This window comes from Primulina eburnea, chromosome 1 (assembly GCF_022965805.1).
Source record: "Primulina eburnea isolate SZY01 chromosome 1, ASM2296580v1, whole genome shotgun sequence".
Classification (NCBI taxonomy): domain Eukaryota; kingdom Viridiplantae; phylum Streptophyta; class Magnoliopsida; order Lamiales; family Gesneriaceae; genus Primulina; species Primulina eburnea.
The window spans coordinates 9,371,501-9,443,589 of record NC_133101.1 but is presented as its reverse complement, the minus strand read 5'-3'; the positions used below and the strand labels follow the sequence as shown (position 1 = coordinate 9,443,589).

The 72,089-nt window shown below is 38.2% G+C and overlaps 6 protein-coding genes, 1 non-coding gene and 2 pseudogenes across 8 annotated transcripts in view; 6 read left to right on the top strand and 3 right to left on the bottom strand.

The window, feature by feature from the left end:
- LOC140803610 (uncharacterized mitochondrial protein AtMg00860-like) overlaps nt 1-622 on the top strand; it is an 839-nt gene extending 217 nt beyond the window's left edge. The window contains exon 2 of the mRNA XM_073159516.1: nt 306-622. Coding sequence (XP_073015617.1) covers nt 306-622 — 317 coding nt within the window. The remainder of the gene's footprint in view (nt 1-305) is intronic.
- Nucleotides 623-5,627: 5,005 nt separating this feature from the next.
- Nucleotides 5,628-7,651, top strand: LOC140826926 (uncharacterized). Of its 2 annotated transcripts, none has more exons than XM_073189486.1 (2): nt 5,628-7,321; nt 7,364-7,651. In XM_073189486.1, exon 1 carries the CDS (start codon nt 5,650-5,652, stop codon nt 6,616-6,618), a length of 969 nt encoding a protein of 322 aa, XP_073045587.1. In that variant the 5' UTR covers nt 5,628-5,649; the 3' UTR covers nt 6,619-7,321; nt 7,364-7,651. The 2 variants fall into 2 exon arrangements, with proteins under 2 accessions (XP_073045587.1, XP_073045579.1); XM_073189478.1 differs by having other exon boundaries at nt 7,360-7,651.
- A 5,320-nt stretch (nt 7,652-12,971) lies between these two features.
- Nucleotides 12,972-14,744, top strand: LOC140826921 (F-box protein SKIP23-like). The gene is made up of 2 exons (XM_073189467.1): nt 12,972-14,207; nt 14,555-14,744. Exon 1 carries the CDS (start codon nt 13,046-13,048, stop codon nt 14,204-14,206), a length of 1,161 nt encoding a protein of 386 aa, XP_073045568.1. The 5' UTR covers nt 12,972-13,045; the 3' UTR covers nt 14,207; nt 14,555-14,744.
- Nucleotides 14,745-15,132: 388 nt separating this feature from the next.
- On the top strand, nt 15,133-16,803 carry LOC140826914 (tyrosine--tRNA ligase, chloroplastic/mitochondrial). The gene is given in 3 exon segments (XM_073189460.1): nt 15,133-15,673; nt 15,676-16,124; nt 16,126-16,803. Coding segments are annotated over 3 exon segments (1,404 nt in total). The 5' UTR covers nt 15,133-15,267; the 3' UTR covers nt 16,675-16,803.
- A 4,358-nt stretch (nt 16,804-21,161) lies between these two features.
- LOC140826907 (probable serine/threonine-protein kinase PBL7) lies at nt 21,162-24,014 on the top strand. The gene is made up of 6 exons (XM_073189452.1): nt 21,162-21,893; nt 21,962-22,071; nt 22,153-22,924; nt 23,062-23,304; nt 23,406-23,554; nt 23,664-24,014. Exons 1-5 carry the CDS (start codon nt 21,651-21,653, stop codon nt 23,547-23,549), a joined length of 1,512 nt encoding a protein of 503 aa, XP_073045553.1. The 5' UTR covers nt 21,162-21,650; the 3' UTR covers nt 23,550-23,554; nt 23,664-24,014.
- A 156-nt stretch (nt 24,015-24,170) lies between these two features.
- Nucleotides 24,171-25,528, top strand: LOC140826900 (probable glycosyltransferase At5g11130; annotated as a pseudogene).
- A 2,088-nt stretch (nt 25,529-27,616) lies between these two features.
- On the bottom strand, nt 27,617-30,855 carry LOC140826887 (L-ascorbate oxidase homolog; annotated as a pseudogene).
- A 303-nt stretch (nt 30,856-31,158) lies between these two features.
- LOC140826894 (lysine histidine transporter-like 8) lies at nt 31,159-33,759 on the bottom strand. The gene is made up of 5 exons (XM_073189435.1): nt 33,246-33,759; nt 33,027-33,163; nt 32,503-32,930; nt 31,898-32,029; nt 31,159-31,814 (listed from the first exon to the last, which is right to left on the bottom strand). Exons 1-5 carry the CDS (start codon nt 33,647-33,649, stop codon nt 31,326-31,328), a joined length of 1,590 nt encoding a protein of 529 aa, XP_073045536.1. The 5' UTR covers nt 33,650-33,759; the 3' UTR covers nt 31,159-31,325.
- A 37,692-nt stretch (nt 33,760-71,451) lies between these two features.
- Nucleotides 71,452-71,559, bottom strand: LOC140815132 (small nucleolar RNA R71). The gene has a single exon (XR_012114269.1). It is a non-coding gene; the product is annotated as a small nucleolar RNA R71 (small nucleolar RNA).
- Between the last annotated feature and the right edge of the window lie 530 nt (nt 71,560-72,089).

Genomic DNA, 72,089 nt, shown 5'->3' with positions numbered 1-72,089 from the left:
TTGCTAGAAAAGAAGCAATTCCAACCGAGTACGTCTCCATAAGGAACTTCAGTACTGTTTGTGAATAAGGAATATATAAGTATGAGATTGTGTATAGATTATAGAGAACTCAATAAGATCACAATCAAGAACAAGTACCCTCTTCCAAAGATAGACGATCTGTTTGATCAGCTTAAAGGAGCCGCCATCTTTTCTAATTGGATCTGAGGACTGGATACCACCAACTGAAGGTCAAGGCTGAAGATATCTCCAAAACAGCTAGTTTAAGAAATGTGAGTTCTGGCTTAAGAGTGTATCCTTTCTAGGACATGTGATCTCGGAAGCACGAGTATCAGTGGATCCCAAGAAAGTTGAGGCAATTACAGAGTGGCCAAAACCTAAGAACGCCACAGACATCAGGAGCTTTCTTGGACTGGCAGGTTATTACAGGAAGTTCGTCAAAGGTTTTTCTTCCATAGCTATACCGCTGACCAAGCTCACTCTGAAGAATTCCAAGTTCATCTGGGACGAAGGTGGCGAGAAAAGTTTTCAGACATTGAAGGAAAAACTTGCATCCACGCCAGTGCTAATCTTACCTACTGAAGATAAGGAATTCACCATCTACAGTGACAATTCTAAATAAGGTCTGGGATGCATACTCATGCAAGAGGGAAGAGTGATCGCCTATGCGTCAAGGCAGTTGAAACCGTACGAAAAGAACTACCCTACGCATGATCTTGAGTTAGCAGCAATTGTCTTCGCCCTAAAAATTTGGAGGCACTATCTCTATGGCGCCAAGTGCGAAATTTTCACAGATCACCAGAGCCTCAAATACCTGTTCACCCAAAAGGAACTTAACATGAGGCAAAGACGGTGGATCGAACTCCTGAAAGATTACGACCTGACAATCAGTTACCACCCGGGTAAAGCGAACAAGGTGGCCGATGCTCTGAGTCGGAAAAATGAGAGCAAAATTACTCTGGCTTCACTCTCCGCGAGACCATGTCTGCAGGAGACCGTCAGGTTAAATCAGGACCGAGACCCCGAGCTAAAGAAACTTAAAGAGCAAGTCGAAAGCGGGAAGTCTCAAGATCTACAAATTGATGACAAGGGAGTCCTATGGATGAATGGACGACTGTGCGTACTGAATAATGATAACCTTCGCCAAGAAATACTATCAGAAACACACAAGTCCAAGTTTTCAGTCCATCTAGGGAGCACAAAAATGTACAGAGACCTTAAGGGTAATTTTTGGTGGAATGGAATGAAAAGAGATGTGGCAGAATTTGTCTCAAAATGCCAAGTGTGTCAACAGGTCAAAGCAGAGCACCAGCGACCTGGAGGATTATTGCAACCTTTGGAGATACCCGAGTGGAAATGGGAGCACATCTCCATGGACTTTGTGATAGGATTACCAAAGTCGAAGCAAGGTCAAGACGGAATATGGGTAATTGTAGATAGACTTACAAAATCTGCACACTTCCTACCCGTCCGGATGAACTACAATCTGGACAAGTTAGCTACACTGTACATGGACAATATTGTACGACTGCATGGAGTGCCAGTGAGCATCCTATCTGATAGAGACCCAAGGTTTGTCTCACGTTTTTGGAAGAGCTTCCAAGGGGCCATGGGAACGAAAGTTACTCTTAGCACGGCCTATCACCCTCAAACTGATGGCCAAACCGACAGAACAATTCAAACCCTAGAAGACATGCTGCGAGCATGCGCCCTAGAATTCAGTAGCAATTGGAGCAATCATCTACCATTGATCGAGTTTGCTTATAATAACAGCTATCATAGCAGTATTGGGATGGCTCCATATGAAGCTCTGTATGGAAGAAAATTTCGGTCACCCTTATATTGGGATGAAGTGGGATAAAAGACAGTAGTAGGACCCGATCTCGTACAGATGACAGTAGACAAGGTTACAGTGGTCCGAGAGAAACTCGCGGCAGCTCAAGACAGACAAATGAGCTGGGCCGACCTGAAAAGAAGACCAGTGGAGTTCAACGTTGGCAAAAAGGCTTACGTAAAAGTATCACCTATGAAAGTAGTTGTCCGATTCAATAAAGCTGGGAAGCTAAACCCTCGTTATGTGGGACCCTTTGAGATTTTGGAGAAAGTGGGCACGCTAGCATACAGATTGGCACTGCCACCAAGTATGTCTAGAATTCACAACGTTTTCCACGTGTCCCAACTACGGAAATACATCTCAGACCCAAGCCACGTGTTGGAAGCAGAACCGCTCATGATCGAAAGTAACTTGGGAGAAGAGCTGAAGTACGAAGAAGTTCCCATTAGAATTGTGGACACCAAGGACCAAGTACTAAGACGACGTATCATCCCCTACGTCAAGTTGCAATGGTCGAACCATACGGAAAGAGAATCCCCGTAGGAGCTAAAGAAAGGATGAGGAACCAGTACCCGTACCTCTTCATAGACCAAGCCAACCCAAGTTTCGAGGACGAAACTTCTCATAAGGAGGGAGGGATGTAAAATCCTAGATCTCGATTTTATCGTGATAGTAGTTGTAAATTTTTTTGATTGGATAATTCTACCGTGTACAATAATTTTACTCAAGAATTTAAATAATATCGTGTATATTATTTTTCAGATTTTGAGATATGCAGAATTTTACCAGATATAGACCTAAGATTTGATATACCGGGATAAAGATTTAAGCAGGAAGATAACTCAATCTTGGATTACAAATCTTGAAGAAAATATCATGTGATTTTCGAAAATATGGGAAGATTTTGTTAAGGATTTTCGAAAATAGTAGGGAAAGTCTACGCGATAAATACAGACTAGGAAGAATTTAAAAGATTTAGCCACCAGGATTTTAGGAAAAATAATCCAAATATTATTTGTGGAAAAATACCACTAAATTTCGGATTTAAGTAAGCAAATTTGTGGGATTTAAGAAATATAATTTTTATTATTTTAGGAAGTCAAAAATCTACCGAATATGGGGAATTGACACAAAAGTCGAAATTTTGCAGACTAGGCAAGGCATAATTTCGAAAATTGCCTTGGGATATATATATATAAATTTCGAAATTTAGGATAAAGAATAAATGTAGATTTGATCACGATTTAGATGGAGATTTGATTCAATTCAAACGCGATTTGATACACGATCAGGATAGCAGCCAACCCCAATAAATAGAAGGGCTCAGTGTCTCGAAAATCACACCATTTTACTCTCAAATTTTCGAGAATTCCCCCTAGTTCCTTAGGATTTTCGAGCATAGCGAAGCGCTGCCGCAGTCCAGCCACCAGAGTTTTCACGTTTTTTCTTCAAGAAGTTTAAGGTAAGTGGGCTTGTTTTAAACTGTGTATTTTCGGTGCATTTATTTTCTTATTTTCGAAATTTCGGTCGAGTACAATTCTTCTTCTACACCTTTCTGGTTACGATATTTTGCATGAATAAATGTTTTGACACTGTGAGAATTCAACTTGATATGGGTGGGAATCCGTGCAAGGGTCGTTCCATTGATGTGGATTAGACCCTGGTGGGTCTGAGACATGTCCTAGAGCAGCTCGTGCACGGCTGGTCTCAGGCTAGGAGGAGATCGAGGAAGCTAGACGTGATTTAGTGTTCGACTTTGGAATTTCGGGTGTATCACGTACCACCGTGTGCATGGGGTTGGAGGTCACGGCTAGGTCCATCCAGGAGGGTCCATAGGTGGGCTAGGAAAAGTTGGTTCAAGGCTGGTTCAAGCTGGTTAGGCATAGGGTCGAGTATTTGGTTCGATAGCGCAACTAGAGTTGGAGTGATTCGGTTTCAACAAGGTTACAGTAGGGTCAAGAGGGGTTTAGAGGGTCCTAAATGTCTGGAATTATGTTTTTTAGGGTCTGGTAGGATGTATATATGTTATGATTTGAGTTCGAGAAAGTTTGGTTGAGTTTCGGGTTAATTCAAATTAAAACCGGGACTCCGGTCTAAGTAACAAATTATAGAAATTAATGCATGGGCTCGAGTTTACGTCTAGGAAATGGTTAAAAGTATGTTTTAAGGTGTTTTGAGAAGTTGGTTCGCTTCGGGTCGAAATTTTAAGGTCCGTGGGTAAAATGGTCAATTAGGGTTTCTATGGGCAAAATGGTCATTTTTCATCCGCGCCGAGTTAGCAGTCCTGGAAGCGCCCTGATAACCGAAATTGCATGTTTAAAATGTATATGTTTAATATGCATATGAAATTTTATGAAAATACGGGAAATTACGTTGTATACTGATAGGACTCGTTTTTACGTGTTTTTAGTGTTAGTTTTGAGTCGCATTCATGCATCATATTAGTTTGTTTTAGTTTAATTTAGCATTCATTTAGCATTATTTAGCATTTGGCTGATCTCGTGTATTTTGTGGTTGTTTTGTAGGAATTGGACCAAAAAGGGGGATTTTATATGCAGAGCAGCGAGAATGCCTCGCTAGGGCGGTCAAAAGTGACCGCCCCAGCGAGCATTTTAATCCAGCCGAGGAGTATTTGCGCGAACCTCTCGCTAGAGCGGTCAAAAGTGACCGCCCCAGCGAGACCAAAGACGCGGCCAAGGATTTTTATTCGAGAACCACTCGCCCCAGCGGTCAAAAGTGGCCGCCCTAGCGAGCGACGAAATCCGAGAAGATTTGTTTCCAAATTTTATGGACTCTATAAAACCACCTAACCTAATACACGAGAGGAGGCGCCGCGATTTGGAAGGGAGAGCACTGTAGCAGGCGATAGCTCAACGGAACCGGAACAAGAACTCAACAGCGTTTTCTCTTTACTCTTTTATTGTAGTTAGGATTTAGGGGATCCGACCCCGAACCGTTGTTTGATTATTTAATTCTCGACTTTTGATTCATTCTTGATTGTGCTATTATTTTACATTGAATTGTTAACGCCTAGCTAACTTTAATAATATCTAATATTGTGGGTGAGTTCGAGAGAATAACTTGCGATAGGAACAAGTAGCATAATCCGTGGATCTACAATTTACATAGAGATATGAAGTTGGATACACGTTGGTAGTCATAGTCCAGTAGAGCGAAAACTAAGGGATTTCATAGATCGACATGCAATTCACCGTTAGTAAATAATAAAAGAGATTTTATTATTCTTTCGTGTAGAATTAGTTTAGCATAGCTCGAGAGAGTATGTTAATTGCTTAGGAAATCCTGTCAAAAGCGTAAATCAGTGTCGATATTAATTAATTAAATTAACGACGGGTAGGTGAACCGAGATCCTAACACTCGCTTATTTATTATTTTAGTTTATATTATTTTTAATGTGTTTGTTTCAATTTAGTGTTTTAGTATTAATTTAGTTAATAAGTAATTCAATTGTCGTTTTAATTAATTAAAGAATTTAATTTAAAGTAAATTTGTCTAATCAATCTCTGTGGGATCGATACTCGTACTCTTATACGTTTTACTATAACTTGACATCGTGCACTTGCGATTATTTCGAGCCTGAATTTTTATTTATTTTTATTGGAGATTTTACTGTGCAAATTTTGCTCGATCAAGTTTTTGGCGCCGTTGCCAGGGATTGAAATTGACAAATTTTTCTTTTTGTTATTTTCTTTAGTTAATTTAATTTTTTTAGTTATTTATTTTATTTTATTCCTGCGTGATCTACCGTTTTCTATTTTTTTTTTGCAGGAAATTTTCTTGTGCAATACTTTGAGATGTTTCATCGAAAAGTATTCACAAGATTTGCCCAACAACGCGGAGAGCCTTTTTACGCAGCATGGGAGAGATTCGATTATTTAGCAAACAATTTCCTGTATCATGATTTTTCTAACTATTCTCTTCTTAAATTTTTCCTTAATGGTTTGGATGCACTAACACGAAGATGGGTGATCGACGGAGCACTAACAACAGGCAGTCCACTATTTTGCCGAGATGATGAGAAAATGATACTTTTGTTGGGTGATATGGCGGACTTTGACTACCATAGATATTGGGATATTTCACCACAGTGTTGGAGTCATCAATACACACAAGATCATTACCCAGAGTTTATAGACCAACCATTTGAGTTTCAAAATGATGAGAGAGATAGCCATGAACTGATCACGACTCAACTAGAAGATACCGTGGATAGGTATGTGGCACTGACTGAGGCAGCTATAGAAAATCAAATTAATTCTCTGCGCAACCTTGAGGAGCAAATAGAGAATATCAAGAAATCCATCTTTCAGAGTCGCCGAGAACATGAAGTGAAGCGAGATACTCAACCGGTGATCGATCCGGTTTGGTTTGATGATGATGACTCAAACAACCAAGATAGTGAGAATGAGTTGGATAAGACTGAAAATCTAGAGTTGTTTGATCCTTCGCTGGTAAATGAGCCTCAGTCGGAAGAGATTTTTGAAGAATTTTCTGATAAAGGAGTGCCGACACTATTTTTCTCATCTCATGCCGATTATTCAGAGTTGTGTGTTGTTGAGGTGACGAGCTTAATGTGCCTATATCTAGCCAGACTTGAGGGCATTTGGAATCCAGACCCAGATGTGGTGTCATATGACACTTACTTTGGGCATCAGCCGCTCTTTGATAAGGACTTCGGAGGGTCAAGCCGACGACTAGAAATCAGGCGCTACTTGGGAGGCAACCCAAGCGTTTTATATTTTAGTTATTTATTTTCATTTTAGTTGTTGCATTGAGTCCCGGTTTCGTGGTTATTTGATTTTGCTCAATTTCTTTTGTGCCAGGTGAGCATACTGGAGGACGTGGGAGATTGATGGCCTTAGGAGCTCGTACAATAGGAGATGATTGATGTCTACAACTACTACAATATAATCAACCAGGGGAGTTTTTATTTTATTTTTATTAAATTATTAATTATTAATAATTTTTTTTTATGCATGCATTTAGTTGTTTGGTTTTATCTATCTATTTAATTTTTCTATGTCGTCTAGTGCAATGGGGACATTGCACGACTTTAGTATGAGGGGGTGGGGTAGGTATTTTCTTTTAGTTATTTGGTATCATTTAAAAAAAATAAAAAAAATTGGATGATGAAATTTGGCCAATAATGAATGCGAATTGATGATAAACATGCTCATTGATCTTGTTTCTTCATTAAGTTTTAGACACCCCTGTTGTTGAAGCATGAAATTTTTGCTTGAATGTTGAATATTTTTAAACACATGTTGTAACTAGTGAATTTTGTGAATAGTAGTGCAATTTTGAATTTTTGTGGGGAATTTGAGAAGCATGAGGTGTGAGTTGAACTTGAGTGCATGTCTATGAAATGAGTTACTAACCAGTGGCACAATAATGAATTAGACAATTTTTTTATGGATTTGAATATGGAGTACATAGTGAAAATTGTGCACTTAAAAAAAAAAAAAAGTTTCTTGTAAAAAGGAACTATTGAAAAAAAAAAAAAGGGAGATGTAAGGTGAGGGGGAGCCAAATAAAGGAATGAAATCCTATTCCTAGGCTAAAAAGTTGGAGATGTAAGGAGACGAGGAATGTCGGATAAAAAAAAAATCTGACAAGTGCATAATGAAAATGAGCTGTGTATTCCCGTCTTTTAATCAATTGACTATACTCTGATAATAAGTGAATCCTAATGTGCAAATATGAAGTCCTAATTAGTTGTACTTACTGGTTAGCAATGAGTGGAGACTGGAGCATGAAAGTGAACTTGCATTTAACATGTAAATCGAGTTATCTTGCAAATTTCAGGAATGAATCTATTTGAAAGACACGATACTGGAAACAACATTGCACTCACACACGTTCACGTTCAACGCATAAAAATTAGTGTGGAAATTTCAAGGGGTCTGCGATGACTTGTGTTGTACATTGATCAATGGAAAATATACTTAAAATTTGTTGATGCATGAGTTGAGCCATTACATATCATTGAATTAGTTTTCATTTTATTTTATTTATTTGATTTTTGTTTTTGTTTTTAGTTTTTGTTGTGTCTTGTCACCTATTTTGCTCGAGGGCGAGCAAAAGGTTAGTATGAGGGGGTTGATAGGACTCGTTTTTACGTGTTTTTAGTGTTAGTTTTGAGTCGCATTCATGCATCATATTAGTTTGTTTTAGTTTAATTTAGCATTCATTTAGCATTATTTAGCATTTGGCTGATCTCGTGTATTTTGTGGTTGTTTTGTAGGAATTGGACCAAAAAGAGGGATTTTATATGCAGAGCAGCGAGAATGCCTCGCTAGGGCGGTCAAAAGTGACCGCCCCAGCGAGCATTTTAATCCAGCCGAGGAGTATTTGCGCGAACCTCTCGCTAGGGCGGTCAAAAGTGACCGCCCCAGCGAGACCAAAGACGCGGCCAAGGATTTTTATTCGAGAACCACTCGCCCCAGCGGTCAAAAGTGGCCGCCCTAGCGAGCGACGAAATCCGAGAAGATTTGTTTCCAAATTTTATGGACTCTATAAAACCACCTAACCTAATACACGAGAGGAGGCGCCGCGATTTGGAAGGGAGAGCACTGTAGCAGGCGATAGCTCAACGGAACCGGAACAAGAACTCAACAGCGTTTTCTCTTTACTCTTTTATTGTAGTTAGGATTTAGGGGATCCGACCCCGAACCGTTGTTTGATTATTTAATTCTCGACTTTTGATTCATTCTTGATTGTGCTATTATTTTACATTGAATTGTTAACGCCTAGCTAACTTTAATAATATCTAATATTGTGGGTGAGTTCGAGAGAATAACTTGCGATAGGAACAAGTAGCATAATCCGTGGATCTACAATTTACATAGAGATATGAAGTTGGATACACGTTGGTAGTCATAGTCCAGTAGAGCGAAAACTAAGGGATTTCATAGATCGACATGCAATTCACCGTTAGTAAATAATAAAAGAGATTTTATTATTCTTTCGTGTAGAATTAGTTTAGCATAGCTCGAGAGAGTATGTTAATTGCTTAGGAAATCCTGTCAAAAGCGTAAATCAGTGTCGATATTAATTAATTAAATTAACGACGGGTAGGTGAACCGAGATCCTAACACTCGCTTATTTATTATTTTAGTTTATATTATTTTTAATGTGTTTGTTTCAATTTAGTGTTTTAGTATTAATTTAGTTAATAAGTAATTCAATTGTCGTTTTAATTAATTAAAGAATTTAATTTAAAGTAAATTTGTCTAATCAATCTCTGTGGGATCGATACTCGTACTCTTATACGTTTTACTATAACTTGACATCGTGCACTTGCGATTATTTCGAGCCTGAATTTTTATTTATTTTTATTGGAGATTTTACTGTGCAAGTTTTGCTCGATCATATACTTGGTTTTAAGAAAATGTACGTATATGCATGAATTTTCTAAGTGATGAATATGATGAGATGTTTTTGAAGGAGGTGAATTGGTTGTGACTAATATGAACACGAACACGAACATGCAAGGCCAAGGCTTAGTAGATGGGTAAAATTGTCGTTGATGTCCCCGCCGTCGGGTACCACGGTTATACGTAGATGGATCCATCGACTTAGAGCTGATACGAAAGTCACAACTAATGATCTGAATTCAATAAAAGAAAATGAACATGTATATGATTACATTATGAGATATGATTCCAATATTTTTATGTTTCGACATGTTTAAGTTCACGCTTTTAAATATCACAAAACTTATTTTAATTACAATATTTTTCATTGTTGTATGATATGTATATGTACTTGTTATAAAAGTTCAGGTGTGTTGAGTTTTTAAACTCACTAGGTATGATTGATGCAGGTGAGCTCGATGATGTTGAGACTGGAGTCGCTGAAGACTGAGTAGATGGAGTTGGGAGTGCGCAAGATAAACCGAGGAAACCTTGCATTCTTCCGCATATCATGATTATGAGTCATGGGTGAAACATTATTTTTAGATGTTTTGCATTTTTTTATACGTCGTGGATTTTGACAGACTTTTGAATATCGAGTTTGAGTTCTTTTCAAAACAGTAGTCTAGGAGTTGCTGATATTTAGGATTTATTTAACTGATTTATTTTATTCAGTGATTGAATGACTTTTATTACGCATGGTTGACTGTTTTTAATCGTATGTATGTGCATGGGTATTTTCGAACTTAGCTTTCAGAAAAAATCTAGTAATATTTTAGTAGTAGAAGTAATAGAAATAAAGAGTTGTGAACCCTCGGTTAGCTGTATCCCTAAACAATTGAGGGTCATACAAATAATGTATATTTTGTTCCCATTGAGATAATAAATTAAAGGAGTTGAATTTATTATAATTAAAATTTGGATATAATAAATTCAAGAAGTTGAAATTATGAAAATTGAGAGTTTAAATTATTAAACTCAAAGTTTGAGTTTATAAAAGATTAAATTAAATATAATGAGAGTATGCATGATGGGCTTGTAGGAGTATAAGTCCAACATGCTAATTAGTTGAAATTCTTAATGGACTTTGAAATATTTACTAGTTGTACTAGTCAAATTAATTAAGCTCATTAATATTTAATTAAAGAAGTCTAAACCTACAATTAAGGAAACTAGATTAAGTGTTTATGAGTTGAAAAGGAGACAAAAATCCTAGCCTCTATAGCATAAAATTTTCGAAAACTCTCACCAACTCTAAAAGGTTTAGGGTTTGAGCCTCAACTCAATTTTTGATCTCAACGTTAAATATCTTCTAAATTTATAGTACAATTTAGAAGATGAGCAAACGTTTTAGTCGTCGACTTGATTGGAGAATTGAAGAAAACTTTCACGAAGATTGTTCGTAGGGAGTACTACAAGAGTTATCTCCATCAATCCCGCAATAGTTGGTGCCAAGTGATTCATTCACTATAGGTATATTCATAAAAGCCCTATGAATGCATCTTATTCCTTAAACTATACGAGTGTTCAAAGACGTTATTTAACGTCAAACTGAAATTTTAAAACTTCTACTCTATTTTGGATACGAGAAAACCGATTTCCAGCACACCCAGCTTCCCAGAAATCTTAACACTATCAAAATGGATTCAGTAAGTTGTTCATGAAATATAGGAAAATAATGCTTATTTGTCAAGAGGAGATATTGTAGGACCGAGTGCTTACCGCTTTACCAAAAGCTATAGCTAGTGGTCATGGTGCAAGTCAAATCTTTTAAACCGCACAGCAGCTCAAGCACCACGGTTCGATCGCTCTACCAAGCAGGGACAATTATTGCACCCAACAATCTCCCTCCCAATAATTGCATTCCTTGCAATCAATGTAATCGAACTCGTGACCTTGGCTCTGATATCAATTGTAGGACCGAGTGCTTACCGCTTTACCAAAATCTATAGCTAGTGGTAATGGTGCAACTCAAATCTTTAAAACCGCACAGCAGCTCAAGTACCATGATTTGATCACTCTAACAAGCAGGGACAATTATTGCACCCAACAGATATTTTGAAGCTTTAATTTTTTAGTGTAGCACTAGAACCAGTCAAGAAAGGCTCGCATGAAGCCTTTCACTTCATCAAGTTGAGAAGATCAGACATGAATATTCGAAGTTCGTCAAGAATCCCCCGGAGAATGAAACACCTCTTGTTCCATCACTCACTGAATACAACATCTCCACTAGATGATCATGAGGATTTTAGGTTTGTCTTACAGAGATGGACATATTCAAATTTCCATTTAAATTTTATCAAAATTCTATAAATGAGATCTTTTCTGTTGAATACAATGACAGAAAAAACTGCAAGCGTTGCAGAAGAAATATTTGAAAAATCTTATAAGAAACAACAAGATATCAGGGGGTGAATAAACTCGTCGGAAATTATGCAATATGGCTCATGTGGGAAGATGTTCAGAAGAAATTTTCCTAGAATGCCCCAACCAGAAAGAGGCAAAATTTGAGAAAGGTTTTCGACACGAATTCGAATGAAAACATAATTTGGAAATAAGTCCAAATGGTGAATGTCCACACAAGTTACGTTTCCACGGAGACCATACAAAGTCAAAAAATTCACCGACAAATGTGAAGAAAGCATGTGATCCAACAACTTCGTTAATGGATATTGAATCACTCAATCATCACAATATGGCAGACCACTAACTAGTGATACACCAATTAAAATATATTTTCGGTCACAAATAACAAAGAAATAAAATGTTTAATTTATTATACAGAAACATGGTATATATATATTTATATATATAATATATAATATATATCTCTCACACTCATGGTATATATATTAAAAACTTTGTGCAATTTTATGTCTTTGGACATACTCAATAGATATAACGACAAGTACCAAAAAAAAGGTTTTGGACATGCTCAATATGTTTATCGGCATATATAAAAAAGGTTCAATTATGATTTTGAAAACTTTAAAATAAAATAGAAAACTTAAATTGACTTTTGATGAATAATATGATAAAGTCTAAATGAAATTAGAGTTGAATGATTTATCTGATATTTGTCATTAATATTTTAGTAGATAAATCGAGTTCCATTATGTACCAATATTTTTTTGGATGGTTAAAATTAGGGGTGTTCAAATTTCGGATAAAACCGAAAATCAAAACCGAAAATCGAATTTTATAATTCAGATATAAATATTAAAACCGAAGTTTGTTTGGTTCGGTTTTGGATTATATATGTCAAAACCGAAAAAACCGAAAAAAACCGAAATTTTATTAAATTAATAATTTTTTTAATATTTTTATTTATATTATATATTTTAATATGATATTTAGTTAATGAAAAATCATTTTAAACAATTTTTAGTTGATTGTTGTTTGTTTAATTAATTTAGACTTTCTGTTTAAATATTTTACTAAGAAAACATATAAAAATTTAAAATATTATATTTTACAATATATTTATATTATTAATTTAAGTAATTATATCAAAATCGAAATAACCGACCGAAATAATCGAACCATTTTGGTATAATACTGAACCAATAAAAATGGTTCGAATTCAGATTATATATTTCTAAAACCGAAAATCGAAAAAAGTGAAATAAAAAATCGAAAATCGAATCGAATGAATCGATGATCACCCTTAATTAAAATAAAATAAATAATAAGACAATCAGTGAATCACCGTCTCGGAAAACAGAAGCAGCATCATTTCTCACATACACACTGCAACCAAATTTCCATTTCATCCATGGCGAATTGGGCGAACCTCCCGGCCGAGCTCCTCCACCATATTTGTCAGCACCTCCCCACTTCAACCGACCTCCTACGCTTCGGCTCCGTCTGCCCCACCTGGCGCTCCGCCGCCCAATCACCACCATCCTCCGCATCTCGCTTCCCTATACTTCCCAATTCAGGCATCTCTGACACCACTTGGGGATTTTATCTCTCCAAACGCACTATCTACTCTATCCACTCAGCCCAACCCCACGATCAACCGCCATGGATTGTCAAACTTGAACGCGATAATTCCAACCGAAGCCACCTTCTCAACCCGCTTACCCGATCCCCGCTCAAGCCATTCCCCACTGGTTTCCCCATGTTTTTTAGTTTCTTCAACTTTAGGGTTAAGGAGTTGGGTCAAGAATATGCCCTTCAGTACATTGATTTTAAACCGAGGGCTAACTCGATCGCTGAGGCTGGAAATCTTTACATGGAAAAAGTTGCGGTTATTTCGGATGTAAATAACGGGTTTGTGCTTTTGACCATTCATCTTTCTGGCAAGTTGGTGGTTTATAAGTCTGGTGATGAGAAATGGAGGGTTATTAATGATTTCCCTTCACCCTACGATGATGTGATTTTTAGGGAAGGGAAATTATACGCAGTTGATAACTCGGGGAGAGCAGTTTTGGTGAATTATGTGGATTTGAGCGTGAAGGTTGTCGCAAATTCAGTATTCGGTGGGGATAAGAAGTTTCTTGTCAACTCGAACGGGGAATTGCTGTTGGTGGACATGTATTTGAGCTGTGGACCTGAGAATAATATGGATTTTGATGAATGGTTCGAGTTTTATGATTGTGGTATGAATGAGAGGACTTTAAAGTTTAAGGTGTTCCGTTTGGATGAGAATGCAGGGAGATGGATTGAGGTGAGTGATCTGGGGGATAGAATGTTGTTTCTGGGTGAAAATTCTGCCTTTTCGGTCAATGCATCGGATGTGAGTTGCAAAGGGAACTGCATACTTTTTACGAATCATTGTAGTGGGAGGCAAGAGGATGAGGTGTGGAAGGGTCGGGGAGCTGGAGTGTTTGATCTAGGGAGTGGGAGTATCGAGCCAATTGGTAGTTCAAGTGAGTATTCCAAGATGTTTTGGCCGCCTCCAGAGTGGATGTACTCCATCCCCCAGAATTGAAGTAAGTGCAATCGCTGAAATCTATTCAAATTTTGAGAGTTTTCTGGGTCACATTTGGTTATTTAGCATAACCCTTAACTTCTTACAAAGATTATTTGGTACAAAGAAATTAATTGTATATAGAAGAAACTGGTAATCTTGGTGTCGTTAATGTGAGAAGATGGTAACGAGTTAGGGAATTGGTTATAGATGGTATTGATATTTTGCTTCTCAGATTAGACATGGCATGTTGTATTGTATCCCAGTCAAACAAAAAATTCTATTTTTTACATTTGTGTTTTTGGATTTTGCCAATACATTCATTGTAAGGAGCACACTGAATTTGTCGTCGTTCCTATTTGTGTGCAGGCTTGGCTTGGCTTGGCTTGGATCTACTGAAAATGCTGGAGGCCTCTATGTATAAATTAATATGTTTTGAAGTTGTAACTTCGAGTGTTTGAGGGAGAGGGTCATAGGATTTGACAGAATGCACTCTTTGTCAATAATCAATTTACTTTTCTTAAATCATTTCATTCATTTTCTTAGACCTTGTTTTCAATGCTATCCTCTCTCAAGTTCGGTGCTAATTGACCTTGTTTTCAATGCTATCCTCTCTCAAGTTCTTTTGTATGGAAGGCCATTAAAACCTCCTGATTTAAGATAGAGAACGAACTCTGCTGCAGCGCAACACTTGATGGCATCACTCCGCGCTAAATGCTAGGTTTTCATTTACCCGCGAGCAGCTTTCTAGGATTGTCTGCCCTACATATCCTGCACGCAGAAATGCGAAAAAAGAGGAAACTTTTCAGAATCATCAAAGCCCAAAAACTCTACCATTAACATTACATCGAGCTTCTTAAGTGCTGGTAAATTCATATAGAAATTGATCACAATTATGTGCCCCCACCAGGAAATAATAATAATAATAATAAAAAAAAAACTAAGACGAAGGAACTAATAAATAAGCCAGTTTTTGCCGAAGTAGACAGCAAAACTCACTCCTCAATACTGATGAGTGGCAATATTTAGTTTTTGCACATAAATAAATCAGAATTTTCCAGTGCGAGAGCGAGGATAGATAGATGGGATTCATTGCTAATTCTCTAGTGCGGGGTCACACTCTTCTTGTCTCCGCCACCAATTGGAGGCTATTTTTCCCTGCTTCCTCCGCGTCTCTTCCACATCATCTCCGCTCCCTCAACCGCCTTCACTGTTCACGACGGAATGTGGTCGAAATTCTGCAAGAGAGGGGCCTTCTCGATTCCATCACCAGCGAATCACTCCGACATTCTCCTTTGAAGGTATATTGTGGCTTTGACCCCACCGCCGACAGTCTTCACCTCGGAAACCTACTTGGTATCGTCGTTCTCTCATGGTTCCTCCGCTGTGGCCACTCAGCGGTTGCTCTCATCGGCGGAGCCACTGGTCGCGTCGGTGACCCCTCAGGTAAGTCACTTGAGAGGCCAGACCTCGATCCTTCTGCACTCGAAAGAACGTATCTGCAATCTCAGCCACCATTCAGGGTATTATTGGACGCGACTCGTCTTCTTTTTCTTCTTCTTTCACGATGTTAAACAATCACGACTGGTGGAAGGATGTAAAGTTGCTGGATTTCTTGAGGGATGTGGGAAGATTCGCCAGGGTGGGCACCATGATTTCTAAGGACAGCGTTCGCAAGAGGCTGGAATCGGAGAAGGGCATGAGCTATACTGAGTTCACATACCAGCTGCTTCAGGGATATGATTTTCTCTATCTCTTCCGCGACCATGGGGTTAATGTTCAGATTGGAGGCAGCGACCAATGGGGCAACATCACTGCTGGCACCGATCTCATTCGAAAAATTCTTCAGGCCGAAGGAGCCTATGGGCTTACCTTCCCTCTTCTCCTCAAGAGTGACGGCACCAAGTTTGGCAAATCCGAGGATGGTGCCATTTGGCTTCTCGCCCTCCCTCATGTCACCTTACCAGTTTTACCAGTACTTGTTCTCTGTTTCAGATGCTGACGTTATCAGATTTCTCAAAATCCTTACTTTCCTCAGTATTGATGAGATCTTCCAGATTGAAAAGTCAATGCAGAGACCTGACTATGTCCCCAATACTGCTCAGCATAGGCTTGCCGAGGAAGTTACCCTTTTTGTCCATGGGCGAGAGGGACTTGACGAGGCGCTAAAAGCTACCCAGGCATTGAGGCCGGGTGCCAAAACGGAACTGGATTGGAAGACAATTGAGACAATCTCAGAGGATGTTCCATCGTGTTCTTTGCGCCAAGACCAGGTCTTAAACCTGTCTCTTGTTGATCTCACTGTCTCTACTGGTTTGCTGGAGAGTAAATCAGCAGCCCGTCGTCTGCTCAAGCAAGGGGGACTTTATTTGAACAACAACAGAGTTGATAGTGATGCCAAGAAAATCGAGCTTGATGACATTGTGGATGGGAAAGTTATCCTTTTATCCGCCGGGAAGAAGAATAAAATGATTGTGACAATAACTTGATTACCTTTCGGAATTTTGACTATCTGAGTGTAATGATATTCTTTGTATGTGACTGGCAATACCCTGCTTCAGAGAACATATCTTTTATCAAATACATTGGAAAAAAAGATAATTCTTGGTTGATTATCATATATATATATATATATATATATATATATATATTTGTTTGTTCGAGTATATTTTTCACTTAGCTATTCACCTATTTTCACTATTTGTGAAATGTATGAAACAATCATGATTTCATTTTATGGTATTTCTGCCGATCCAGACCTGCAGGGTGATTTGTTTGCACGAAAACAAGGACGTGCCTCACTTTCACCAAGATGTTCAGCAGGCTCTTTGCTAAGAAAGAGATGCATATTCTGATGGTAGGCCTTACTATGATATTTTACGAGCTCAGGCTTGGAGAAATAGTTATAACAATTCCGGCTATTAATTTAAACGGCAGTACTTCCATCTCTGGTACAGTGATAAACTACATGTAGACACTTTTTTATTCCCCTGGTTTCTAATTACTGGATTGGAAAAGTTTCTTTTCTTTACTCCTTTAATGTTTCTTAATGCTGGCAAAGAGACACCTTCACTGGATATTGTCAGCGATGGATATATTGATAAATTGCTGAGAATTATCTCAATGTTTGGTTCAAATTGTATTCCATGTTTTTAACTTGACTGAATAACTTCACTGGATGGCTAATTGTGGTATAAACCTTTATACTGAGGCAGCAGAGAATTTAATGCAGTTTAGCTTCTATTTTCAATCCCCAGCTCTTGTCTGTTATAATTCACACGCGATTGAACAAAACATGCAAGATATAGAGCTACCAGTTTGGCTACTTAATCCTCTGTAATCTCTTTATATCGGGGTTTAGTGCCTGTTATTTTTCTATACAAGTTTAAACTATTGTTTGTTTTTACTTCAGATTTGTCCTTTGTCGAGGCGCTACTTCGAGAATTCACAGGGTCGATCTGTACGGTTGACGGCAATAATAAGGATCAAGTTGTTAAAGATAGAGATGAACTGCATAGGATGTTGCACGAGGTTTCCTGCCTCGTCAATTATTTTATCTATTCATGAAGGAAGATTATTTTATGTTGTCGACTGTCACTTAGAAGCTTAGTTCGTGCTTTTAGTTTCTCTTAACTCTTGTATTTACCCTCACCTTGCATCACTAGTTTCAATCCCCACCACCTTTTATTACCTTCTAAATCTTTGGTTCTACTTTAAATGTCTAGCCTGCCTAATGCAGTCTACTTGCTCACAATACTTTTTATTCGGTTCATTTAATTTATACCCTAGTTTGAATGTGCCATTGCTCCTGGTTTTAAGATTTTGTTGCCGCTGCTATTCTGTTTGCTTTCCTTCTAAAACTGAATTTATAATCTCTTCTTGATGGACATACTACATAGCTTATATGCGTTCACACTCTTGATTTCATGGAATTTAGTAATAGTGTTTCGGGGTTATTGGTTGAGTTGAGAGATGCCGTCTTGCTAATGTTTGCCCAATAAAGGATCTCAGCAATACTTTTGTTAGGTTTTTCTTATAGTTGGATTTATTGCAAGTTATCGGCATTTCCTGCCTTTGGGTGATTAAGTGCTGGCTATAGCTCAAGTGAATTATGAGAATTTGCAATACCTAATTATGAGCACTTCCAATACCAAATTGCTTTGGTTTCTGTCACTTGAATTTAAGTGGAGAAAGTCTACATATTTTTATATTTCCTTTTGCATCTTCAATTAAATGAAACACACCTAATAATAATTATTTATGATACAATCTATGTTTGTGCTTTAGCAAATTCGAGTTTGTGGATATATGTTTACCTTTTCTCCTGTGCTTTGTCTTGGTTTCATGCGAAATCTAGCTAAACATTCAGGCTGTGTCAACACTGTTAGCTTCAATGCGGCTGGTGATATTCTTGTGTCGGGGATCAAACTCTGGGATTGGGAAATTGATGGTGTCAAACTTCCGTTCATTCAGTCACCATGTTTCAAGCAAAGTTTATGGCATACACTGGAGACCTAATTACTGTTAACTGTGTTGCTGATGGAGATGCATTTTTTTTTTACTTTTGTTTTCTCTCACCGGAAAGATTATGATTGAAAGTTTGATGTTTAGATAGGGGATCATGGACTGATACCGAAAATAGTTAGAAAAAGCCTAAAGTTGATTACATCATGATTGATTTCAATGTTGCACTCTGCATAAATTGTTAGGAACACTTAAAGCTTCATGAACATTGCTAGGAATGACTGCACTAGACATTTGAGAGACAAAGGCGTGAAGTGAAGAGGATATGTTGTTATACGATTCAAAATTAGATCAGTGGTGTTTCGTACATGATCTAGCGCAATAGGGAGATCGAGTCCATCGTCTTGAGATGGAAATGTCAAAGGCTAACTGGTAAAATATTATCATGAACAACGTAGGCACGCCATCGTCAACTTCCTGATCCAACCTCTGAGGAGATGCTAGCTTGGCCATGCTTTGGAGTTTGGGATAGTGGCTTTCGCCAGATGCTGCTTTGAATAGACAAGCCCTTTGAACATGGTTTCATTTTTATTTGTTTCTGTCATGATATGGTTTCCCTCAACATCTGTGGGAAACGTCTGTTGTGAAGAATATCAAATACGATTCTGAACCTGAAGATGAGAATTTGTGTGACAGGAGATGCCCTCAAACTAGGTGACATCCATGGAGACAGTATATTTTTAGAGAGGCATTTTTACTTTGAGGATATTCTACAGAAATACATTTACGTGCATGTGGACCCAACTTCGAAAATGTGAGATTTTATGATAATCGACAACCGCTGCACTTCCAAATTTTTTTGAAAGGATTATCCAATTTGAGCTTGGAATGAGGAAATAAATTTGAAAGATTGAATGTGTAGCGATTGAGTAGGTAGCAGTTAAAAATGCATCCCCAAAGGTAGTTTGGAGCTTTAATAGTAAAAAGTTGAGTCCAAACCATTTCTTGGAGATGTTTATTTTTTCGTTTGGTCACCCTTTTTAGCTCATGATATTTGTGCATGAACGTTGATGATATTCCTTTTCTCGACAAAAATGGTCTCTAAAACCATGAGCTACTAAAATTATCGCTTAAAATGCAGTTGAGAAAAAAACTGAACACAAATGTCTATTATTATTTTGCACTGGATGTGACTTAAACATGTTAGTTAAAAAAACTCTAATTTTGAATTTGGATCGAGTCATTTAAAATCTATGGTTTCGATTTTATTTTTAATGATAAAAAGTTAAACTAAGAAAACTCTACTTATTTATATTTTAATTATATTAATCCCAAGAGATGTAAATGACTTCAATATTCTAAAGATTTGAAATATATCGTGATTGTAAATGTAGTGTGAATAAGTGTGGAGATGTATATGATTTTTTTTTTTTTCAATCTAATTGTTCTTTGTTAAAAGGAAGCTTCTCTGACTTTAGTTGATGAGCTTGGGCCTGAATCAGACAAAGCCCTATCCTTCCCTCATGTTTCACGTTTTTATCATGCTTCTTCCAATTTTGGGACTTTCTATGGACTTCTAGCTCTAAAACATATATGTCATATTCGATCCGACTTATGAAAATATTAATTTTTATGTTAAAAATATTACTTGTTATTCTACGTATGGATCAGATCGACCAATCCTATAGATTAATACATACGAGACCGTCTCGGAAGGAGACTTGCTCAAAAAAACATATGTTGAAAATTAAATCTCTCTTGAAGCATTGCAGAAGTACCAAATCGAAGATGATCATTTTACTAGGCACAAATGAAGTATAGACCTATGAAATATAAAATAAAACTTGGGGTAACTTCTTTTATAAATGTTAAATTTTTGGTTAATGGATCCATTCTATGTTGGGAAGGCATTATTTTGTCTCACAGCATAGTTATCTCAACTTTTAGGTGAGATAGATTTCCTAACCTTTGTTTCAGCAAAGAGTAAATTTTCCATTAAATGTGTTATGATCTACTTTATTCCTATTGGTTTGTTAGATGTGCATTTGAAGTTGCTTTTGTCTAGTTTCCCTTTCAAGATCGGCAAATAATGATGTTATTGCTTTTCATTTAAAACAAATTTGGGTCGAGTTTAAGTTACTTTAATAATACTATCTTAACAATTGATCTAATGACTCATGTTTTGTCACATTATCGCTGTCATCGTTAATATTATACATATGTTACCATTTCATCAACCATGCCAAAGGAATACAAAATTAATTATCTATTTATGACACTTTTTCAGACTTTATGATAAGTGCCACGCCGACTAATAAATGGTTTCGTGAAGAGATAAATCAGACCATCAATACTTGGATGAGAAATTTAATAAACTCTGTACAATAAATAATAGCAGAAAATGAAAATTTATAACACAAAAGTACAGAGAGCGAAGTTATTTCAACATTAAATTTTGTTGTAATATTTCTGTTACGTGTGAAGTGATGATATTGACTGGAAAGGATCAACATCATAAGTAAAACGAAAAGGGAAATGCCTCTGTCATGCCTGCTGCTGCCTCACGCTAAGAGATGTACACGAAAGTACTTGTCACTCACAGGAAAAACCAATTTGTTCGATGATAAGGAAGCTCTCTGATCGTGTAATCTTTTCTTACTTGTTTGCTACCTACAGGGGAATCACAATTTTAAGTGCTGCCGACTTCACAAGATCAAGAAACTATAGAAGTTAGGTGGCTTAGTTATCTGGACAATGAATTCTTTCTTGTTTCCCTTGTTAAACTTGTTTCTTTTTTTTCCATGCATTTAATGCCGTAGATCAATAGTTATTATCCTGTCCATTTCTCCCTCAAGTCGTTGTCTTTCTCGAGCCACCATGAGCTGTATTTAGTTTTAAATACTCTACAGCCGTTGGTATTTATTTTGGGTGAAAACATGAATTTATGTAAAATAATCTGCAATGGGGTGCCTTCGTTTCACTGAAAATCATTTTTCCTGTAATGGATGAGAATCCGAGGAGGAGTGGGGGGATTTTCTCACGCCGAGGTACCAGGCTGGCGAAGAAAAAGACGGTCATTATTGGTTTGAAGCATGATAATTGCAGCAGGGAGATGCTGCTTCGGTTGCTGAATTTGGTAGTTGTGAGAGGGGATAGTGTTCTTGCTGTTCATGTCCAGCAGTCCGATGACACTTTCGATCCCAATACATTTCACATCCACGAAGACATCTGTAAATCAAAGCAGGTTGTAATGCTTTTTATACTTCGTTATCGACTTGGAGATTCTCTTCTTATATGTTACTAATGTTTCAGGTGGATTTTGAAGTAAAGATTTGTGCTGGAAACTGCTACTTAACTGAACTAACCCACTTAGTTCGAATGAATTTTGCAACCATTCTTGCAATTGGATGCAGTAATCAATGGTAAAAGTGGAACCTTCACTCAAACTGAGACACAAGCTACAAGAGAGAGATTTCTGACTCTGCTTTTGTGCTCCTCTGCAGCCCTGAAGATTCGGACATAGCCGGATTCTTGAAAGCATTGCCTCCCACTTGTGACCTATTGGTAATGGATAATGGAGGAAAAATCCTTCTTCAAAACGCGGGAACTTCACAGCAAGGCTCGACTAATAGGGTTCTTCGGTCTTCCATGTCATCCCCGGTATCTGCATCCTACTGCTGTGGCCAGTCTGAAACCAGACATCTATTCAGAAAGTTTTTGTCAATGCCTACTTCCTCGACATCTCCATCTTCAGAACTTACTGTCACGAAGAAGAATCATCAGCACGATCATTTTTCCCCAAAATTCTTCCAGACAGTGGCAATGTTAGAAATGAAAGGGCACGTCAGGCGATTTATGTATGAAGAACTCAGCTGCGCAACAAAAAGTTTTAGTCCCGATACTTTGATCGAGGAACGGGAGAGTGTTCAAGTATATCAAGCCATTGGGCTTGCCGCTGTAATTAAGGTTATTAAGGCCTCTCAAGATTCTGAAAAAATCATCTGTAGAGAACTTGAAATGCTGAGTGGATTTAAACATGAGAACATAGTTCAACTTCTTGGATACTGCTGCTGTGCAGAAATGTTTGCTATTGTTTACATCTCGGTAGATTCCAGTCTGAAGCAAAGGCTCAAACAACTGATTTGGAGTGAGAGGATGAAAGTTGCGGTTGGAGTAGCCAAGGCATTAGAGTATCTCCATTCAAGTTATCCTCCCATTATTCACAGAGATTTAAAATCATCTAATATTCTCCTGTCTAAAGACTGTGAACCACAGGTAAGTTCTGTTTGAGTTGCATTTGAATGTATAATTAAGGTTATTGGAGTTGGTGCAACAGACAACCAAGACTCTAAGGACTAAAACCTTCTATATCTCAGATTATGATTTTTTTTTTGAAAAAAAAAAACTTTCAGCTATCAGAATTTGGAGCAGCAGCAGCACATGATCTTCAAACTGAGGAATCAATTGCTGGCTGCAAGATGCCTGTTTACGTGAGTGGATCATTCGGATACCAGGCACCCGAGTACGTGATGTACGGCAAAGTCGATGAAAAGATCGATGTGTACTCTTATGGGGTTGTGATATTGGAACTAATTACAGGAAATGAGGCTATTCGCACAAGCCCCGGCTCTAATCAAGAATGCTTAGTACTATGGGTAACGAAAACTGAACCGATCTGAGTTCTCAATGAATCTTTATGAAGTTGATGCAGTCCTCTTGTTTTCCGGATCTCTAAGAACACCAATGCGATATGCAGGCAAGGTCTCTTCTCAACAGCGGCCTCTCTGAACGACTAATCGATCCAATCCTTCACGGAGAACATGACAAGGATGAGATGAAAATAATGATGGCCGTGGCTCGCCTTTGTCTCTACATTCATCTTCCAGAAGACCCGCAATGAAAACAGTAACATTCAGCTCGAATGAATTTTCTTGATCCTAAATATATAATATCTATATATCCTACATTAATCAATCAAAAGCTGCTATGGTTCATTTTTATTCTGAAATGGCAGATATTGCGTTTGCTGGAGGAGCCAGAATATTGGTCGGAGATGCAAAAAATGAGAGACGAGCATGTGAACCAAATCAGACGCAAATATGGTGCTTATTCGGATCCTGGCAACTTTATGCTCGTAGAAGACGACTGACTATCAGTCATTTCATGTCTCACCAGAGACCATCATCTCTGTACATTCTACCAAGATTCTTTCAAACATTCCCGTACACTTTTCTTGTCTAGCCAGGATACATGTAATATGTTGGTTAGTTTTGAATAATCTGTACTATCATTAGCCCTTGCAAATTTCTGCAAAAGGGTTGTATTTATTACGACTGTTTCCTGTTATAATCGATGGTTAGTTGAAAACTTCAAACCCTTCTGTCGGTTCCACTGTCTTCTAACAAAATAATATATGTTTTTATTAACTATATAATTAATAAAAATGAATTATTATCATTAATGGATCTGGACATTATAATTAATAAAAAGTGACATTATTTTTATTAATGGACATTACAATTAATAGTAATAACGATCTGATAATCTTTGCTAGATGAAAAGACTAGAATCAGTTGTTCCAACAACCATATTTATTGTCAAAACCTGTGACAAAAAGCTTAAGCTTCGACCTTTGACTTCAATGGCTGCCAACCCCGCCGTGTGTTTTTTCCTCTTCTTCCTCATCCTACCATATTTCGCTGTCGGATCACCCTCCCCGTACATGTCCGCCACCACACTCTTCCAAGACTACCAGAACATGCTCAGAACGTTGAAGATTTTCATCTACGACACACCCAAGTCTCCATTCTCTTTTCCCGAACTTCCCACTTCGCTGTTCTACGATTCTCTTTCTCGCAGCCCCTGTCTCACCTTTGACCCCTGCTGAAGCTCACCTCTTTTTCGTTCCCTTCTCCCCTGGCACCTCCGCGCGATCTCTGGCGCGTTTAGTCAGAGACCTCAGAAACAACCACCCCTACTGGAACCGAACTCTAGGAGCTGATCATTTCTTTGTTTCACCCGCAGGTATCGATTATTCATCCGACAGAAATGTCCTCGAGCTGAAGAAAAATTCCGTCCAAGTCTCCGTTTTCCCCGTTGTTTCAGGTTATTTTGTCCCGCATAAAGACATAACTTTGCCTGCCTTTAATATGTCCCCACTCGCTCTCTCCCACGCGCAGGACCAAGAAAATCCAATGACCGATAAATCTTTTCTGGGATACATGAAATGGGACGGGGAAACGGAGCCGAATTTAGTCAACGAGTTGAAGTTGCACAATGAATTTTTGGTGGAGGAGTCTGAGGCGTTGGATTATATGCGGAATGTTCAAAAGAGCAAGTTTTGTCTGTTTGTTTATAGTGGTGATGTCGCTGGAATGGCGGAGGCGATGTCTGTAGGTTGTGTGCCGGTGTTGATTGTGGACCGTCCGATTCAGGACTTACCGTTCCTTGATGTTCTGAGATGGTCTGACATGGCTCTGCTCGTGGCGGCGAGGAGCGGCGCTGAGCGAATGAAGGCTGTGTTGAACGGCGTGAGCGACGAAAAATACATGGAGATGAGAGAACTGGGTGTGGCGGCAAGTAAGCATTTGGTGTGGAACTTGGAGCCTCAGCCGATGGATGCTTTTCATATGGTGATGTATCAGCTGTGGCTGAGGCGGCATGTTGTTAGATATGCACGGAGAGATTTTGCTGTTTGATTCTGGTAGACAATCAATTTGTGGAGAGAAATCATCATGTATTGGCTCAATTTGTGTTATTTTCTGTGTAAATTTCAGTCATTTTATCATAGTTATTTTACTTATTGTTATTATTATTATGACTTGTTGATGTCATATTACATAATACACATAAAATGAAGCATTCATTTGCCATCTTGAACTTTATATTATGTTTCCCATGGACCTGATAATGATCCACTGTCTCAATTCATTTATTCTGATACAGAATATGGCATCTAACAGAACTATTCCTTGAGTCTGACTGGCTCATTAGTTGTCCTTAGCCGGTTGAGAGAAATTAGCTGGTGACACATAATATAGTGGACCAGAATATAATGTTTGAGCAGCTAAACGGGAGGCTTTATTTGTTGGATGGAACAAATCCCAGAAAAAATACTTACTGCGGTTTGTACAAAGAGTAGGTGTTGAATTACAGGGGCCTCGCGCGTTTAACGGTCCATAAACACGCTCTCAAATTCTGAGACAATTGACATAAACTAGAAAACTCAAGAGTAAGATTAATTCAACCTTTTTCAACAGTGGTTTCTTTGACAGCAGAGCAGCATATGCTGATCCAAGCATCATAATTCTAGTAATGTATTGAGTTTCCAACGAAAGGCTATTGGATTGTTTATAACATCAATTGCCATTCTGTATGCATGTCTGAGTGAATACTTTATCCCAGGAAGTTGCGAGCTGATGTTAGCTAGAAGATTGTCCAGGGCTATGTAGAATGTGACTGCAAAATCATTCGTAGCGTTGAAGAAACCATCGGTACCATTAGTGTTTTTTCTCATGAATCTACTGGATGGACAGCAACCCAATGGTGCCAGCTTATGATGCCAAATTTTCTTGCTCCCAGCCCATACAAAGTCTGTTGTCCATGGATATGAAAAATTATCAGTTTAAGGTATGCCCTTGTATAAGCTTTCCTCAGATAACAGCACAACTGGTTGTTGAGTCCACCAAAATAATGTAGTCTTAGCATATAGTGGAGAGATATAAAAAGAACTGAGCCTCTGAGTTTGGCCTACCACATTTGTAACGGCTGAATCTAGCAAACCTGCACCAGCAGAAGCAAAGTTTAGTCCTTTGCAGAGATGGTGTATGAAATGAGACTTGAGGGCAAGTAGAAGCAGAAAGGAGTGGGCTTCTTCTGAGCCCGAAAGCTTAGCTGAAGTAAGAAAATTTTACATCAAACTCACAAGAATATATCCATGTGAAAACATCGCCCATTTCTTGAAAATGAAACAAATCAACAGTTGAACTAGCCGAGAAAGTCAGCGTTGTTGAATTCATTGCCGACCTTCCAGTTGGGAGACGATTATAAGTTCCCACATCGGCTGTTGAATCCCCAAATGTGAAAATGGTTGGGGTTTTAAGTCATCACCCAAGTGAGGGATGGCTTTGGCTAATTAATATGATAAGTAAAAAAAAAAAAAAGGAAACATAATGACGCATTAAGGAATGTCATAGCCATAACCAAGTAACCAGGCCGCAAGGTAAATGATTTTTTGCTTCCTAAAATTTCTATGGCAGGGTTCAGCATGACGTCAAAATTTATTTCCCAGGTTTTTTGATAATTTTCTGCATTCTTGATTCAATTTATAGTGCTGTTTTGTGTCACCGTCCAAGTATAAAATATTTGTCACACAAGCAGACATTTTTTTATGAAAAGAGTGAGGTGGTCTTGATATCCTAATGTAACTACTGACTAAATTCGCAGTCAGTCCCCCATTCTTGTTTTCATGAAAATTCATCGATTGGTAGAAAGATAAAAGATAGATAAATACAAAAAGTTAATTTAACACGTGATTAAAGTGAAAATTCATGATTCTTAGACGAGTTATATACGTCACTGGACCCTGGAGAAGCCTATTCATGTGTTGTTAAGATAATCAATGATTGATTTATACAGTGAAAATCATAAACCTCGTAACAAGGTGGCAGAGTTAGAGGTGGCAGAGTTCGAATGAACGTTAGATGAAAAAATAGGATTTGGATCCTACTGATGTGGCTGAACATGTGCTGTGCTCTTTTTTACACGAGATGATCAGTGATCATGTGTAAAAAGTACGTGGTGCTATGCTGTGTTTTCAACCAGCATAGAATCTAAATCCGACAAAATGGACATCCCTGCTTAATGACCGAGATCCATAGATAAAATTGATTTTGGTATTCTCAAGACATCTTTGAGATCTTTTGTGTCTCTGCATATTGAGAATGCAAGTCTAATTACATACATGGATAACAAATAGGTTTTACCCTCATCGAGATTGTTTTTTCCCCTTAATAATTTAACGCTTCTCTACAATCTGTACTTTCATTTGAGATTAATGAATTATAAAGGCAATCTGTAATTCATTTTAACGAGTTACTGAATACAAAGATAATTCAACAAATCCCACCTTCGTTTTCTTGTATTTATCTGTCAGAGATAAAGAAGGTTGCTGTGTTAGGGCCATTCTTTAGGTTGTATAAATGGTTTCTACTTTTTATTTTCCTTGAGGAGGTAATGTAATCTTAAGAGGTCCGGTGCTTGGCTCTTCCACAAAGCAATGCATTCTTTGGAATGGGATACTCGTCCCTGACAGAGTGAGTCGGTGTATAAACACGCAGATAAAACTGTTGTCCTAGATATTGCCTTGCCCAAAACTCAGTCCTCAGGTTCCACATTCCCACATTGTCAAGAGCAACATAAACCGCTGTCCATGAATTGGGATAAACCTGTAACATAAAAACCAAATATGGCAATCCCCATACTGTATTAAGCAGAGAACATATACTGGGACACATCATGTTTGCAGAAAGCAGTTGACTGAATCTTTGAACCTGAGTGGTTGAACGTGAAATGGCATCTTTAAGATTGTACTGTTTTCGACTATTAGTAGTCCACTGACCAATGTCCATCCTGAAAACAGTCTTGCAAACCTTAATGCTCGTAAGTAAACCTGCATCCATATAATTTAGACACAGATTAAGACGCTCACCCTACAACAAAGAAAGAATATCCATCAAGGTGCCAGCTCTGGATGATGTCTTCATGGTTCTCGAACACTATTTCCACAAAAGCTCTGTGGTCAGCTCCCATAACAGACGTGTCAATGTGAATTTGTTGAACCCTGGTGGGGTAATCAGGAATGCTTCCGACATGGAATACTCCTGCGATGTTGAAGTAATCAGCCAGTTTGAGTGGCGTATCTGCTGGAATGAATGAAACACCATTAACTGCATAACGCTGCTTGCAATTAATTAGAGCGGCTGAAGTAGCTAGCTTGATGGTTCTGTTCACTTTGATCTGGCCATAGTGGTATGAACCTTGAGGGTTAGGCCTTGGTCCACTTGCCGTTAGATTAGTCCTGAAAATAACAAAACATGTCCTTTGCAGTGATGAATAGGATGCTTTCTAGAAAGTTTCCCATAATGTCATATCAGTGCATGGCCGAAAACTACCTGGTAGAACGAGCTTGCTTTAGCGCCCACTGAATGTCAGTGATCGGACCAGGTGGTGGAGGGCCAGATACTGGTGTTATGGAGTTTCTGTAGTGAAGGACAGCAGTAGTGATGAGGGCTTGGGTTGTGAATCGCGTTGACACTGCAATGTAGTAGTCCTTAGCAGGTTGATCTGCAGTGACCAGCACCGAGTAGGACTGGCCTACATGGATATCTAGGGAAGATATGGTATTCTGCATAGTGTGAGTACCCTCCACTTCTACCACCTTCATAACATGTCCTTGAATGCGAAAATTTAACGAATTTTGAAGCCCAACGTTTGATATCCTTAGCCTGTATGTTTTTCCTGGAAAAAACAATCACGTCGGTTGAATTTGTGCTATCATGAGGGTAGTATCTTAATGTAAAATCCAAAGGTTCAAAATTGATTTGAACATGTGAGGTCTATAACAATATACAGACGTGTATAACTAAACTAAAATTGAACTTTTGGATATAGTGAGAGGGTACTATTTTACGTTAGCATTGACATATATAGGATACTGTTTTCCAAATGTGAAAACAAAAAATTAGTATTCCACTAACTGAGTTCAAATAGTGAATGGACAATAATGACTATAGTAAAAAATTACCGTTTCCCATGGTTCCTTCAAATTGCGAATGGACAATAATGTCATTTTCTACCTAATGAATACTAGCATATAAAAAACACGTGCATCCCCATATTCTAAATAATTAAGAAATAAATTAATAATAAAAATATTTTTAATATTTGCATAACGTTTTCCAATCTATCAAACAACATTTCGTTCGGAAAAACATAAATCAAAACAAGAAGAAGAACCGAAAATAAGCTAGTATCACACAATGATTGAAATAGGTTTTTAGCTCCAAAATTTAAATTTTTATTATATATAACAGAATATAATAGGATCTACGTGCTTCATGTTAGTATGAGTACCTGGTTCAACCGTGAATGACGCACCATTAGGTCCACGACCATTGATGAGGATTCCATCTGGAAACCTGAGCATTTTACCTTGGTCTAGAATGGACTTCAAGCTCTGCAAATTTAGGAGAAGTGAAACCTGTTAAATCTTTGTTTCGAAAACTGACTGATCGAATTCGTGCTCTGGATTTTCTTTCTTTCAATTGGGTTTTAGCTGCAGGGACTAAATATGTTATTTAGAAACGGTGTCTTCTTCTTGATGACCTTGTGATTTGCTATGTACCAATCTCCAATGAGAATGGTGAAATCCCCGTGAGGCTGGGGGAATGGAACAGGAACTTCAGGCCTGGTGAGGATCCTGATCCCTCCGTATCCACCAGCTGCTTTGTGGAATTCAAGGGATGGGAAATAATAGAAGCTTCCAATTTGATCCTTGACTTGCATTTTGTAAGTGAAGTTGCTGCCTGGAGGAATTGGACATGTAGTTCCATGTACTCCATCTTCGAATGAATTTCTCCTTTGCTGAACCCCGTTCCTATATTAATCATAACATTAGAAAATAATCTTAACATTCAAATCTTACAAGGAGTATTGGATAGACCAGGATAGAAGGAATGGCTCCGGCAGATTATTGTGTACGTTGATTATGAGATTATCGTTGGTGACCGCGTAAACATCAGGGTCCAGGAAATTGACCATTTATAAGAATTGCCTGAAACAATAGAGCTCAACTGATAAGAGATGCGTGGTTTTGGAAGCATTGCTATTTACAAGAACATACTTGTTGGCAAACGCCGAAGGGGTAAATTTCACCGTAAGTGATGTTCCAAGTGAAGAACCTGTAAGGATCTTCGGCAGTACTACCAGCTACCCAAAGCCATATCAGGAAAACTATTCTACTAGTCCACGTGCATGTCTTTCCCTGATTCATGAAGAAGATTTTACATTAATTGTGAATGGAAATGGAAGAGGACTGGTGGGATTTAGATTTATATGAAAGAAAAGCAAAAAGAAGAGCCGGAAAAGAAGTAGATGGCTGTCCGTTGAGCCTTCCATTTTGCATACTGTCACTCTTTGCATGGAACTACTTCTTGTGCATATATAATACTCACACGTTACAAGAATGTCCTCTAGCTAACCATCTTTCTCAAAAACTCATTGGTTTCGCATGATCTTGTTTCCTAGTTTGTTCGGTTAATCTCAGTGTTTTTTTCATATCATTCATGGAATTTCCATGCCTTAAATCTTTCCGTTTTCGACTCTAAATACCATTAACTGCATTTGGGTACTTCGCAGTAGCCTTAGAATTTGGTTTTTTTTTTTGGTTGAAAGTTATTTTCTTTTGTATATCATATACACTTTTGTGGTTGGCAGGGGCTGAAGATAGGTTAGTGTTCTAATAATTCTTCTTTTTTTTTTAAAAAAAAAAGGCCACAGTATCAATACATATATCACAATCACAAGTAATGATGCTTAAGAGAAACAAAATAAAAAAGGAAAAAAATTACAATTTAACTCTTTATCCCTGATAATTTCTTTCCCAGGTCCTGATCATTTACTGAGGCTTGAAGAAGCTAACTTGTACTCCGGTATCTATCACAACATAGAGACCCGCGGCAATCAAGGCTGCGCTCAAGCCCATTCCCAATAGTCCCAATCCCCAGTTCAACCACCATGTTGGGCCATACATGGTCGGCTTCTTCAATTTCAGCCACATGAAACACGGGTACGCCAAAGTCACCGGCAAGGCGATTCCTCCTATTAACCCCGCCACGCTACCCAAGAATGGGATTGCCACAGCAACAAAGAAGCACCCGAATCCGAACATGGCACGTATTGCTGCCCTGAGCCACCAGGGGCATGGCTTCTTGAACCTGATGGTATAGTGGGATTCCATCATATCAAACATAGGCATGCCATATATCTGGAACGAGCTCACCCCATTAATTATCACGAAAGAACTTATCAATCCCAGCACCCATCGCGCAACATCGCGCCCGTGGAACGCAAATACAGCTACTAGCATCCCACCATTAGGAGGGATCTGCCAATGCATTATACTAAATTGTTATCTGATGTTTGCATATGTGTGTCTTTAAGTTGGTTAATAAAGACTTAGGTACATACCATTCGACCATAAGCCCAATAGCCGCCGATGGCCAGTGGGAATAAGCAGAGTGCCACAATCAAATATGCAAATTTGACGCCTCTCCACATGGGCACACTGGATGGATGCTTCTCGCTGGAAGGCATGGTGGCCTACGTTCAAATGCCAATTTTACTAGAATACAAAAATTTCCCTTTTCACATTTCACTTAACATTAATGCGTGCATGCGACTTTTCCACGTCCAAAATTTTGACCAATTTAAAGTTTGTGTTCATATATCTTTTTTTCACTAATTGGAGCAATTTTCTTGATCATGAACACGTTCCACACAGTAAACGACTTCGTAGTTTCTAAGCGCTATGAAGATAATGATGACAAACAACATTGGACTTCATTATTTCTACAACAAGAAGTAGAAATAAATCAAAGCCGTTTCAATTAGATGTTCAAAAAACAAAAATCTTCTGCAATACATTATATCAATTTAATAAATAATTTTGAATATATTTTTATACAGGTTGTGCGCAATTCATAAATGGTCAACACCATGCAGAACCCACTGTATTAATTTTAAATTATTATTAGTGTAATAAAGATTGTGTGCGTTTGAAAAATTGGGCTCACCTGGATTTCAAGGATGAGATTATGTCCTCTGAAAGCGAAAGCAATGATCCCAAGTGCGTTCAGAACATCGAAAATTCTGCCGATTTCGGTGCCTTTCCTCACTGGATCGTACGACACGTTGGGCAGCCTCCCCTTGCCCACGGAGACGCCCCATATTCCGGTGCAGTAACCAACGGCGGTGAGGGAACCGATCAACGAAAGCCCGGCGATAGAATTCAAGTTGGGAAGCTGAGACAGAAGCACCGCCGCGCACGTAAACACCAAGTACCACTCCACGTTTGTTAAAGGCTTGGTTGTGCATGTGCCTGCACACAGAGTTTGGTAAAGCAATTTCGAGGTCGAGCCACCGATCACTATCAGTGCCACGCATGTACCACCGGAGAGATACATAATCGGGAACGCTGCTAGGAATTTGGACAGCTTTTCTCCTGTAATTTGGACATTAAATCATGATCGATGTCTATGTTTATGTATGATCGATGCCAATTCAGTGACGGTTAATTAGTTAGTGAACGAAAGCTCACCGAAAGTGGCGCCGGCTAATTGCATGTATCTGCTGTACCGTATTCCACTCTCTGGAGATTCATGGAGCTGCACCAGTAAATATAACGTGTATAGCTGCCATATGAAAGCCAAGGTCAAGCAAATCACACCCCATGTCCTGCAAAAGACAACTTCAATAAGAAGTCGAATATTTTTAAGAGGAAATTATCATTAATTACGAAAACGAATGTCTGAATTACCATCCAAGAATCGTAAAAGCAACAGGAAGAACAAGGGCTTGAATCCCAATCCCAGAGCATAAAGTATGGTAAGCTGCATAGTACGCGTTTCCATTTCTTGATTCAGTGATCGGGAGCCATGCATCCTGAGGGTCAAGCTTCGTGAGCTTAAGTGCTTTTCTCAAAGGGCTGCCGAATGGAGTGATGAAGCGCGGGGTACGAGTTCTTGGAGTTCTTTTATTGGTTCCACCTGGAGTAAGTAGCGGCGACCGAGAGAGCGATGGGGAGTGGTATTGTGAAGGAGGGAGGGAGACGATCTGCGGAGTCTGGGCTACAGGTGGTGTCGGAGCCACAGATGCCAGCCGAGGAGTCATAGGGGTTGAGTTATGTGTTGTGTCAGCGTCAGGATTTGCAAAATCACCCATGACTTTGTTCTGCCTTTCACGCTCTATCCGTGTATGTATATATAAGAATGTTGTTTGCTAGTATTGCATCGGTCCCCCACCCTATCTAGCAAATTGTTTCGGGTAACTGGAGTCTATATATAGATGCTGCACATGAATTACTAAATATTAATTAATCTGAGGTGGTTAGGTTAGTGTGCGTAAGTTGACCATGCTTTTGGTAGGGGGAGAACAAAAGTTTTGACAAAATATTTGGGCTGGCTGCTACTGTACGTAGTGCTGAACATAGAAAGTGGAGGGGTGGAATCTCGTTTTCTCACGTATAGTAGTCTAAAGTCATTCTTGACTGCTAGCAGCTGATCATATATACCTCATAATTACTAATTGTTTGGCGAGAAATCAAAAGAGAAAGGAAGCAAATATCGGGACTGAGGTGCATGGCTGTGCGTACTATATATATATATGGATGCCAGCACCCGTATTTTGAATATGGATCATTCAACATTTATCCATGTATGAACAACATTTTAAACACCCTTGACATCATTTAGTATTCTTCATTACCCAATTATTATTTGGAAAGATTGTCATTTTATGTTTTGTTTTTAGTAGTGTAACTTATCAATATTTGGTTTTCATCTACTAAATTAGATTTTTTTTTGTTCAGTGTTTTCTTTCCCACCCGAGACCGCTAAATCTATTGAATATTACTTATTTGAAACCGATACTTTCATACATGTTTCATATAGTAAGAATAAAACCTATATTATGCACATTTAAATCTATCTAAGCAAAATAAAGAAAAACGACAAGCTTTTTTTTTTCCTATCATTTTGAAATATCGAGCGTCATTTTCCTTTATTTTTTCTTTTTTATTTTTGTTTAGATTTATGTTGGTGTATGTAATATGAGTTTATTCTCGTTACATGAGCTACATTGAATAACATCGAAAACAGACAACCAATATTTGAATGAGTTGATGACTTTTTACTAAAAAAATAATTAAAAAAATCCAAGTGAATGAAAACAAAAATATTTATAACTTACATCACTAAAATTCTAAACAATCTAAGTTATTACTTACGAAACTAAAATTATAATTTGTCTTTATTATTTAGTTTCTTAATCGATACAGAACCATAGATATCATGCATGTCGCAAATATTGGCCGCCATGCACTTCAATTTGTTCTCACCCCTTCTGTTTTTGACTTATTACGAATGAAAACAAAAATATGTGAATTGAAAAAAAAATATCTTCATTTATTAAAATAGTATTCCATCATGTTTTTCAACGAAATAAATACAGAGAAAATATCATAATTAATAAATTAAAATGGCCCAACAAAAACCTCAGTTACATAATATATAAACATTAATGACACCACAAAATAAGATGATGGTGATTAACTTGTCTATAATTAAATTCATTTGGTCGGAGAAAGAAGCGTGTTCTTTGATAATGGGCGGTGTTAAAATTTCAAGAAAGGCGCATTTTAAAAGGTTGTTAAGATCTTTGCTTCGATTGTGAACTTTTTCTAGTGGATGACTCCATAAAAAAAGGTCTTTCTTTTTATTCTACTTTACGGGATCCATATGTAAATATTGGCAGAAAGGATCTCAGCAGCTACATATATATATATATATATATATATATATATATATATATATATATATATATATATATATATATATATATATATATATATATATATATAATAATGGCATATGATGACTAAGGGTACGTAGGGACGAACATCTTACGCAGCAATGCCATCACCAGAACTTTCTCCACATCGTTGGATACGTTCTTTGTGTATCAAGAACCGAAGACCACATATTCCATCAGCACTGAAATCCCTAGGCAATGTCGAGAGAAGCAAATGGGAAAAGAGAATGGCTTTACATATATCAGTTATGTCCATAATGAAATGCCCCTTTCTCTGCCTATTCAAAGAAAGAGTTACTGACTTCCTATGTCGTTCTTCCATAGGCTGCCACCTTTTTTTTCCATTTTTTTTGAAATACTGATCAGTTTTCTCCAACTAATCATATTGACTTCTGATGCTTTTGGCTAAATTTCGATGATCTTGAAAACATAAGAAGGAGATTGTTAGAGTATGTGAATATCGAGCTAACATGTGACTTTGATTTTATTGAATATTATATAAAAATAATTTTATTTTAATAATATTTTATATTATGACATTTATTTTATTTATCATGAAACTCATTAGGAAGCGTAATATATATTATAAACTAATTTCTAGACGATTCAGTTGCCTAAAATAAGGATAAAGATCGTTTGAGCTTGAGAATAACATTTATTATGTAAACGCCATATTTCATTGGTAAGAGCATTAAGATGTCCATTCATATAAATTGTTGATCATTTGATGATGCACTGAGCAACACTCCCTCGAACTTTCCAAGTGATTATTACTTATCGAGTGGAATAGTCTGTGGTTATGGTTGTACATCAGTAGTCCAATTCAATTCGGGACAAAGTGTAAGCTTTATGTACTAGCATGCATCTTGATCCATCTACTATCTCTATTGAGAGTCATTAGGTGGTAAAGTTGGGTGTAGTTTCAAAATACGTAGAAGTCGATGTATTGTATTCGGGGATTAACCGTTCACCTATGGGTGGAGATATCTCATTTGATCTGATGTATTAACTATGCAAGGAATCTCTGACCAGAGTAAGATATGTGCATTTCGGAAAGATGTTTCTTCAGTTGCACATACCATGTCACTATTATTACTCAAAAATACATTACATTGTTATCGAATTCATTTGCAAATCTCGATATACAAATTGTTGCAGATTCGATCAAGATATATGAGTTGAAGAGACTGTGTTGCATGCTAAACATAACTTAAAGTTCTTACAGACACTATCAATGATACCTAGGGATCATTGAACAATGCTGTTAGACACTCTTGTCATGATCTGATGAATGCAATCAGACTTGAGTTCTGACGTTTTTTATCAAAGGGTTGATGAAAAGAATGAGGTTAATTAGAGTAATCTCAAATACGAAAAAATGATGTTCTGAATCACATGAAGTTGTGAACACATGGTTAGCTATATCCCTGAACCATTGAGGTCACACAAGTATTAGATTATGTGTTCTCATTGAGATAGTCCAATTCAAGGAGGGTCACAAAAATAAAGAAAAACATATTTTTTCTCTCATTTTGAAATATTGAGTGTCATTTTGATTTATTTTCCCCTTTTGTTTTTGTTTAGACTTATCTTGATGTGTGTAATATGAGTTTATTCTCATTAATGACTTTTGGTAAAAAAAATTAAAAATTAATAAATACATCAAAGTTAATGGATGAAGACCAAATAGTTATAGCTTACATGACTAAAAATCAAAACAGACCAAATTAAAAAACTAAAATTGTAATTTGTCCTTGTTATTTTATACAGAATCATATACATCATATATTTATAGTTTACATGACTAAAACTCGAAACAGACCAAATTAAAAAACTAAAATTATAATTTGTCCTTGTTATTCTATACAGAATCATATACATCACGCATATGGAAAATATTAGCAGCCATGCACTTCAAATTTGTTCTCATCGCTTTTGTTTTTGACTTGTTACGAATGGAAACAAAAATATGAGAATTGGGAAAAAAATCTTCATTTAACAAAATAATGTTCCATCATGCTTTTCAATGAAATAAATAGAGAGAAAATATCATAAATTTAAATGACCCTACAAAAAAGTTAGTTACATAACATATAAACATAAATGACACAACAAAGAAGGTGATGGTGACTTTTAGTCATGCTCGATCAAGCGTGTTCTTTGATAATGGGCGGTGTTAAAATTTCAAGAAAGGAGCATTTTAAAAAGGTTGTTAATATCTTTGCTTCGACTGTGAACTTTTTATAGTGGACCACTCCATAAAAAATGATTCAACTTTATGGGATCAAAAGGTAAATATTGGCACAAAGGAACTCAGCAGCTACATATATATATATATATATATGACTAAGGGTAGGGACGAACATCTTAGGCAGCAATGCACATCACCAGAACTTTCTCCGCATCTTTGGATTCGTTTTGTGCTACATACAAATTGCATAGAAAAAATATTTGAATGTACATTAGGTGTTATGAGGTATATTTTTCAATGTAAAATCATGGGACTCATTAGAAAGTGTATTGTATATTTTAAACTGGTTTCTAGTTGATTCACCCGTCTAAAATAAGGATAAATGTCACTTGAGCTTGATACTAACATTTGTTATACAAACGACGTGATTCATCCGTAAGAGCATAGATATGTCTATTCATACAGATTTTCAGATCATTCGATGATGCACTGAGCAACATTCCTTCAGACTTTTCAAGTGGTTATCACTTATTGAGTGGAATAGTACGCAATGGTTGTACACCAGTAGTCATTTGACCCGAGACAACGTGAAGACTCTATGTGTTAGCATACACTTTGATCCGTTTACCGACTTTATTGAGGGTCATCAGGTGTCGAGGTTGGGTGTAGTTAATTAGGAATCGTACTGTATATTTTAAACTGGTTCCTAATCGAATTAGTCGCCTAAAATAAGGATAAAGATCATTCGAGCTTGATACTAACATTTGTGATGTAAACGCCATATTTCATTGGTAAGAGCATAAAGATGTCCTTTCATACAGATTGTTGATCATTTGATGATGCACTAAGCAACACTGTAAGGATCAAGCGTTTACTACTAAGCCAAAAGCTATAGCTGTTAGCCAAGACACAACTTTATTTCCTTATACTTGTGGCAGTGCAAGGTGCTAATGGGTACCCATGATTCCGAGAAGGTGTGTGTCTATCTACTGGTGATGTCTAGCTCATATCCCTTACAGATCAGTTTTACCTTTTTCCTACCATCGTCCATGTCCCCAACAGAGACATTATTACCCGTTAAAATCTTGTGTCACTTTTTTATGGCCCACTCAGCCAACCAGATCAAGCGATGCAACGTCAGCAGCTTGACGCATGAGAACTTCCCAGGAGATCACTCATCTCAATACTACTCTCACTCATGCACACTTAACCCAACATTTACTCTCATTTTGAAATATTGAGCGTCTTTTTTCTTTATTTTTCCCTTTTGTTTTTGTTTAGATTTATGTTGGTGTGTGAAATATGAGTTTATTCTCGTTACATGAACTACATAGAATAATATCGATGTCATATAAACAATATTTGAATTAGTTAACGACTTTTGGTTAAAAAAATAAAAAAATAAAAAGTTAATGGATGAAAACTAAATATTTACAACTTACATGACTAATACTCAAAATAGACCAAATTACAAAACTAAAATTGTAATTTGTCCTTATTATTAAGTTTCTTAATCTATATATAACCATATATACCATGCATGTCGATCGCAAATATTAGCCTCCATGCACTTCGGTTTGTTCTCATGCCTTTTTTTTTTTGACTTATTACGAATGGAAACAAAAATATGAGAATTGGGAAAAAAAATCTTCATTTATTAAAATAGTGTTCCATCATGTTTTCAATGAAATAAAAGAGAGAAATATCATAAATTAAAATGACCCAACAAAAACCTCAGTTACATAAATGACACAACAAAGAAGGTGGTGATGACTTTGTCATACTCGATCAAGCGTGTTCTTTGATAATGGGCCGTGTTAAAATTTCAAGAAAGGAGCATATATATATATATATATATATATATATATATATATATATATATATATATATATATATATATATATATATATAATGATAGCATATGATGAGCATATATAATATATATATATATAATGATAGCATATGATGAGCATATATATATATATATAAATATATATATATATATATATATAATGATAGCATATGATGAGCATATATATATATATATATATATATATATAATGATAGCATATGATGAGCATATATATATATATATATATATATATATATAATGATAGCATATGATGACTAAGTGTACGGACGAACATCTTTTAAAGCAATGCAAATCACCGAACTTTGTCCACCTATTGTATAAATAAAATCTTTAAATATATAATAAATGTCATAATGTCTGTCTTTCAACATAAGATCGTGAAATTTATTAGCATAATGCATATTCTAAACTGATTTCTAGTCGATTTATCCAACTAAAATAAGGATAAAGGTAATGCATATTCTAAAATGGTTTCTAGTCGATTCATCCAACTAAAATAAGGATAAAGGTAATTTCATGTTTAAATTATAAGAGCATGAAGATGTCCATTCATACAGATTATTGATCATTTGATGACTCACTATGCAACACTATCTCAGAGTCTCCAAGTTGTTATCAGTTATTGAGTGGAATAGTCCACGATTATGCATGGATGTACAACAGTAGTCATTTGACCCAGGACAACGTGGAGGTTCTATGTACTAGCATGCACTTTGATCTGTTTACCGAATTTATTGAGGGTCGTCAAGTGGCGAGATTGGATGTAGTATCAAAATACGTAGAAGTCAATGCATTGTAGTCGATGATTAATTGCTCACCTACAGGTGAAGATATCTCATGTGATTTGATGAGTTAACGGTGCAAGTAATCTCTGGCCAGAGTAAGACATGTGCATTTTGGAAAAATGTTTAGTCAGTTGCACATACTATGTCACTATTATTACTCAAAGATACATCAAATTATTATTGAATTCATTTGCAACTCTCGATATATCAATGGTGGCAGATTCGATCAGAATATATGAGTTGAAGAGACCGTATTGTACCCTAAACATAACTTAAGGTTCTTGCAGGTACGATCAGTGATTCATTAGAGAATCATGGAGCGATGCTACTAGACACTCTTACCATGATTCGATTGATGCAATCAGACTTGAGTTCTGAAGTTCTTGATCAATGGGTTGATGAAAAGAATTATGCTAATTAGGGTAAGCCCGAATAGGAAAAAATATTTTGAATCACATGAGGTTGTGAATCAACGGTTAGCTGTATCCATGAACCATTTAGAGTCACATAAGTATTGAGTTTTGTGTTCTTTTTGAGATAGTCAAATTCAAAGAGTTGAATTTGGCAATTATAGTTAGATGAAGATCAAACAAATTGCTTATAAAAGAGTTTATAACTTGACTTCATGTTATGGAAGTCATGGAAGTTTGCTTAACTTCTAATTGAGTAAAGAGAGTGGAATTGTCAATTTTAGTGAAAGAGTTCACAAAACCGGCGGCTGCCAAAAATTTTCACTATGTGAACATAATTTATACCTTCGATATATCAGTGATGTCTAATTATCGATAGGAGTTTTAATGAATTCTGTCACTCCCCGGGACGAGAGTTGGTCGACACCGACGTTGCTCTCAAATTTACATTCGAAAACAATAGGCCTCAGAAGTACAAAATTCAGAAAGCAGTATTTTTTTTCATAAATACTGAATATCTCAATGTTTGATACAAACTCAAATGTTTTGCAGTAGAAATGTAAAACCGAACATAATATTGTCTTAACAGATGCAGTGGAATCTAATTACATAAATCAGAACTGAGAAAAATAACAGTCTTCTTCACCAGCCCTAGAACTGATGTTGTTGTTCTTCTTCTTCTAACAATTCTTCCTCGCTCTTATCTGAGATGGATTTGGTGGGTGAGTGATATAGTTGTCACTCAGTAAGCGGGGGCGGGTATAACTCCCAGTTTTCGAAATCATTTTCATACAAAAACAGTAATATGAATAATATACAGAAATTCTTATTTTCATAACAGAAATCAGTAATCAGTATTCAGTAATCAGAAATTTAACAAGTAAGCACTGAGCATGTTCGTGAATTTCATGGCTAAACTGATATCAGTCCCCTATATGTTCTCTTCTCTAAGGGGTGAGGCCAGTAATCAGTTATCAGTAATGTTCAGAATATATATTCCTACCATTAGTCCACTAAGTTTCAGTGCTTCAAAAATCATAGATCAGAAATACTTGAAACAGGAATTATCAAACCCATTTCGAGATATTTATACATAGACCACTTACCGTAATTTGCTTAAAGAATTTTGGTTGAAGCCTGGAAATCTGCCTCACTACTGCATTTTACAGCTTCGAAAAATGCACTCTCTTAGCTCTAATTTCAAGTGATAACTCAAGATTTTGGTAACAACAATTTCAGAGATTGAGGGTGCTATTTATATGCCAAAATCTGACTGTTAGCTTTCTAATTAATAACCATAATCTGTCATTAACAGCCTTTATTCCATGTTAAATGCTTCAGTTAAAAGTCCTGAGCAGAATCAATAGCTATCTGCTGGAATCTCGCTACTGAACTCTTCTGCTGCTGGATTCTATCCGCTTAATTTTGTCTTCTGGATTTTGTCTGCTGGAAAATACCATCTTCTGAAATATGAGTTGCTGCTGAAATTGTTAGCTCATGCTGAAATTTGCTAGCTGCTGCTACTGCTGGAATTTCAGGTTCTCACAAATGTCACAATTATTTATTTTGTAATTTAGAGTATATTAATTAAATAACAAATTAGTAATTGTGACTACTAAGTGTAAAATTCTCATGGAACATTAAAGAATAATCTAGAATAAATTAATTAATTAGTTAATTAATTAAATAAATAAAAGTTATTTAAATGAAATCATAAATAATATATATATATATATATATATATATATATGTGTGTGTGTGTGTGTGTGTGTGTGTGTGTGTGTGTGTGTAGAAATGTGCGCGTGTATATGCAAAAGTTCGAAAGAATTTACAAGAAGAGCTAATGTCGTCTAAACACCAAGATAGTTGGAGCCGGCTATAAATATGCAAAAGCAAATCAAATCTAAACACACAATGAATTGTTTAAATCATACGACGCCCAATGAAGTTTTGATTCTCAAAATACAAAAAATTTTAAACTTCCGCTAAATCAAAACATTTAATCTATGTTGTATCGTGAATTATTTATGTTATACACATCCAGCTGGAATCAAGTCTGAGAATTCACGAGTTTAGTCAACTAATTTGCATTTTCTTTCAAATTTAGTTATTTTTGCCATGGTACTGATGTGGTGCTGGAAAATGATGATATAGAGCCAAAATTGCTGATGTCGTGTCAGACATTGCTGAAGCATTTGATGTTACGTAAAAAATCCTATGAAAAAAAAAAGAAAAAAAGTGGTGTAAAATTATGAACTAATACATGAACAAAATTTAAAAAACATGCAATTTATAAGATAAAAATGTAATTTCCCCGCATTTAAGTATGTAAATTGGAAGAAGTTAGACTATATAATAAAATTTGTAAAAAATAATTTTAAAATAAATTAAATGTTAATATTTACTAATATAACTAAAACATTAAAATTTGTAATAATTATAAGTACTACAACATAAATACAATTGGAAAATAAATATACTTAAATAAAATAGCGGGTCTCATGTGAGACGGGTCAATACTACCGATATTCACAATAAAAAGTAATACACTTAGTATAAAAAGTAATAATTTTTCATGGATGACCCAAATAAGAGATCCGTCTCACAAATATGACCCGTGAGACCGTCTCACACAAATTTTTATCTAAATAAAATGCCTTGTGAATTTAAAGTTAATTAATGTACACAAAAAATACGTAATTATATTTCAATAGACGATTGTTTGTTATTGCAAAATAAAATTAATAATGAAAATCTCATTCGTCTTAACCTTTATAATTCTGGTGGATCAAAATTATTTTGGAAGCTCAGAATTCCGCCTAAGGCGTGTCTGCATCTATGTATTTTATTCCAGCGTCGATGTTGAATAGCTTTCGGCTTTCTAATATGGCTTGTTCTGTTAGAACGGATGCTCCGATTACATGGGAGATCGGTCGGAGGCCATCTTTACCGAATCAATTTAGATTGGACGTGGATGCAGGTTTTGACGTGCACAATTTTAAATTCAGTGTTGGAGTACTGGTGGTTAGATATTCACCAGGTAAAGTTAAGGGAGCTTCGGCAAGCTTCGTTTATCATCTTTGAATGTAGATTGGTTATCTGGAAACATCCCTAGTTGGCTTAACAATATTGTAACTCAAGATTTAGGAGTTAATGTTATTTATATTTCTTTCAAAAATTAAAAAAAAAAAGTGGAAAGAAAGGTTGTCGAGGATATTATTTATAGCTTGTTAGAATAGATACTGCTGATTACATGGAGCTGATGTGTAATTAGCAACTCATTTACACAGTGTATAGTCAGCACACACACAGTCAATTTGTTGAGTAGTATAAATAGTGGGAGTTAGGTAGCCAAAATTAATAAAATGTGTTCTTCTGTAATTGCTCTTAACTGCAACATGAGTTTTGTGGTTTCTTTATCAATAAATTCATTTTCCTAATATGGTATCAGAGTAAAACTCTGATTGCTCTTCGCTTCGACTTCAAAATCATCAGCTTCATTCCTTGATTAATTCGATTTATCATAATGGTGAAAACTAGAGGTCAGGCGATTAACAACGGCTCAAATCATGCTTCCGCGAATCGCACATTTGCTGAAGATTCAAGTAATCCATACTTCCTACAAAATGGCGATCATCCAAGTCTTATTCTTGTATCTCATCACTTTCTGGTTCAAATTATAACACCTGGAGCAGAGCTATGACCATGGCCTTAACTGCCAAGAATAAATTTGTTTTTGTGGATAATACTATGGTTCGCCCTTCACCCGATGATCTCTTGTACGGTGCTTGGGTTCGATGTAATAGTATGGTGATCTCATGGATTTTGAATGCGGTTGCTCGTGAAATTGCTGATAGTCTCATGTATATGTCTACTAGTCACGAGGTTTGGGCTGATCTTCGTGATCGGTTCAAACAGAGCAATGCGCCAAGGATTTATCAAATTAAGAAACTACTCAGTGCTCTCAATCAAGGATCTCTAAATGTTAATTCTTATTACACAAAGTTGCGAACGCTTTGGGATGAATTGAAAGATTATCAACCGGCTTCACTCTGTAGCTGTGGATCGATGAAAGATTGGGTGAATTACCACAATCAGGAATGTGTTATGCAGTTTCTAATGGGTTTGAATGATTCTTATACACAGGTGCGCGCACAAATCTTGTTAATTGATCCTCTCCCTGGTATTGCCAAGGTATTTTCTCTTGTAACTCAGGAGGAGAGACAGAGGTCCATTACTGCTGGTACTACCAAACTGGACTTTGATACTTCATTTGCCTCGAGTGCATCCGCTGCTGTAGGTACCACCAGAAAGTTTATCAGTACCAAAGGTAAAAGTGATAAGGTTTGTTCTCATTGCAACTACACTAATCACACAGTAGACAAGTGTTACAAGTTGCATAGATTTCCTCCTGGACATCCCAAGTTTGGATTAAATCCATTTTCTGGAAGAGCTCAAGCATGTCAAACTAATGTTTCTCCAGAACCTGTTTCGACTGCATCTGTTGATTCTCTCACTCATAGTCAGTGTAATCAGCTAATTGAACTCTTGAGCTGCAAGATTCAAACAATAAGTAATTCCACTTTGGAACGACAACATCACGAGTCATCAATGTCTTGCTTCAATGGTATTTTTTCTTTGTTTGATTCTTCTTCTGTTATTCAGCGCTTGGATTGTGTAATGGATACAGGAGATACACATCACATCTGTTGCTCCATGTCCCTTTTTACCACAATCAAAAAAATCAATTCCAAAGTAGTTCTTCCAAATAAATTTTCAATTAATGTTACTCATGTTGGTTCGGTTCAACTGGCCAGTATTCTTGTTCTTAATGACGTCTTATACGTACCACAATTTCAATTGAATTTGCTTTCTATTACTGCCCTTACTAAATCACTTTCTTGTTCAGTGTGTTTTTTGTTGATATTTGTAAAATACAAGATACAAACCAAGCCAAGATGATTGGGATGGGTAGACGAGTTGGCAATCTATATGTGCTGAGCAAGTTTGGGAATGTATCTCCTTTAGTCCTTTGTAATGTCTCTGTTGATCTTTCACATTTGTGGCATTTTCGCATGGGACATCCTTCGTTTGTTAAACTATCTTCTTTGAATAAGTACTTAGGTTCTTCTCCTGTAAAACATAGTCATATACCTTGTTCAATTTGCCATTTATCAAAGCAAAAAAGATTACCTTTCATTTCTCAAAATAATATGTGCACAATGTCTTTCCAGCTTTTACATATTGACATTTGGGGCCCTTTTAATCCAATTTCTGTTGAAGGCCATAAATATTTCCTAACCATCGTGGATGATCATTCTCGTTTTACTTGGACCTACATGCTGAAAGCTAAGCGTGATGTTCAAACCATTTTTCCAATCTTTTATCAAATGATCTGCACTCAATTTGGTGCCAACATTAAGGGAGTTCTGAGTGACAATGCTCCTGAACTCAATTTTACTGATTTCTTCCATAAAAAAGAGTTGTTCATTTTCATTTTGCGTCGAAAGACCACAACAAAACTCCGTTGTTGAGCGAAAACACCAACACATTCTGAATGTGGCTCGAGCACTCTTTTTCAACCAAATATTCCCCTGGCCTATTGGACTGATTGTATTCTTACAGCTACTTATCTGATCAATCGAACGCCTTCAACTTTACTTGATAATAAGTCACCCTTCGAATTGTTATATCTTAAACATCCCTCTTACTCACATTTACGAGTCTTTGGTTGTTTGTGTTTTGTTTCCACTTGCGGCTCCACTCGGGACAAGTTCTCTTCTCGGGCAATCAAATCTGTTTTCATGGGTTATCCACCGGTTATAAAGCTTATAAGTTGCTAAACATGGAGACTAACGAGTTGTTCATCTCACGGGATGTCATATTTCATGAACATTCCTTCCCTTTTAAAGACACTATGTCACCTCCCGTTTCTTTCGACATTTTTTCTGATCATGTCATACCAGTTCATCACTCCCCAACTATAATTCCCACTGACTTGCCACAGCACACTAGATCCAAGCGTCTAGTTCATACTCCATCTCATCTCCGCGATTATCATTGTTTTACAGTAACATCTCCTCTTCCGTGCACAACAGCACACCCCTATCCACTTCTCATCGACTTTCTCCTTCATTTTCTGCTCTTGTCGACAATATCTCCTCTACCATTGAACCCGAACACTATTCTCAGGCGGTTGTATTTCCTGAGTGGAGAAAAGCAATGACTGATGAGCTCAATGCCTTAGAAGCCAATCACACTTGGTCCATTGTACCCTTGCCTCATGGCAAATCCGTTGTTGGTTGTCGCTGGGTATATAAAGCCAAGTTTTCTGCCAATCGCTCCCTGCAGCGATACAAGGCACGTTTAGTTGCAAAAGGTTACACGCAACAAGAAGGTATTGATTATCTTGAAACCTTCTCTCCGGTAGCCAAACTCGTGATTGTCAAAGTATTGTTGACTTTAGCAGCTGCCCGAAATTGGTGTTCAATTCAAAAATCAAAAACACTGGAATAAGATCTTCCCTTCAAATGGCACCTGAGATATATCCTTTAAACCCATTGTTAATGTCATGGTGATTTTGTATTATCAAAAATTGACTATTTCTTCCATGTGTTTCCATCTTCAAACTTCCTACCACTAAGACAACATGGTAGTACCAATTATTCGTATCCTCACTCGCTAGCGTTCTTTAATATATAGCCTACAAAAATTTGTTTCAGAAAAAATAATAATAATCGACTTTCTACAATATTATATAAAATATAAACTCCAACAACATGTTAGCTGAACGGGCATAATCCTTTCAAAATCGACGTTAAACAATTTTTGAATTCTCATACCACCTGAGTTGTACTAAAATACATATATAAAAGATATAAACTATAAAATTTATTAGCAATTATTTATTGTTTTAAGTATAGTTCACAGTCTAGATATCTAAACATCAACTTGAAAAAAACAATCTTAAGTTCCGTCTACGAGGGCCTCCGCCATCGGCCCAACGCCACCTGATAACCAGAGAAAACTGCGACCCCCACCCCACAACCGCCTGCACCACTCCATGGATGCTCGAGGCAACCCAGCCGCTATACTGTCCTCGCAACCCACTCTGATAACATCAAAAGTTGTCGCCCAGTCCCCAGCAACACCGAAAAACCACCATGTTCACAACCTCCCAAGCGAAGCAAACCCAACCACCTCCGCTGCTCTTCCACCAAACACTACTCTCGAACACTACCCCATGGCGTCGTACCGGAACAAAATTAATCAAGGAAATAAACTATACATATCTCAACTTTACCGTACGTTAAATCCTTCATTTGTGGATTAGTAATGGGCAACCAAAAACACTGGAATAAGATCTTCCCTTCAAATGGCACTGAGATATATCCTTTAAACATTTTGTTAATGTCATGGTTATTTTGTATTATCAAAAATTGACTATTTCTTCCATGTAGTACCAATTACTCATATCCTCACTCGCTACCGTTCTGTAATATATAGACTACAAAAAAATTTTATGAAAAAAAGACATGTAATAATAATCGACTTTCTACAATATTATATAAGATACAAACTCCAAAAGCATGTTAGCTGAACTGGCATAATCATCTCAAAACTGACGTTAAACAATTTTTTGATTCTCATACCACCTAAGTTGTACTAAAAACATATATAAAAGATATAAACTGTAAAATTTATTAGCAATTATTTATTGTTTTAAGTATAGTTCACAGTCTAGATATCTAAACATCAACTTGAAAAAAAAAATCTTAAGTTCCGTCTGCGAGGGCCTCCGCCATCGCCCCAACGCCAACTGATCACCAAAGAAAACTACGACCCCCTCCCCACAACCGCCTGCACCACACCATGGATGCTCGAGGCAACCCAGCCGCTCTACTGTCCTCGCAACCCACTCTGATAACATCAAAAGTTGTCGCCCAGTCCCCAGCAACACCAAAAGACCACCTTGTTCACACCCCCCAAGCGAAGCAAACCCAACCACCTCCGCTGCTCTTCCACCAAACACTAATCTTGAACACTACCCCATGGCGTCGCACCGGAACAAAATTAATTCAAGGAAAAAAAAAACTATACATACCTCAACTTTACCGTACGGTAAATCCTTCATTTGTGGATAAGTAATTGGCAACCAAAAACACTGGAATAAGATCTTCCCTTCAAATGGCACTGAGATATATCCTTTAAACTCATTGTTAATGTCATGGTTATTTTGTATTATCAAAAATTGACTATTTCTTCCATGTGTTTCTATCTTCAAACTTCCTACCACTAAGACAACATGGTAGTACCAATTATTCATATCCTCACTCGCTGGCGTTCTTTAATATATAGCCTACAAAAATTTGTTTCGGGAAAAAAAAAATAATTGACTTTCTACAATATTATATAAAATATAAACTCCAACAGCATGTTAGCTGAACGGGTATAATTCTCTCAAAACCGACGTTAAACAATTTTTGAATTCTCATACTACCTGAGTTGTACTAAAATACATATATAAAAGATATAAACTGTAAAATTTATTAGCAATTATTTATTGTTTTAAGTATAGTTCACAGTCTAGATATCTAAACATCAACTTGAAAAAAACAATTTTAAGTTCCGTCTGCGAGGGCCGCCGCCATCGCCCCAACACCACCTGGTCACCAGAGAAAACTGGGACCCCCACCCCACAACCGCCTGCACCACTCCATGGATGCTCGAGGCAACCCAACCGCTCTACTGTCCTCGCAACCCACTCTGATAGCATCAAAAGTTGTCGCCCAGTCCCCAGCAACATCGAAAAACCACCCCGTTCACACCTCCCCAAGCGAAGCAAACCCAACCACCTCCGCTGCTCTTCCACCAAACACTACTCTCGAACACTACCCCATGGCGTCGCACCGGAACAAAATTAATTCAAGGAAAAAAAAACTATACATACCTCAACTTTACCGTACGGTAAATACTTCATTTGTGGATTAGTAATGGGCAACCAAAAACACTGGAATAAGATCTTCCCTTCAAATGGCACTGAGATATATCCTTTAAACTCATTGTTAATGTCATGGTTATTTTGTATTATCAAAAATTGACTATTTCTTCCATGTGTTTCTATCTTCAAACTTCCTACCACTAAGACAACATGGTAGTACCAATTATTCATATCCTCACTCGCTGGCGTTCTTTAATATATAGCCTACAAAAATTTGTTTCGGGAAAAAAAAATAATTGACTTTCTACAATATTATATAAAATATAAACTCCTACAGCATGTTAGCTGAACGGGTATAATTCTCTCAAAACCGACGTTAAACAATTTTTGAATTCTCATACCACCTGAGTTGTACTAAAATACATATATAAAAGATATAAACTGTAAAATTTATTAGCAATTATTTATTGTTTTAAGTATAGTTCACAGTCTAGATATCTAAACATCAACTTGAAAAAAACAATTTTAAGTTCCGTCTAAAAGGGCCGCCGCCATCGCCCCAACGCCACCTGGTCACCAGAGAAAACTGGGAACCCCACCCCACAACCGCCTGCACCACTCCATGGATGCTCGAGGCAACCCAGCCGCTCTACTGTCCTCGCAACCCACTCTGATAGCATCAAAAGTTGTCGCCCAGTCCCCAGCAACATCGAAAAACCACCCCGTTCACACCCCCCCAAGCGAAGCAAACCCAACCACCTCTGCTGCTCTTCCACCAAACACTACTCTCGAACACTACCCCATGGCGTCGCACCGTAACAAAATTAATTCAAGGAAAAAAACTATACATACCTCAACTTTACCGTACGGTAAATCCTTCATTTGTGGATAAGTAAATGGCAACCAAAAACACTGGAATAAGATCTCCCCTTCAAATGGCACTGAAATATATCCTTTAAACTCATTGTTAATGTCATGGTTATTTTGTATTATCAAAAATTGACTATTTCTTCCATGTGTTTCTATCTTCAAACTTCCTACCACTAAGACAACATGGTAGTACCAATTATTCATATCCTCACTCGATGGCGTTATTTAATATATAGCCTACAAAAATTTGTTTCGAGAAAAAAAAATAATTGACTTTCTACAATATTATATAAAACATAAACTCCAACAGCATGTTAGCTGAACGGGTATAATTCTCTCAAAACCGACGTTAAACAATTTTTGAATTCTCATACCACCTGAGTTGTACTAAAATACATATATAAAAGATATAAACTGTAAAATTTATTAGCAATTATTTATTGTTTTAAGTATAGTTCACAGTCTAGATATCTAAACATCAACTTGAAAAAAACAATTTTAAGTTCCGTCTGCGAGGGCCGCCGCCATCGCCCCAACGCCACCTGATCACCAGAGAAAACTGGGACCCCCACCCCACAACCGCATGCACCACTCCATGGATGCTCGAGGCAACCCAGCCGCTCTACTGTCCTCGCAACCCACTCTGATAGCATCAAAAGTTGTCGCCCAGTCCCCAGCAACATCGAAAGACCACCCTGTTCACACCCCCCCCCCCCCCAAGCGAAGCAAACCCAACCACCTCCGCTGCTCTTCCACCAAACACTACTCTCGAACACTACCCCATGGCGTCGCACCGTAACAAAATTAATTCAATGAAAAAAACTATACATACCTCAACTTTACCGTACGGTAAATCCTTCATTTGTGGATAAGTAATTGGCAACCAAAAACACTGGAATAAGATCTTCCCTTCAAATGGCACTGAGATATATCCTTTAAACTCATTGTTAATGTCATGGTTATTTTGTATTATCAAAAATTGACTATTTCTTCCATGTGTTTCTATCTTCAAACTTCCTACCACTAAGACAACATGGTAGTACCAATTATTCATATCCTCACTCGCTGGCGTTCTTTAATATATAGCCTACAAAAATTTGTTTCGAGAAAAAAAAATAATTGACTTTCTACAATATTATATAAAATATAAACTCCAACAGCAAGTTAGCTGAACGGGTATAATTCTCTCAAAACCGACGTTAAACAATTTTTGAATTCTCATACCACCTGAGTTGTACTAAAATACATATATAAAAGATATAAACTGTAAAATTTATTAGCAATTATTTATTGTTTTAAGTATAGTTCACAGTCTAGATATCTAAACATCAACTTGAAAAAAACAATTTTAAGTTCCGTCTGCGAGGGCCGCCGCCATCGCCCCAACGCCACCTGGTCACCAGAGAAAACTGGGACCCCCCACCCCACAACCGCCTGCACCACTCCATGGATGCTCGAGGCCACCCAGCCGCTCTACTGTCCTCGCAACCCACTCTGATAGCATCAAAAGTTGTCGCCCAGTCCCCAGCAACATCGAAAAACCACCCCGTTCACACCCCCCCAAGCGAAGCAAACCCAACCACCTCCGCTGCTCTTCCACCAAACACTACTCTCGAACACTACCCCATGGCGTCGCACCGTAACAAAATTAATTCAAGGAAAAAAAACTATACATACCTCAACTTTACCGTACGGTAAATCCTTCATTTGTGGATAAGTAATTGGCAACCAAAAACACTGGAATAAGATCTCCCCTTCAAATGGCACTGAGATATATCCTTTAAACTCATTGTTAATGTCATGGTTATTTTGTATTATCAAAAATTGACTATTTCTTCCATGTGTTTCTATCTTCAAACTTCCTACCACTAAGACAACATGGTAGTACCAATTATTCATATCCTCACTCGATGGCGTTCTTTAATATATAGCCTACAAAAATTTGTTTCGGGGAAAAAAAAAAATTGACTTTCTACAATATTATATAAAATATAAACTCCAACAGCATGTTAGCTGAACGGGTATAATTCTCTCAAAACCGACGTTAAACAATTTTTGAATTCTCATACCACCTGAGTTGTACTAAAATACATATATAAAAGATATAAACTGTAAAATTTATTAGCAATTATTTATTGTTTTAAGTATAGTTCACAGTCTAGATATCTAAACATCAACTTGAAAAAAACAATTTTAAGTTCCGTCTGCGAGGGCCGCCGCCATCGCCCCAACGCCACCTGGTCACCAGAGAAAACTGGGACCCCCACCCCACAACCGCCTGCACCACTCCATGGATGCTCGAGGCAACCCAGCCGCTCTACTGTCCTCGCAACCCACTCTGATAGCATCAAAAGTTGTCGCCCAGTCCCCAGCAACATCGAAAGACCACCATGTTCACACCCCCCCCAAGCGAAGCAAACCCAACCACCTCCGCTGCTCTTCCACCAAACACTACTCTCGAACACTACCCCATGGCGTCGCACCGTAACAAAATTAATTCAATGAAAAAAACTATACATACCTCAACTTTACCGTACGGTAAATCCTTCATTTGTGGATAAGTAATTGGCAACCAAAAACACTGGAATAAGATCTTCCCTTCAAATGGCACTGAGATATATCCTTTAAACTCATTGTTAATGTCATGGTTATTTTGTATTATTAAAAATTGACTATTTCTTCCATGTGTTTCTATCTTCAAACTTCCTACCACTAAGACAACATGGTAGTACCAATTATTCATATCCTCACTCGCTGGCGTTCTTTAATATATAGCCTACAAAAATTTGTTTCGGGAAAAAAAAAATAATTGACTTTCTACAATATTATATAAAATATAAACTCCAACAGCATGTTAGCTGAACGGGTATAATTCTCTCAAAACCGACGTTAAACAATTTTTGAATTCTCATACCACCTGAGTTGTACTAAAATACATATATAAAAGATATAAACTGTAAAATTTATTAGCAATTATTTATTGTTTTAAGTATAGTTCACAGTCTAGATATCTAAACATCAACTTGAAAAAAACAATTTTAAGTTCCGTCTGCGAGGGCCGCCGCCATCGCCCCAACGCCACCTGATCACCAGAGAAAACTGGGACCCCCACCCCACAACCGCATGCACCACTCCATGGATGCTCGAGGCAACCCAGCCGCTCTACTGTCCTCGCAACCCACTCTGATAGCATCAAAAGTTGTCGCCCAGTCCCCAGCAACATCGAAAGACCACCCTGTTCACACCCCCCCCCCCAAGCGAAGCAAACCCAACCACCTCCGCTGCTCTTCCACCAAACACTACTCTCGAACACTACCCCATGGCGTCGCACCGTAACAAAATTAATTCAATGAAAAAAACTATACATACCTCAACTTTACCGTACGGTAAATCCTTCATTTGTGGATAAGTAATTGGCAACCAAAAACACTGGAATAAGATCTTCCCTTCAAATGGCACTGAGATATATCCTTTAAACTCATTGTTAATGTCATGGTTATTTTGTATTATCAAAAATTGACTATTTCTTCCATGTGTTTCTATCTTCAAACTTCCTACCACTAAGACAACATGGTAGTACCAATTATTCATATCCTCACTCGCTGGCGTTCTTTAATATATAGCCTACAAAAATTTGTTTCGGGAAAAAAAAAATAATTGACTTTCTACAATATTATATAAAATATAAACTCCAACAGCATGTTAGCTGAACGGGTATAATTCTCTCAAAACCGACGTTAAACAATTTTTGAATTCTCATACCACCTGAGTTGTACTAAAATACATATATAAAAGATATAAACTGTAAAATTTATTAGCAATTATTTATTGTTTTAAGTATAGTTCACAGTCTAGATATCTAAACATCAACTTGAAAAAAACAATTTTAAGTTCCGTCTGCGAGGGCCGCCGCCATCGCCCCAACGCCACCTGGTCACCAGAGAAATCTGGGACCCCCACCCCACAACCGCCTGCACCACTCCATGGATGCTCGAGGCAACCCAACCGCTCTACTGTCCTCGCAACCCACTCTGATAGCATCAAAAGTTGTCGCCCAGTCCCCAGCAACATCGAAAAACCACCCCGTTCACACCCCCCCAAGCGAAGCAAACCCAACCACCTCCGCTGCTCTTCCACCAAACACTACTCTCGAACACTACCCCATGGCGTCGCACCGGAACAAAATTAATTCAAGGAAAAAAAAACTATACATACCTCAACTTTACCGTACGGTAAATCCTTCATTTGTGGATTAGTAATGGGCAACCAAAAACACTGGAATAAGATCTTCCCTTCAAATGGCACTGAGATATATCCTTTAAACTCATTGTTAATGTCATGGTTATTTTGTATTATCAAAAATTGACTATTTCTTCCATGTGTTTCTATCTTCAAACTTCCTACCACTAAGACAACATGGTAGTACCAATTATTCATATCCTCACTCGCTGGAGTTCTTTAATATATAGCCTACAAAAATTTGTTTCGGGAAAAAAAAATAATTGACTTTCTACAATATTATATAAAACATAAACTCCAACAGCATGTTAGCTGAACGGGTATAATTCTCTCAAAACCGACGTTAAACAATTTTTGAATTCTCATACCACCTGAGTTGTACTAAAATACATATATAAAAGATATAAACTGTAAAATTTATTAGCAATTATTTATTGTTTTAAGTATAGTTCACAGTCTAGATATCTAAACATCAACTTGAAAAAAACAATTTTAAGTTCCGTCTGCGAGGGCCGCCGCCATCGCCCCAACGCCACCTGGTCACCAGAGAAAACTGGGACCCCCACCCCACAACCGCCTGCACCACTCCATGGATGCTCGAGGCAACCCAGCCGCTCTACTGTCCTCGCAACCCACTCTGATAGCATCAAAAGTTGTCGCCCAGTCCCCAGCAACATCGAAAGACCACCCTGTTCACACCCCCCCCAAGCGAAGCAAACCCAACCACCTCCGCTGCTCTTCCACCAAACACTACTCTCGAACACTACCCCATGGCGTCGCACCGTAACAAAATTAATTCAATGAAAAAAACTATACATACCTCAACTTTACCGTACGGTAAATCCTTCATTTGTGGATAAGTAATTGGCAACCAAAAACACTGGAATAAGATCTTCCCTTCAAATGGCACTGAGATATATCCTTTAAACTCATTGTTAATGTCATGGTTATTTTGTATTATCAAAAATTGACTATTTCTTCCATGTGTTTCTATCTTCAAACTTCCTACCACTAAGACAACATGGTAGTACCAATTATTCATATCCTCACTCGCTGGCGTTCTTTAATATATAGCCTACAAAAATTTGTTTCGGGAAAAAAAAAATAATTGACTTTCTACAATATTATATAAAATATAAACTCCAACAGCATGTTAGCTGAACGGGTATAATTCTCTCAAAACCGACGTTAAACAATTTTTGAATTCTCATACCACCTGAGTTGTACTAAAATACATATATAAAAGATATAAACTGTAAAATTTATTAGCAATTATTTATTGTTTTAAGTATAGTTCACAGTCTAGATATCTAAACATCAACTTGAAAAAAACAATTTTAAGTTCCGTCTGCGAGGGCCGCCGCCATCGCCCCAACGCCACCTGGTCACCAGAGAAAACTGGGACCCCCACCCCACAACCGCCTGCACCACTCCATGGATGCTCGAGGCAACCCAGCCGCTCTACTGTCCTCGCAACCCACTCTGATAGCATCAAAAGTTGTCGCCCAGTCCCCAGCAACATCGAAAGACCACCCTGTTCACACCCCCCCCAAGCGAAGCAAACCCAACCACCTCCGCTGCTCTTCCACCAAACACTACTCTCGAACACTACCCCATGGCGTCGCACCGTAACAAAATTAATTCAATGAAAAAACTATACATACCTCAACTTTACCGTACGGTAAATCCTTCATTTGTGGATAAGTAATTGGCAACCAAAAACACTGGAATAAGATCTTCCCTTCAAATGGCACTGAGATATATCCTTTAAACTCATTGTTAATGTCATGGTTATTTTGTATTATCAAAAATTGACTATTTCTTCCATGTGTTTCTATCTTCAAACTTCCTACCACTAAGACAACATGGTAGTACCAATTATTCATATCCTCACTCGCTGGCGTTCTTTAATATATAGCCTACAAAAATTTGTTTCGGGAAAAAAAAAATAATTGACTTTCTACAATATTATATAAAATATAAACTCCAACAGCATGTTAGCTGAACGGGTATAATTCTCTCAAAACCGACGTTAAACAATTTTTGAATTCTCATACCACCTGAGTTGTACTAAAATACATATATAAAAGATATAAACTGTAAAATTTATTAGCAATTATTTATTGTTTTAAGTATAGTTCACAGTCTAGATATCTAAACATCAACTTGAAAAAAACAATTTTAAGTTCCGTCTGCGAGGGCCGCCGCCATCGCCCCAACGCCACCTGGTCACCAGAGAAATCTGGGACCCCCACCCCACAACCGCCTGCACCACTCCATGGATGCTCGAGGCAACCCAACCGCTCTACTGTCCTCGCAACCCACTCTGATAGCATCAAAAGTTGTCGCCCAGTCCCCAGCAACATCGAAAAACCACCCCGTTCACACCCCCCCAAGCGAAGCAAACCCAACCACCTCCGCTGCTCTTCCACCAAACACTACTCTCGAACACTACCCCATGGCGTCGCACCGGAACAAAATTAATTCAAGGAAAAAAAACTATACATACCTCAACTTTACCGTACGGTAAATCCTTCATTTGTGGAATTAGTAATGGGCAACCAAAAACACTGGAATAAGATCTTCCCTTCAAATGGCACTGAGATATATCCTTTAAACTCATTGTTAATGTCATGGTTATTTTGTATTATCAAAAATTGACTATTTCTTCCATGTGTTTCTATCTTCAAACTTCCTACCACTAAGACAACATGGTAGTACCAATTATTCATATCCTCACTCGCTGGCGTTCTTTAATATATAGCCTACAAAAATTTGTTTCGAGAAAAAAAAATAATTGACTTTCTACAATATTATATAAAATATAAACTCCAACAGCATGTTAGCTGAACGGGTATAATTCTCTCAAAACCGACGTTAAACAATTTTTGAATTCTCATACCACCTGAGTTGTACTAAAATACATATATAAAAGATATAAACTGTAAAATTTATTAGCAATTATTTATTGTTTTAAGTATAGTTCACAGTCTAGATATCTAAACATCAACTTGAAAAAAACAATTTTAAGTTCCGTCTGCGAGGGCCGCCGCCATCGCCCCAACGCCACCTGGTCACCAGAGAAAACTGGGACCCCCACCCCACAACCGCCTGCACCACTCCATGGATGCTCGAGGCAACCCAGCCGCTCTACTGTCCTCGCAACCCACTCTGATAGCATCAAAAGTTGTCGCCCAGTCCCCAGCAACATCGAAAGACCACCCTGTTCACACCCCCCCCAAGCGAAGCAAACCCAACCACCTCCGCTGCTCTTCCACCAAACACTACTCTCGAACACTACCCCATGGCGTCGCACCGTAACAAAATTAATTCAAGGAAAAAAACTATACATACCTCAACTTTACCGTACGGTAAATCCTTCATTTGTGGATAAGTAATTGGCAACCAAAAACACTGGAATAAGATCTTCCCTTCAAATGGCACTGAGATATATCCTTTAAACTCATTGTTAATGTCATGGTTATTTTGTATTATCAAAAATTGACTATTTCTTCCATGTGTTTCTATCTTCAAACTTCCTACCACTAAGACAACATGGTAGTACCAATTATTCATATCCTCACTCGCTGGCGTTCTTTAATATATAGCCTACAAAAATTTGTTTCGGGGAAAAAAAAAAATTGACTTTCTACAATATTATATAAAATATAAACTCCAACAGCATGTTAGCTGAACGGGTATAATTCTCTCAAAACCGACGTTAAACAATTTTTGAATTCTCATACCACCTGAGTTGTACTAAAATACATATATAAAAGATATAAACTGTAAAATTTATTAGCAATTATTTATTGTTTTAAGTATAGTTCACAGTCTAGATATCTAAACATCAACTTGAAAAAAACAATTTTAAGTTCCGTCTGCGAGGGCCGCCGCCATCGCCCCAACGCCACCTGATCACCAGAGAAAACTGCGACCCCCACCCCACAACCGCCTGCACCACTCCATGGATGCTCGAGGCAACCCAGCCGCTCTACTGTCCTCGCAACCCACTCTGATAGCATCAAAAGTTGTCGCCCAGTCCCCAGCAACATCGAAAGACCACCCTGTTCACACCCCCCCAAGCGAAGCAAACCCAACCACCTCCGCTGCTCTTCCACCAAACACTACTCTCGAACACTACCCCATGGCGTCGCACCGTAACAAAATTAATTCAATGAAAAAAACTATACATACCTCAACTTTACCGTACGGTAAATCCTTCATTTGTGGATAAGTAATTGGCAACCAAAAACACTGGAATAAGATCTTCCCTTCAAATGGCACTGAGATATATCCTTTAAACTCATTGTTAATGTCATGGTTATTTTGTATTATCAAAAATTGACTATTTCTTCCATGTGTTTCTATCTTCAAACTTCCTACCACTAAGACAACATGGTAGTACCAATTATTCATATCCTCACTCGCTGGCGTTCTTTAATATATAGCCTACAAAAATTTGTTTCGGGAAAAAAAAAATAATTGACTTTCTACAATATTATATAAAATATAAACTCCAACAGCATGTTAGCTGAACGGGTATAATTCTCTCAAAACCGACGTTAAACAATTTTTGAATTCTCATACCACCTGAGTTGTACTAAAATACATATATAAAAGATATAAACTGTAAAATTTATTAGCAATTATTTGTTGTTTTAAGTATAGTTCACAGTCTAGATATCTAAACATCAACTTGAAAAAACACAATCTTAAGTTCCGTCTGCGAGGGCCTCCGCCATCGCCCCAACGCCAACTGATCACCAGAGAAAACTGCGACCCCCTCCCCACAACCGCTTGCACCACACCATGGATGCTCGAGGCAACCCAGCCGCTATACTGTCCTCCCAACCCACTCTGATAACCTCAAAAGTTGTCGCCCATTCCCAAGCAACATTAGAAAACCACCATGTTTACACCCCCCCAAGCGAAGCAAACCCAACCACCTCCGCTGTTCTTCCACCAAACACTACTCTTGAACACTACCCCATGGCGTCACACCGGGAAAAAATTAATTCAAGAAAAAAACTATACATACCTGAACTTTACCGTACGGTAAATCCTTCATTTGTGGATTAGTAATGGGCAACCAAAAACACTGGAATAAGATTTTCTCTTCAAATGGCACTGAGATATATCCTTTAAACCCATTGTTAATGTCATGGTTATTTTGTATTATCAAAAATTGCCTATTTCTTCCATGTGTTTCTATCTTCAAACTTCCTACCACTAAGACAGCATGGTAGTACTGTCTTTCTATGTTCAAACCCAACCACCTCCGCTGCTCATCCACCAAACACTACTCTCGAACACCACCCCATGGCGTCGCACCGGAACAATATACAAAGAGAAATATATAATAGATTTCTAGACTTTTGTGAAATTTAACCGTAATCCAGCTAGATTTTTGAACGGTATATATATATATATATAAAAAAATAACCACCACATTTTTGCTAGTCCACAAAACCACCTTGTTCACCACCCTCATGTCGGTCAAAGTGGGCGACATGATTAATGTCTCGTCCATCCTCGCACAAAGTTGTAGCTCATCAACCTCGCTTTGTAGCGTATAGAAAAACATCTTCAACACGGGCGCCATTATAACTATTCTCGGCAAGTTTCGCTGCATCTTCAGGATGAGGTAGTTCTTTGTACAAGACGTCGGCGCACTCATTAAAATCAAAATAGTACAGATGATTCCATTCTTGGGATAGTTGCTTACTCAACTCTTATATATCGTCTCAATGCAAGATATAGTAGCAACGTAAGAACACAAACCGAAATCTCCCTGGTTTCGGACAGGAGATAAATGTACATCTGATAATTTGAAGTCAACAATTTTTTCTTCTCCTTTCTCATGAAATTTTTTAAAATGATCACGGAGAGTTTTGGAAATTTCCCTGGCCATGGTAAATATAAATATAAATGTAAACAACTAATTCAATAAATAATTTTCTAATGTAACACTACATCAAAATATCCAAAATAAATTAAATCCTTAAAAATAAAATAAAAATATTAAATAGCAATCGAATAATTTTAAATGACATTAGATTTAAAAAATTTCAATTAAAAGATACACTAATGGGGGATGAAAATAAATAATTAAACATTTATTCATAAATATAGAAAGAGAAAGATATAATAGATTTCTAGACTTTTGTGAAATTTAACCTTAATCCAGCTATATTTTTACACGGTATATAAAAAAAAACAACCACATTTTTGCTAGTCAAAAAAACCACCACATTTTTGCTAGTCAAAAAAACCACCCCGTTCACCCCCCTCCTGCCGGTCAATGTGGGCGACATGATTCATGTCTCGTCTATCCTCGCACAAAGTTGTAGCTCATCAACCTCTGTTTGTAGCGTATAGAAAAAAATCTTCAACGCGGGCGCCATTATCACTGTTCTCGTCAAGTGTCGCTGCATCTTGAGGATGAGGTAGTTTTTTGTACAAGAGGTCGGCGCACTCATTAAAATCAAAATAGTACATATGATTCCATTCTTGGGATAGTTGCTTACTCAACTTTCTATATATCTTCTCAATCCAAGATATAATAGACACGTAAGAACACAATCACCACCTCTTCCGTCTTCTCACAGCGCCGCCGCACACACCGCCGCAGCGCCACCTCCGTCTGCATCCCAACCAGCAACCCGCTCGCACCACACCGTTTCCCCCACCGCAGCAGTAGATGATGTTTCTTTTCGATGCTCAACATTTTTCAGGGGAGTTCTCTACCTTTTCCTACCATGTTATCGTTTTAGTTGAACATCTATTTTTTGTCATTGAGGACAATGCCAAGTTTAGGTGTGGGAGTTCTTGATTTGATTGTAAGGAGTTTGACTTGACTGTGGGATTTTTTTTGATTTTTTTTTTTTTGTTTTTGGTTTAATTTTTCTATTTGATTTTTAGTATTTTGATTTAATTTTTCTGCATTTAAAAAAAAAATTAAAAATAGTGACGTTGTTAGTTCCTAGCATCTAGTTCATTTGTTATCTCTTTCTTCTGAATCCTGATTGCTTCCGATGCGAAAAAAAATAATGTTTTCTTTGCATGCAAATGTTTTTGCATTCTCATGTTTGCATTATGAATAAGTTGCTCTTGATGATAGTTAGAGAGGACAAGTGTGTGGGATTTAACACAATTGCTATATTTTTTTTCTTGGTGAGCTTTGAGGCTATGAGCAATCATGATATCTTGCTCCATTTTCTTTGATTGTGTGTTGTCATTGCATTGTTAATTTTTCTAGAACTTGCATTGTTATACATGTCTTTGTCAACACTTTGTGGTGGATTAGGTGCATAGACAAAATGATAAGGGCATTAGGTTTAAACCATTTTCTTTCGCATCATCTGAGCCGTTCTTTGAGCCTACCCTGATTCATAGACCCCTAGTGAACCAAGTTTGAGCCTCAGCCTTTTTCTTTGAATAAAAATAACCACATTACAAGCCGTGATAAATCCTTCTTGTTGGTTATCCACCGTTTTGAACCTTGAATTGGAGAATCATATAAACTTTTCACAAAAAGCATCACTCAATTCAAAATAGTGTGAATTGTTGGGATTCAGTCAATCCCGAACCCTCAAAGTCACCTTCTACGAAAAACAAAAAAACAAAAAAAAAACAAAAAAAAAGAAAGAGAAAGAAGAGAAGTAGACGAAGTGAGAAAGAAAAAAAAAAGAGAGCCGAAAAAAAAAAGAAAAAAAAATGCTCTTGATTGTTATAATGAGATATAAAAGTTTTTGGATACATTTTTATTTTTGTGAGAAAAGTTGCATATGGTTTCTCCAATTCTATAGCTCATTGTTTCCTTTTATCCTACCTTACCCTTAGCCACGTTACAACCCATTTGTAGCTCTGTTTGTTTGTGTATTTTAATTCATTCATTTAGTGGAAGGATGTGATATATTTGCAAGCCTATGGTAAAAAATTTCAATGCATTTGACATGAGAGTTTGTTGATATATATCCTAGACACTAATGAGCGGAATGAGCGAATCTTGTGAGGAGTTGTTAAATCCCATGCATTTTAATTTCTACACATTCTGATTGCAGTGATTGTTTATGATTTTATTTTGTGGGATGCTCTGAAATTAAAATGTCTTGTAGCATGAAAAATGTTTTGGATAAGTAGCGGAAGCGGAAGGAGGACGAAAAATTGAGATAATGAGTTGATCTATTTTATGCTTGAGGACAAGCATCGTTTAGGTGTGGGAGATTTGATAGGCTCGTAATAGTTAATATTTTATTTTCATATTTCCCGTTTTTTTTTAACCTCTGATATGTTTAATTGACACATTTTTGTGTAATTTTATTGTAGGAGGAACTTTTACGGTCTTGGAGCAAATTTGAGCTAAAAAGGTGATGTTTATCACATTTGAAGTTTCCAAGATAGAGTTGAAAGTGAATGACCAAATCAGAAGAGGTCCTGGAATAAGGCGTGACCACGCCTTGTGATGATATTTCAGCTGCCAAAAATTACAAAGAAGGAAATTCTAGATAAAATAGTATCTATTATTTTATATTTTATGTTTAGGGTTAATAATAGATTATTGGGCTTTTAGCAAAATTTAGACCCAAAAACAAAACCTCTATTCACGTAACAAATCAAGTAGGCGGCAGCTTTTCTTTTTCTCTCCAATCACCAACAAATCAATATTCAATACACACGTGAAGGAAGAAAGAAGGCGCAAGACTTCAAATTTTCCTCCAACAAAATCGTTTGCTCCTTTATGCTTTCTTATTTATTTTTTATGAATATTGTAGATCAAACAATGCTAGGCTAATTTTCTAGACTGATTCAATGGATAGTTTACTGTTTAATTTTATCACTGTGAGGTTTTGCACTTTAATTTATTATTCTTGTTTGCCCAAATATTCGTTGGTTTATGATTTAATTATATGAATGTTATACGTCAATAATCTGACAATTTAATTTGATGTATGATTTTCTAATGCTAACCATGAATTCAGTGATCCGTAATTGTCATGAACGATTGGTACATGAGTAGTGATAGATTAGGCGTGTTGTGCTATCACAACGTGTGTAATCTAAATAATCGGCGGAACTAGATCTTCCAATTGCAGCTATCTCGATTGTTAGATTTTAGGATTAACTGTTTTCACGAAACTAAAATGCTGTCTTTAATTAATATGGAACGCTATCGTGCCCAGTTTATTATTGGTAAGTTTTGACTGGATGCTGGGTTTGGTCAATTAATTTAGGAAAACACAAGAATTTAGCGGCTATCCCTATTATTCTAAGGTTAATTGTTTGGAATAACACGAATAAATGATTGGTTAACCGATAAACAGTGAGATAATTAAATAGTGGAATCCCCTTGAATCAGTATTTTTTCTCGTATTAATTTCTTCAATTTATTCTCGTCGATTAATTTTCAATTCTAGATTCATTATTCTTTCTTGCTTGGTAATTTTAGTTTAGATTATTTTATTTAGTAATTATCAAAACAAATCCCCCCTTTATTTATTTTTATTATCAAAAGAAATAAATCTACCGTTCTCTGTGGATTCGACCCTACTCACCATTACACTCGTTTTTATTTAAAAGAGTAGGAAATAAGTTTGGTGGTACAACGACAGCACACCAAATTTTGGCGCCGTTGCCGGGGAACGGTGCAAGGTTAATTTCTTTTGATTTTTTTTATTTTTTATGTCTCGTTCTTCTCGTACAGGTAAACTTGAATACAATCCGGAAATTGAGAAGACAGCTAAGAGATTGAGAAAAGAAGCAAGATTAAAGCATGAAAATCAACCATCATCATCATCTCCTGATTTGAACGCATCATTGGACTCCAACGATACAGAAAGCGAATCGGACATTGATCTTGAGGTTGAAAGAAGTGAAAGTGACGAAGAAAAAATGGCAGGACAAGTTCAAAGAACACTCAGGGAGTTAGCTAATCCTAATGTTATTCAACAACCATTATGCATTCAATTCCCTACTACTGATGCTACTTTTGAATTAAAATCTGGCTTGATTCATTTATTGCCTACTTTTCGTGGTCTTGCAGGTGAAGATCCCCATAAACATCTGAAAGAGTTTCATATTGTTTGCACAGCCATGAAACCACAAGGGATTACAGAGGAGCAAATTTCATTGCGAGCTTTTCCATTCTCTTTAGCCGACAAAGCTAAAGATTGGCTCTACTACTTGCCTTCTGGATCCATAACAACTTGGGACAATATGAAACAACAATTTTTGGAGAAATTCTTCCTGTAGTAACCCGATTCCTAATTTGAGTTAATTATCGGATTAATTATATTTTCGGTGGGATCGGAAGGACCGAACAAGTTCGGATCGTCCGATGAGTTCGGATCGTCCGAGCCAGTGTCGGACCGTCCGGGACAGGTGGCTGGACACGTGGAAGGGTTCTGGACACGTGGTAAGGTTCGGATCATCCGATTGGGGTTCGGATCGTCCGAGACAGGTGGCTGTACTCGTGGAAGTCATGCAAGGATCGGATCGTCCGATCAGAGTTCGGACCGTCCGAAGTGTGCCGGATCGGAGCTTCCGAAATGGTTCGGATCGTCCGAACATTGGCATAAATAGAGGCGCGAGGCTTCATTTGTGACTCGCCAATTCAGAGAGTTCCATAGCATTTCAGTCGTTTCTGTGAGATTCTAGTCTTTTTCCGAGGTTCGGGCACTAGCGGGGAGCTACTAGTGTTGTAGCGGAGCTGTGCTCTAGTTTGGAGCTAGCGGCACCAGTGGGCTGACTGCGGACGCAGGCGTGAGTCTAGGACTGATTGTTAGGATCTGCTGGTTTGAGGTACGAAAGTACTATCCGAGATATCCTGGTTGAGTATACATTCTTATATGTGTTGCATGATTATGTGGTGCATTGATATATGTCATATGATGCATGCTATTATGTCACGTTTATTACTGCACGTTGCATTTCATGTTGAGCCGTATCTCCTTCGAGATAGCCTTTACTGTTGAGCTGTATCTCTTTCGAGATAAGCTATATCTTGTGGGGCCGCTCAGCCCTGTCTTGTCTTGTGGACGCATGGACACCGAGAGTACACAGTGGCCGACGGGTCGGGAGGGCTTCGGTGGTCCGGGACATTTTAGGTCCACGTCTGTTCTTGCAGTGGATGCAGTGACCCAGAGGTAGGACCGCGCGGCACTATCCACTTGGCGCCTCTAGACTGAGCATTTTGAGATCTTTTGTGACTCCTGTTTCTTGACTACCCTGGTATCATATCATAGCATGTGCATTTCATATAGGTTTGTATACTCATGCTTTTGTACTGGGCGTTCTTATCGCTCACGTCCTCGGTTTTGTTTATCTTGGACACCCCATTTCCACGGGGCAGGCCTCAGGTTGGATGGCTCAGGAGGAGCAGGAGGAGGACATTGAGTAGCTGGTTGGTTTAGTTTTCAGTGTTTTCCATATGATTTGATATGATTGTAGCAGATACTTTCAGTTAGTTGAGTATTTTGGATTTCGATTGGGTTGTATAAACTATTGTTGTTAACCATATTTCCGCTGTTATCTCTGATTTTTTATTAATTAAGTTAATTGCATGCTTAGTTCTCAACTAGTAGGTGATTCTGGAACGGGTCACTACATTTATGGTATCAGAGCATGCTTACGATTTTGGGATATAGATTTCTGTTTTGGGATTTTCGTTGACCATTTTACCCCATTCTATCTTGTAGAGATGGCTGACCACTTTGATGACGAGAGTAGTCAGGGGAGTGTAGGTCGTTGGGGCGACCAGGATGATCATAGGCGTCATCGTGAGCATCGTCATCTTCGGGATGGTCCTAGGCGTTTTGATTTGCATCGTTTTATTCAGATGGGGCCTAAGCCTCTAGTCGGTGGAGAGACTCCCGATGATGCTGAGGACTGGTTAGAGCGCATGGAGAGTTGTTTCCGTGCATTTCAGTGCACCGAGGAGCAGAAGATAGAGACCCTTAGCTTTCTTCTCGAGGGCCGTGCGCGCAAGTGGTGGCGATCGACTTCTGCGCCGATAGTCCAGTCCCAGGGTAGGGTGACTTGGGCCGATTTCCGTGCAGCTTTCATGCAGCTGTATTTTCCTCCAGCCCTTCGCCAGGCGAAGACGATTGAGCTCCTGAACCTTAAGCAGGGGAGTATGTCTGTTGATGAGTATCAGCAGAAATTCTTCGAGTTGTTACCCTTCGCTCCTCATATCAGTGGCAGTTCTGAGGCCAAGTATGACCATTTCCTCCAGGGTCTTAACCAGGAGATCTTTGACCGAGTCACTGTCTGTGATAATCCTACTTCTTATGATGGGTTAGTAAACCGGTGTCGCCAGGCAGAGATCAGTCTCCAGCGTGGTAGGGCTATTCTTTCTTCTAGACCTCCGAGTACTTTGAGGCCTCGATCTCAGTCTTTCAAGAAATCTGGTTCGTCTTCTTCTGGATCTGGATCTCGATCTAGCGGTGTTTTCCGTTTTGGTAAGAAGAAGGAATCTTGTGCGCATTGTGGGAAGAACCATCCATCGGAGCAATGCCGAGCAGCCGCAGGAGCTTGTTATCAGTGCGGAGAGATGGGGCATATTAAGAAGAATTGTCCTCAGTTGCGAGGTGGAGCAGGATCCAGTTCTGGATCTCAGACGACTGTTCAGCAGAGGAGGCAGGGTCAGGCAGTGGGTAGTTCGAATCTTCGACCTCGTGCCCAAGGTCAGGTGTTTGCGCTGAACCAGGATCAGGCTGCAGATGAGACCGGGAGAGTCATAGCAGGTACTTTTTGTTTATGCGGTATTCCTGCTTTTGTTCTTATAGATACCGGAGCATCTCATTCATTCATTTCTGCACGATTTGTTAAGCGTCATAAGTTACCGTATGTTTCTCTAGACGTTATTCTTTCTGTTTCTACCCCGATGGGTCATTCGGTTTTAGCCAAGCGTCTAGTGATGGGTTGTCCTTTAGATTTTGAGGGTAACGAGTTGACTGCGAATCTTATGATTCTGGAGATGGAAGACTTTGATTGTATTTTGGGTATAGACATTTTGACTACCTACCGAGCTACTGTGGATTGTTACCAGAAGCTTGTTCAGTTCCGTACGACTGAGAGCTCTAGTTGGTTTTTCTATGGTGAGGGAGCGCGACCTCCGATGCCAGTGGTATCTGCTCTGAAAGCCTGTCGTGCTTTAGAGGCGGGCGGGGAAGGCTACCTCATCTATGCGATTGATACGTCCACAGGTAGTGTTGGTATAGAGGATATTCCAGTGGTTTGTGAATTTCCTGATGTTTTTCCAGAGGAGATTCCTGGTTTTCCTCCGGTTAGAGAGGTGGAGTTTGGCATTGAGTTAATGCCAGGGACTGCACCGATTTCTCGTGCCCCTTATCGTCTTGCGCCGTCAGAGATGAGGGAACTGAAGCAGCAATTGCAGGATCTTCTTGATAAAGGTTATATTCGCCCGAGTGTTTCACCTTGGGGAGCTCCAGTTTTGTTTGTCAAGAAGAAGGATGGATCGATGCGATTGTGTATTGATTATCGCCAGCTGAATCGTGTGACGATCAAAAACAAGTATCCATTACCTCGTATCGATGACTTGTTCGATCAGCTTCAGGGTACCTCTGTTTACTCCAAGATTGACTTGCGATCGGGTTATCATCAGATGAGAGTCAGAGATGATGATATTTCCAAGACTGCATTTCGTACTCGTTACGGGCATTACGAGTTTCTAGTTATGCCATTCGGATTGACGAATGCGCCAGCGGTGTTCATGGATCTGATGAACCGAGTCTTTCGTGATTTTCTAGATCAGTTCGTTGTGGTTTTCATCGACGATATCTTGATTTATTCTCACAGTATGAAGAGCATTCGTGTTGCTACCATTTTATCTGAGCCAGCTTTGTTCGCTCGGATTCGAGATGCTCAGATGTCTGATCTGAAGACTCAGAGATTAGCTCGGTTAGCGGGTGGAGATAGCGGTTTCCATTATCAGTCTAATGGTCTTCTATGTTTGTCTAATCGGGTTGTAGTACCAGAGGATGATAATTTGAGGGAAGAGATCTTGTCTCAGGCTCATCGAAGCAAGTTGAGTGTCCATCCAGGAAGCAATAAGATGTATAAAGACTTGAGGACACGATTTTGGTGGAAAGGGATGAAGCGCAGTGTTTATCAGTTTGTTTCCAAGTGTCTTGTTTGTCAGCAGGTTAAGGCAGAGCACCGTCGACCTGGAGGATTATTGTTGAATCTACCTATTCCTGAATGGAAGTGGGAGCATATCACGATGGATTTCATTACTCACTTGCCATTGTCTTCGAGGAATAGTGATGCTATTTGGGTAGTGGTGGATCGACTCACCAAGTCTGCTCATTTTCTGCCTTATAACCGTGACTTCACTTTCGATCGGATGGCTCGCTTGTACATTCAAGAGATTGTACGTTTGCATGGAGTGCCAGTCAGTATTGTTAGTGACAGGGATCCTCGTTTTACCTCACGATTTTGGGGTAGTTTCCAGTCAGCATTGGGCACTTCACTGAGTCTGAGTACTGCTTATCATCCGGAGACTGACGGTCAGTCAGAGAGGACTATCCGTACGCTTGAGGATATGTTGCGAGCTTGTGTTATGGATTTCGGACCCGCTTGGCAGGATCATTTGCCTTTGATTGAGTTCGCGTACAACAACAGCTACCATCGTAGTATTGGTATGGCACCATTTGAGGCGTTGTATGGGCGGCATTGTCGTACTCCATTATTCTGGGATGAAGTTGGGGAACGACATGTTGAGGGACCGGAATTAGTCCAGCAGGCTATTGATAAAGTTGCAATAATCAAGAAGCGGAATAAGATTGCCCAGGATCGACAGGCTAGTTATGCGAACACTAAGCGGCGACCTCTTTATTTTCAGCCAGGGGAGAAAGTGTTTCTCCGAGTTTCGCCTTTTCGCAGGATTTTGAGATTCGGTCTCAAGGGTAAGCTATCTCCGAGATTTATTGGTCCTTTTGAGATTCTGGAATGTGTGGGAGATTTGGCTTACAGGTTAGCATTACCTCCGTATCTGTCTGGGATTCATGACGTGTTTCACGTATCCCTTTTGCGACGATATGTGGCAGATGAATCACATATTTTACATCCATCTGAAGTTCAACTTGAATCGGATTTGTCTTACGTGGAGCGACCAGTTCAGATTCTCGATCGCAAAGATAAGGTGTTGCGGAATAAGATCATACCTCTTATCTTAGTTCAGTGGCAGCGTAGAGGCACTGAAGAAGCCACTTGGGAGCTAGAGAGTCGTATGCGTTCGGAGCATCCAGAGCTCTTTTGAGTTGTACTGTAGTTGTACTATGGATGTATGTATGTTTTCCGTTGTAATCCAATTATCAGTTGTGTTTGGCAACAATTGAGATGTAATAACAATGTTGTTATTTCAGTTTTGTTCATCCTATAAACTTGATTTCGAGGACGAAATCTTTTAAGGGGGGGAGAATGTAGTAACCCGATTCCTAATTTGAGTTAATTATCGGATTAATTATATTTTCGGTGGGATCGGAAGGACCGAACAAGTTCGGATCGTCCGATGAGTTCGGATCGTCCGATGAGTTCGGATCGTCCGAGCCAGTGTCGGACCGTCCGGGACAGGTGGCTGGACACGTGGAAGGGTTCTGGACACGTGGTAAGGTTCGGATCATCCGATTGGGGTTCGGATCGTCCGAGACAGGTGGCTGTACTCGTGGAAGTCATGCAAGGATCGGATCGTCCGATCAGAGTTCGGACCGTCCGAAGTGTGCCGGATCGGAGCTTCCGAAATGGTTCGGATCGTCCGAACATTGGCTATAAATAGAGGCGCGAGGCTTCATTTGTGACTCGCCAATTCAGAGAGTTCCATAGCATTTCAGTCGTTTATGTGAGATTCTAGTCTTTTTCCGAGGTTCGGGCACTAGCGGGGAGCTACTAGTGTTGTAGCGGAGCTGTGCTCTAGTTTGGAGCTAGCGGCACCAGTGGGCTGACTGCGGACGCAGGCGTGAGTCTAGGACTGATTGTTAGGATCTGCTGGTTTGAGGTACGAAAGTACTATCCGAGATATCCTGGTTGAGTATACATTCTTATATGTGTTGCATGATTATGTGGTGCATTGATATATGTCATATGATGCATGCTATTATGTCACGTTTATTACTGCACGTTGCATTTCATGTTGAGCCGTATCTCCTTCGAGATAGCCTTTACTGTTGAGCTGTATCTCTTTCGAGATAAGCTATATCTTGTGGGGCCGCTCAGCCCTGTCTTGTCTTGTGGACGCATGGACACCGAGAGTACACAGTGGCCGACGGGTCGGGAGGGCTTCGGTGGTCCGGGACATTTTAGGTCCACGTCTGTTCTTGCAGTGGATGCAGTGACCCAGAGGTAGGACCGCGCGGCACTATCCACTTGGCGCCTCTAGACTGAGCATTTTGAGATCTTTTGTGACTCCTGTTTCTTGACTACCCTGGTATCATATCATAGCATGTGCATTTCATATAGGTTTGTATACTCATGCTTTTGTACTGGGCGTTCTTATCGCTCACGTCCTCGGTTTTGTTTATCTTGGACACCCCATTTCCACGGGGCAGGCCTCAGGTTGGATGGCTCAGGAGGAGCAGGAGGAGGACATTGAGTAGCTGGTTGGTTTAGTTTTCAGTGTTTTCCATATGATTTGATATGATTGTAGCAGATACTTTCAGTTAGTTGAGTATTTTGGATTTCGATTGGGTTGTATAAACTATTGTTGTTAACCATATTTCCGCTGTTATCTCTGATTTTTTATTAATTAAGTTAATTGCATGCTTAGTTCTCAACTAGTAGGTGATTCTGGAACGGGTCACTACACTTCCCAGCTTCACGAGCAGCAAATATTAGAAAAGACATTTGTGTGATTAGACAGCTGCATGAGGAAACGTTGTATGAGTATTGGGAGAGATTCAAGCAATTGTGTGCTAGTTGCCCTCAACATCAGATTCCAGAACAGCTCCTAGTCCAATATTTCTACGAGGGTCTCTCACTTTTTGATAGGAACATGATTGATGCTGCAAGTGGAGGTGCATTGGTAAACAAAACGCCTCAAGAGGCACGAGCTCTAATCTCCAACATGGCCGCCAATGCACAACAGTTTGGTACTAGGCAAGACAACCCTCCACGACAAGTCAATGAGGTAAGTGTTACTCCTATCGATCAAAGGTTAGATTCTTTGACATCTCTTTTGGAAAAATTGGTTGCAGGACAGGTGCAACAGGTAAAAGCTTGTGGCGTATGTGCTATGGTGGGACATCCTACAGACACGTGCCCTACATTACAGGAAGATCCAACGCAGCAGGTTAATGCAATCGGTGGATTTCCTGGGCAGCCCCAGCATCGATATGACCCATATTCTAATAGCTACAATCCAGGATGGCGGGATCATCCAAATTTCAGCTATAAGAATCAAGGAGGCCAACAGGGATATCCACAGCAGAATTGGAACAAACAACGCGCACCAGAACAAGCACCCAA

Coding starts and splice junctions, on each gene's coding strand:
- LOC140826926 (XM_073189486.1), top strand. CDS start 5,650: ATGTTTCATCGAAAAGTATTCACAAGATTTGCCCAACAACGCGGAGAG.
- LOC140826921 (XM_073189467.1), top strand. CDS start 13,046: ATGGCGAATTGGGCGAACCTCCCGGCCGAGCTCCTCCACCATATTTGT.
- LOC140826907 (XM_073189452.1), top strand. CDS start 21,651: ATGGATGAGAATCCGAGGAGGAGTGGGGGGATTTTCTCACGCCGAGGT. Junction 22,072..22,152: donor ATTGGATGCAGTAATCAATG/GTAAAAGTGGAA, acceptor GCTCCTCTGCAG/CCCTGAAGATTCGGACATAG. Junction 22,925..23,061: donor CTAAAGACTGTGAACCACAG/GTAAGTTCTGTT, acceptor AAAAACTTTCAG/CTATCAGAATTTGGAGCAGC.
- LOC140826894 (XM_073189435.1), bottom strand. CDS start 33,649: ATGGGTGATTTTGCAAATCCTGACGCTGACACAACACATAACTCAACC. Junction 33,164..33,245: donor GCTTTTACGATTCTTGGATG/GTAATTCAGACA, acceptor TGTCTTTTGCAG/GACATGGGGTGTGATTTGCT. Junction 32,931..33,026: donor ATTAGCCGGCGCCACTTTCG/GTGAGCTTTCGT, acceptor TCCAAATTACAG/GAGAAAAGCTGTCCAAATTC.